The sequence below is a fragment of the Poromitra crassiceps genome (assembly GCF_964638095.1).
Source record: "Poromitra crassiceps genome assembly, contig: HAP1_SCAFFOLD_583, whole genome shotgun sequence".
Classification (NCBI taxonomy): Eukaryota; Metazoa; Chordata; class Actinopteri; order Beryciformes; family Melamphaidae; genus Poromitra; species Poromitra crassiceps.
Genome location: NW_028151825.1, coordinates 27,695 through 99,783, shown reverse-complemented (window position 1 = coordinate 99,783; position 72,089 = coordinate 27,695). Strand labels below are relative to the sequence as shown.

General features: G+C 43.1%; 1 protein-coding gene across 1 annotated transcript; it reads right to left on the bottom strand.

The window, feature by feature from the left end:
* Nucleotides 1-17,349: 17,349 nt before the first annotated feature.
* LOC310771386 (SUN domain-containing protein 2-like) lies at nucleotides 17,350-47,514 on the bottom strand (the record flags this gene model as incomplete). The annotated part of the gene is made up of 4 exons (XM_083664009.1): nucleotides 17,350-17,466; nucleotides 18,564-18,653; nucleotides 24,928-25,101; nucleotides 47,383-47,514. The coding sequence occupies 4 exons, from the start codon at nucleotides 47,512-47,514 to the stop codon at nucleotides 17,350-17,352; spliced, it is 513 nt and encodes a 170-aa protein (XP_083520135.1).
* Between the last annotated feature and the right edge of the window lie 24,575 nt (nucleotides 47,515-72,089).

The window sequence follows — 72,089 nt, the reverse complement described above, 5'->3', positions numbered from 1 at the left end:
CTGATGCTGCCAGATGGATGTAGGTTGGTTCACATTTGTTTCACAACCTACAATTGTGAATTTGTGAACAATACTGCCCCTATCTGGCAGAGTCAGGTTATTCACAACTGGGATCTGCCCAGAACAACCAGTGTGTAATATAGTTGACTGAGCAGCTCCACTGCAGCACTTGGAGATCTCTCTCTCTCTCTCTCTCTGACACACACACACACACACACACACACACACACACACACACACACACACACACACACACACACACACACACACACACACACACACACACACACACACACACACACACACACACACACACACACACACACACACACACACACACACACTCACACTCACACTCACAGGTATTTGAAACTCTCTCTACCTTAAATGTCTGTAAATCAAATTATTTTCTCTTGAAAGTCAACTGTCAATAATTGACTAAAAGCTGTGGACTCCTTGTGTCATCAATTGTAATGAGCCTACTGCAAATGAAAATGAAAATCCATTTCACCGTTTCGATGCTCTTTAACAAACTGCAAAAAGACCAACAACAAAACATCCCATCAGAACCTAGACACTCTTATTTACATGGTGGAAATGGATCATTGTTTTGTCTGTTCTCATTGTAACTGCAGGTTCCTGCAGATATAACTGTAGCTACCAGGCTGGGAACTGCTCTTGTGCCACTGGCTGTGAAGACAGAGGGAACTGTTGCCCAGACTATGAAGGTAAGCCCAAAGTGCAGCATGAGTAAAACACTTTAAAACAGGTTCTCTCCTTGGTTTGAATGTGTTGTTGATCCACTCAGTAAGACAATGATCTACAGTGAGAAGGATAGGAGAGAGCATCTAAAAAGTGAGTTAGGTTGAGATACTGACTTATTCTAATCTCTGTCATGCAGCTTACTGCAACCCCAACCAAACACTACCAGCAACTACGCTACCACCAACAGGTATTTTAACCTCCCTAAATGACTGCAAGCAAAGTTCCAACAGTTGCTGTCTGCTGCATCTGCACAACGACAATCTAAAAGCCTCATGTCTTTGATTGAAACCTGTAAGAGACTCATGCTATCTCTCACCTTCCTTGCTTCAGCGTGTGGAGGCTCCCTGCATGGCTCTGGATCCTTCTCCAGCCCCTCCTACCCCAGCTACTACCACGACAACACCTACTGTGTGTGGAGGCTCACAGCTTCCATTGGCCAAAGCATCTTCCTGTCAGTCACCGACCTGCAGTGAGTGAGGAACACAACTGCTTTATTGTTTTGTGTTTGGTGATCACCATTTTAAGTGAACACCACATTATGGTGTTCATTCAAAATGAAGAATTTGTATGTGGCAACAGAAATTACATGTCCTCAAAACTATCTCATATTTTAGATTTGATAAATGATAGATTCAATGTTTCATGTCCTCTTTGACTTGGTGAAGAGGGAAAGGCTTTGGAAATAAATTCATACATAGACATCAAGTTCACTACTGTATTCATATAAGAAACACATTTCAAACATTTAAGCATAAGCCTTTAGATCAAAATGGCTTTAAGATAATGAAAAGCACAAGACATTCAATCAAGTTTGTCCAAACCTTTGACTGGTAATGTACATTTGAACTGTTATTATATTTTGAGTTTTGCTTTAAGTGGTCACCTTTCCGATGATGACTTTATTATGTTTTGGACCCAGGTTGGAGAACTGCTGCAACTGTGACTATATTGCAGTGTACGATGGATCGTCTATCAATTCACCACCTCTGGGGAAAGTGTGCCATAACAACGACACTGACTCCTTCACTGACTCCTTCCACTCCTCCTCCAACTACATGACTGTTGTCTTCCGGAGTGACGGCTCTGGGGTTGGCCGAGGGTTCGATGCCGAGTTCACTAGCTCTCTTCCGTCAAGCTCAGGTAAGATGACTGTGATTTTAGTCATCTGTATAGGACATTGGGTTTTTCTCATGTCAGGGACATGGATTCATCAGACTCAGCTAAATCACCATACTGTCATTATAAAGTCATCCTAAAAATATATAATAAAATCACCCAGAACAAAGGATCAAACACCAAAGAAAATCCATCAAGTGAAACATTGTGGAGGTGAATCTCAAGCTGTTGTAAACATAATAGTGCTTCTTCAGGTCGTGTGGACTGTTCCTCAGACAACATGAACATTGTGATTGAGAAGTCCTACCTGAACTCCACGGGCTATGACGGCAACGCTCTGTACTTGAACGACCAGTACTGCAGGCCCCAGGTTTCCAGATACCAAGTGATCTTCAGCTTCCCCATCAACACCTGTGGCACCATTCGAGAGGTAGGCCACTCCATCACCTTCTGGACGAGAGGAACAATCTGCTGTAGTTTAGGATAATTTCTCCAAAAACGTACTGAGATGGCAGGAGGCATTTACAGTAGCTCAGCGGACGATTGAGTTGTGTGATTAGTGATTATTCTCACTGTGTTTCTACCCTGAACAGTTTAAGAATGGCAGAGTTGTGTACACCAACGCTGTCCGTGCGTACACCTCCAGCTACGGTGAGATCACACGCCAGTCTCACATGAAGCTGAACGTGAGCTGTCGAATGGACCCGGACACAATTGTCCAGAACATGTACAAAGCCCCTAACATGTACAAAGCCCGTGACTTTGTCAGCAGCAGCATCACAGGCACAGGTAGATTCAACGGCAGCATGGATTTCTACACTGACGACAGCTTTAACTATAAGGTATGAGAAAGTGTTTTCCCCCCCTGTTTCTAAAGATAAGGTGATTCATAGGTGCTCAACTTAAGCACTTGAATAAAATCTTACCAAGACACAATCCATTGTGAAAATGTATAAATAGCACACTCTTGTCTGCATTGTAGACCGTTTTAATGGGAGAACAAACTGTCTGACATTTCTCTTCTATCAGGTGACTGAAGTTCCATACATAGTGACCCTCAACCAGAACATGTATGTCCAAGTGAAGCTGAGGAGGGATGACAGCAGCCTGGTGCTCTTCCTCGACACGTGCGTGGCCTCCCCATCGCCCCATGATTTCCACAGCAGAGCGTACTACCTCGTCCGTAACGGGTAAGATGACCTGGTGATGAGGACCGCTCACAAAGTTTTACAATAAAGTAAAAGAAACTTCCAACGAGAGAGAGTGATTGCTCGCCCCGGTTGTAAAGGTGAAGTAACTGAAGCAAAGAACATGTCTGATTGTATGTTTACCAGACACATCTCTTTACTGCTTGTTGTTTTCAAAGGAAAGAATGCACTGTTTTACATCATGAATGGTGGAAGTTGAAAACATTACATTTCTTATTGAGGTGTACGGCTGGCGGGGCAAGTTATATTAAGCTACCGGTATGTAGAATAGGTGGGCTGTTATGTCCTGCTAAAATCTGCTACATCTAGATCAGCTCATTGTCTGTAGCCTACAGTTCATGTACAGAGACATGCATGTGATAAAGGGCTATATAAATAAACTGCCTCAGTGATCCTAACCAACGTGTGTGTTCTTATCCAGTCGCACTCCTTGTGCCATCCAGTAATGCTCCGTTTCATCTTCAGGTGTCAGCAGGACCAGACCTACCACGACTACTACGCCCGCGTTCCCCGCAGCTACGTCCGTTTCACATTCCAGGCCTTCCAGTTTCTGCGAAGCCACGAGTCGGTGTACCTGCAGTGTAAGGTCTTCATATGTCCAGCTTCTGACTCCGACTCCCGCTGCCGCCGTGGCTGCTCCACACGCAAAGCCAGAGACCTGGAGTCACGAGCACACGAGAGCCAAACTCTGCTCCTGGGTCCCATCCAACTCAAAAGGTGAGCGGCCATTTGTACCTGGTTTTTATACCAATGGCAGATTAGTGGGAGTATTGTATCAGGTTTGCAATAAGAATGTTGTCTTTTTAGGCCTAAACGGCAGCTCCATTATCACTCATATATTTCATTGTCTTCTTCTCATCCCCAGACCCTGAGGAGCAGGCTGATGGGGCTCCTGAGGAGGACAAGGCTTGACCCTGAGGAGCAGGATGATGGGGCTCCTGAGGAGGACAAGGCTTGACCCTGAGGAGCAGGATGATGGGGCTCCTGAGGAGGACAAGGCTTAATTTGATCCTTGAACGACCAGCTTCAATCATTAGTGGTCTTAATGAATGCTTATAAATCACTGGCCTTTGTTCTGTAGCATTCTGATTAAAAGCATCATCAAAAGAGACAATCTGTTTGTGTTGTGTTCCACTAAGTCACAGTCTTGATTTTAACATCACATAACACTCACTTTATTGGCCACTCAGAGACAAATAAAAACACCAGTGACAAAGTGTAGCTCAGTTAGAAAACACTTTACTTATAAAGTAGTTCAAATTAATCATTAATTATTATTAATCCATCTCACGAGAAAATCATTTGTCATCCCAGAGTGAGAAAAAAACACAAAGCTTCAACAGGGACACAAGCAGCACAGCAGTATGTTGTGTATGTTGTCTCTCCCCAGTCACTAAAACACAGCTTATCTACACTAGACTGGGTAAACCCAGCCTTCAACGTGACATCACAGGCTATGCCTGTATAGAGGTCACATGGAGGCTGGGTTTACCCAGGCTATATCTATACCCCTTGTATACCCGATTCCCACCTGTCAGGAAGCTTCCCTTGGTCATAGCGGTGGGTTGTGTGCACCAACCAGGGATGCGGGAAGTGCGGGTGCTTAGGGGGCTCCACCAACCTCTGCTGTTTTGTATTGGAATTGCAAAAAAAATTATTATTAACAAGTGTTTTATACTGCTTTATACTGCGATATTTATGGTTTAGTTGAAGACTGAGCAAAGCAAAGAGGGTGGAGATGTTATTTTTGATGTTTGGTTTATAATAAGATAATATTATAATAATAATAAGTTCAGTGTCACTGTACTGTCTGGACCAGGGGTGGGCAACTATTTTTCATGGGGGCCCACATGAGAAACCCAGATTGTTGCCCGGGGCCGAACAAATATTGTCATGCCGTAACCCATGGATGGGCAACTTTGATGATAGAGAGGGCCACAAAAAATGTCCTCGCTACCAGGTTTTGCTGAGGGCCGAACAGGTTTAGAGGAATAACTAATTTTAAATGAACAGTTGTGATGTCATTATTCAGTCTTAACCACCAATATTTTTTCTTTTCTCACTCACTCCTATGTCACCACCTGCTCTCAGGGCTTGAAATTAACTTTTTTGACCACCTGCCAATATACCAGCCAATTAGAATTTCCAATAGCCAAAATGTTTTTCTTGAAATAAATCTGAATATGAGTGGGTTAATTTAAGCATATTAAGTATCAGTAAGTGGCCCGGGATGATCAAAGCCTGTGTTGAGGGTCACACGAACAAAAATACACTCTTGAAGTTAAAAAAAATCCAAAACCAATGAGTTAATTATTTAAATTTCTACTTCAATGTAGCTTTTAGTTATAAAGATTATTGAAAGATATTCCATATTCCAGACTGAAATGCTATAACAGAAGTAGAGTATTGGCCAGAATGACATGAACATTTGGATACTTATTCAGCGGGTATCTTGCATGTTGCGTTCAGGTGCACTGTGTAATTTTTATTTTTTATTTTTTTTGCAATTCCATCGCGGGCCACACAGGTGAGCCCCTGAGCAAAACCATTGACATTTACATGGACATTATCCCATGGACATTATCTTAAGCCCCACCCCCCTCATTATATATCACTTTAAAGGACATTTACTTTGCACTTTACAAGTTATACTTGGATTTTTTTCCTGTTTGCTTCATCTTCTGCTTGATGTGATCACTGCACTGCATACTGCACAAAGTCAAATTTGTTTGTAATATGATTACTCACTATATAGCTATTAAAATCAATCGTGATTAAGAGTTATCTCCTGGGAAAGGAGGTGAACTTGCATGCAAGACTTTTATAAAAAGAAGGCAATGAAGTCTGTTCTCTCTGTTGACAATCTGAGTGTCTGCAGAAAGTGACAGTGATGGTGTGAGAGAAAGAAATAAGTACTTCAGCTTCTACTCTGGACTACCGAGTGTAGTTGTTTTCCTTTAGATTTATAATTTGATTCCGTCATTACGGGGGAAGAAAATCAGTTGTTTTTAACATGAATAAAGCTGAGGCACGGGCTAACAAATGGAGACTTGGGTTTCAGGTGTGGGGTGTCACCAGCCTGTGTATAAAACATCTTGAATAAATATACCTGTTGTGGTGTCACCAGCCTGTGTATAAAACATCTTGAATAAATATACCTGTTGTGGTGTCACCAGCCTGTGTATAAAACATCTTTAATAAATATACCTGTTGGGGTGTCACCAGCCTGTGTACAAAACATCTTGAATAAATATACCTGTTAGAGCCAGTTTAGTATGAGGACGGTGCGCCACCTATAGGTGAAGGGTTGGCAAGGCGGTATAGTAGGAAATGGCTACGCCCCCCCAGCCAGTTTTGATTGAACCTGAATCAGGTGTGCAAGCAGTGCGGAAAGACGCCGTCGAGACAGTTTTTCAACTGCAACGCAATAAACGACAAAGAATATATATGTAATGAAACCAGTAGGTTATTAGAAAACGAACCTTTTATTTGAACTTTGTTCTTTGATTTCATTTCACTGAAAGGCCAGTTTTATTTATGAATGCTTTTGAGTTTATTTGAGTTCGCATTCAATTCAACATAGAAGAACGAGGCCAAGACGACACAAGACCAACTTCAAACAGTGAGTAGCCTGCGCGTTGGAAACTCAAACACGGCGTATTTAGTGGCTAAATGATGTTGATGAAAAGAAGCCACGACAAAAGTTGAAAAACTACGCTCAATAAAGATATTGGAACCGCTGTGGAGATGACTGCTTGTTACGTGGATGGATGGAACGTTACGAACCGGAGGAAATAAAAAATGAAAAGCCATACTGTGTAATACAAATGTGAAGAGGACATGCATTGGATCGACGTTGAATTGTGATAAATGGAACCAGTGGAACGGGAATACCGTAAAATTGTGGATATCGCAATGTTCAATGTCTGATGCTTGAAGACGTGGCTTTTCTAGAATTGCTGTATGGAAGGACTGTAGCATCTAACGTGTAATGCGTGTAGTGGCGGACTCTTTAATGGAAAGTGAATGCCCTGCTATTTTTTGATTTCCCTCCGTGTATTGAATCTGAATGTGTTCCAATTGGCGGAGACCAAACTGAAATATTAAAGAACAGCCAGCGTGTAATAATGGCTGAAAAGGAGGACGATAAAGGCACAAAGCCAAAAACTCCCGCTGTGGTTCAGGAATCAACTGAAGAAGAACTCGGTAAGCCCGAGGAGGAACCTGTAAAGGAAAAGAGAATCGTTAAAATGACAGACAAAGCTTGTGAAGCCAAATTAACTAGTTTGATAAACAAAAGAAAATCGAAATTGTCTCAACTTACAGGTAAAAAGAATAATATAGATACATTAATGGTAGATTATGAAAACATTTCTGAAGTGCAACAATGTTTTGGTGTATTTAAGTTGCTCATCAAAGAATTTAATGGACTACATTATGCTGTGCAGGATATGATGACAGAGGAAGAACAAAATAAAGACCATATGGATTGGTATCTTCCTAAAATTGCATATTATAATGACTTTCAAGATGTGGTTAAAAAGTGGATTGTTCAAGCTGCATCAGAAGATCAAGATTCCTCTCAGCCACCTGCTTTTACTCCATTTAAGGCAGCAAGTAGCAAAACCAGCCAAAGAAGTTCTGGCAGATCTTCTACAGCCTCATCATCTCGTTTGAAGGCTGAAGCTGAAAGAGCAGCGCTCATGGCACGTGCAGCTGCATTAGAAAAGAAACATGAACTTGAAAGACAAGAAGTAGAACTAGATGCAAAAAGGCAGCTCTTAAAGCTGAACAGGAAACCCTTGCTCTTAACACAGATATTGAAGCTGCAACAGCAAGAATACACATTTTTGAAGATGTGGAGGAAGAACGACAAGAACCTGCTGTGCTTGAAGCAGATGATTATAATCAGGATGAAGATGATTATAATCAGTATGAGGATTATGAAGAGGATTTAGGTGAAGCCTCAGTGCAAACCAACTCAAAGGTCCCCACTGTCATCAAAACACGTCCAAGCAGTGGAGGCCCTAGTGCTCAAGGTCCGCAACTGCAGCCCAGACCTGCTGTGGCAACAAGTGGTTTGGCTCAACCACAACACATAACCCAAAGAAGGAGAAGCTCTCGTGGGCCTAGCCAAGGCATGCTAACAGGAAATGATGACGTAATTGACGTAATGCATCAGCAGAATAAAATAACTGAAATGTTGATTCAGGAGCAACGAATGGCGTTACTCCCATCAAGAGAAATCCCAGTTTTTAAAGGAGATCCATTGCAGTATCTTTCATTTATTAGAGTGTTTGAACACACAATAGAAGAGAAAACTGACAACTACAGAGATCGCTTGTTCTTTCTGGAACAGTATACGGAAGGCCAAGCACGAGAATTAGTAAGAAGTTGCCAGTACATGGACTCTAAAAAGGGATACCAAGAAGCAAAGAGATTACTTGAAGAGAATTATGGAAACCAACTTTTAATTGCTGCTGCTTGCTTGGAGAAAATGTATAATTGGAACGCCATCAAAAGTGAAGATAGAAAGGGTTTACATGCCTTTGCAATTTTTCTTAGGGGATGTTGTAATACAATGCAAGATGTTGATTTTTTGGATGAATTGAATAGCCCATCCAATATGAGACAAGTCATATTGAAACTTCCCTTCAAACTCAGGGAAAAATGGAGATCAACGGCTTTTGACTGCTATGAGCGGAAAAGGCAAAGAGCCAAATTCAAACAGTTAGTTGATTTCATTGAAAGGCAAGCACGTATTGCAGTTGATCCTTTGTTCGGGGACATTCAAGATGTTGTTCCCAGAAAAGACGCTAAACGACACAGTTTACCAACCAGCTTTAAATCTGGCCATGCTCAAAAAGGAAGTAGTTTCGTCACTATAACAAATCATGATGACGGTGATGAACAGGAATCATCTAAAAATGATAAACCTGATTATAAAACAGCTACTATAGCCAAGCTCTGTGTATTTTGTGCAGGAGAACATGCTGCTGAAGCCTGTAAGATCAACAAAAAATCTCATAAAGAAAAAATTGATTGTTTAAAATCACAAGGAATTTGTTTTGGTTGTTTAACAAAGGGACACCTCAGCGAAAACTGTCAACGGAGGCTCAAGTGTGAAGTGTGTACACTGAAACATCCAACCATTCTGCACATATACAGGAAGAGGAATGATGGTCAAAAGAAGGATGATTCTGACAAAGAGAGACAGGAAACTTATGTAGGAGTAGTTTCCATTGACGTTAATAGTGCAACTGGGGCCGGTGGTCACCAGACTTTACCCATTGTCCCAGTGCAAGTGAAATTAGCTAATTCAAATCAAATTGTCCAAACTTATGCTTTTTTAGACCAGGGAAGCACTGCATGTTTTTGTACCCAAGCGCTTAAGCAGCAGTTAAATGCTAAAGAAAAGAAACTAAGAATTCTATTGAAAACAATGGGTCAATTGAAACAAGTTGAAACTTCAGTTGTTAACAATCTTGAAGTCAGTAGTATTGATGGAAAGAAGTTTTACAAGTTACCCAAACTGTACACTCAAGAGGAACTTCCTGTCGGGAGAGAGCACGTCCCCACACAAGAAGCCATAGAACAGTGGGACTATTTGAAAGAGGTCAACCTGCCAAAAATTGACTGTGAAATTGGATTGCTCATTGGAGTAAATGCGCCACAACTGATGGAGCCGTGGCAGGTCATAAACAGTCGACGTGGAGGTCCCTACGCTGTTAAGACAGTCCTGGGATGGGTTGTCAATGGATTGAGCTATGATGCTGCTTCTCAAGTGGAGAATGTTACATGTGCTGTTGTAAATAGAATTTCAGTGATGGAGCTTAATGAGCTTATGATTCAGCAGTACAACCATGACTTTCCTGAGAAACAATATGATGAAAAGAAAGAAATGTCAGTGGAGGACAAACGGTTTTTAAAAATCATGTCGGACTCTTCTGAAATTGTAGATGGCCACTATCAATTGGAGCTGCCATTCAAACAGAAAGATGTCAAGATGCCTAATAATCGACAACTTGCGGAACAAAGAGCAGAATCCTTGAAAAGGAAATTCAAAAGAAACAAGGCGTTTCATGAAGAATACAGTACATTCTTGGAGGGTGTGATTCAAAAAGGCCAAGCTGAACTTGTGCCACAAGAGCAAATGAACACTGAAAATGGAAAGAAATGGTACATTCCACATCACGGGGTACACCACCCAAGAAAAGGCACTATCCGTGTAGTGTTTGATTGTTCTGCATCATATCAGGGTACATCTTTGAATGACAATCTCATCCAAGGTCCCAATCTTACGAACACCTTACTTGGTGTCTTAATTAGATTTAGACAAGAGCCAGTAGCTTTTATGGCAGATGTAGAAGGAATGTTCCACCAGGTGAAGGTTGCCCCATCACATAGAGATTATCTTAGATTTCTTTGGTGGCCAGGAGGTGATGTCACAAAACGCCTTGTAGAATATAGAATGACCGTACACCTATTTGGAGCCACTTCATCATCTAGCTGCTCTAGCTATGCCCTCGTTAAAGCTGCAGACGACAACAAAGACACATTTTCTGTTGAAGCTGTTGACACTGTCAAGAGAAGCTTTTATGTTGACGATTGTCTAAAATCTGTTAAAACAGAGGAAGATGCTGTGTCACTGTGCAAGGAACTAAAAAATGTATGTGCGAAGGGAGGATTCAACTTAACCAAATGGATAACTAACAGCAGAGCTGTGTTGGCTTCAATCCCTGAAAGCGAAAGAGCCAAAGAGGCAAAAAATCTGGATTTGGATTCAGAGAAAAGCCTTCCCATTGAGAGAGCATTGGGAATTCAATGGCATGTGGAAGATGATGTCTTCAAATTTCAAGTCTCTCTAAAATCTCAGTCAGTCACAAGACGAGGCATACTCTCTACAGTAAGTTCTGTATATGACCCATTTGGATTTATTTCCCCGTTTGTCTTTACTGCAAAGCTAGTTCTGCAGGAGTTGTGTAAACTCAATTACGGATGGGATGAAGAAATTCCAGATGCCCTCAAGAAGCTGTGGCATAAATGGCTCATTGGATTGAAAGAGATGGAGAGCTTTCGAATTGATCGCTGTATCAAACCAAAGACATTCCGATGCATTAGATCTGCACAATTGCATCATTTTAGTGACGCAAGCGAGAGTGGGTATGGTGTTGTCACGTACCTTAGAATAATAAACTCCAACGATGATGTTCACATAGCTTTCATGACAGGAAAGGCACGTGTTGTACCTCTAAAGAGAGTCACCATCCCAAGATTAGAGCTCACCGCAGCAGTGCTAGCAGTGCGTATGGAAAGGATGATTTCCACAGAGGTGCAACTCCCTCTCTGTAAATCTGTATTTTGGACAGACAGTACATCTGTTTTAAAATACATCAAGAATGAAACTCAGAGGTTTCACACTTTTGTTGCGAACAGGATCAGTTTCATCAGAGAAGCAACGGATGTATCACAGTGGAAATATGTTCACACCAAACAGAACCCAGCAGATCATGCTTCTCGTGGGTTATCAGCTGATTCTTTCTTGAAGTGTAAAACATGGCTCAACGGTCCAGAGTTTCTGAAACGACCAGAACATGAATGGCCAGATCTTCCTGACAAACGTAGCTTGATCAGCACAGATGATCATGACGATCCTGAAGTAAAGAAAGAAAAGATCAGTGTGAACACAACTGTCCATATGGAGCTTGAAGCAACAAGCAAACTTCTGCACTACTACTCAGACTGGAGAAACTTGAAAAGAGCAGTAGCTTGGTTTCTACGTTTGAAAGACCTGTTATTACAACTAAGCAGGAAAAGAAAGGAAATTCTCACATCCGTGCAAGCACAGGGAATGGACAAGGATAAACAGATACATTTGATTGAAAAGGAAATGAAAACCTTGAAGGACACTAAAAGACAGGTGTCTCTCTCTAAAGATGACCTAGAAAAGGCAGAAACGGCAATCTTGGGCTTTTGCCAAAAACAAGCTTTCTCAGAAGAGCTGGAACTGCTAAAAACGGGAAATCCTTTGAAAAGGAAGAGCTCATTATACAAGCTGGATCCAATGATTGAGAATGAACTTTTACGAGTTGGAGGACGCTTGAAGAACACTGCAATGCCAGAAGAAGTAAAGCATCCAACTATTGTTCCAAAGAATCACCATGTCTCCAAAATCATACTCAGAAATATCCATCAACAAGTTGGTCATAGCGGACGAAACCATATGCTATCCAGATTAAGACAAAAATATTGGATACCATCTGCAAATGCAATGGCAAGGAGGATAATATCTGAATGTACTGTGTGCCGACGCCTACAGGGTACCGCAGGGGAACAAAAAATGGCAGATTTACCTAAAGACAGAGTTACACCTGACCTTCCGCCATTTACATACGTTGGAGTTGATTACTTTGGTCCTATAGAAGTAAAAAGAGGACGCAGTCTCATCAAACGTTATGGAGTAATATTCACCTGTCTAACCAGCCGAGCAGTACACTTGGAAATAGCTCATTCACTGAATACAGATTCTTGCATAAATGCGTTTCGACGTTTTATAAGCAGAAGAGGCCAAGTAGCAGAAATCAGGTCAGATAATGGCACCAATTTCGTTGCTACTGAGAAAGAGCTAAAGGAAGCAATCAAAGAATGGAATACAACCAATATTGAACAATCACTTCTACAAAAGGATGTCAAGTGGACTTTCAACCCCCCACATGGAGCACACCACGGAGGAGTGTGGGAGCGATTGATCAGGTTAGTCAAGAAAACCTTGCTATCAATCACAAAACAACAAACTTTGGACGATGAAGGCCTGGCAACAGTTATGTGCGAGGTGGAGGCAATTCTCAATAGTCGACCGCTGACTACTACATCGCCAGATCCAAATGATTTGGAGCCTCTCACCCCAAACCATCTGCTACAGCTCAAAGTCCAACCTGTATTGCCACCAGGGTTGTTCAGTCAACAAGATGTATACTCTAGACGACGCTGGAGACAAGTTCAATACATTGCAAATCTGTTTTGGACTAGATGGACCAAAGAATATCTGCCTCTAATGCAAGTAAGACCACAATGGAATCGTGTAAAGAGAAATTTTATTCCTGGAGACATAGTTTTGATCATGGACTCGACTGCACCCCGAGGATCCTGGCTAATGGCAAAGATCCTGGAAACAAGACCTGGATCCAGAGGATTAGTTCGCAGTGTCATTCTCAAAACAAGAACCAACACATTGGAGAGGCCTATCAGCAAGATATGCCTGTTGGTACCTGCCACAGAATAAAACAAAGACTGAGGATAGACAAAACCGTCTGTCTATCACATTACTAGAGCATAGACTCTTAAAGGACATACTTTTTCTTTATATCTGGCTCTATTATTTCATTTTTTTGTATTGTTATATAAAGTGCCCATAACAATAGGGGCCGGTATGTTAGAGCCAGTTTAGTATGAGGACGGTGCGCCACCTATAGGTGAAGGGTTGGCAAGGCGGTATAGTAGGAAATGGCTACGCCCCCCAGCCAGTTTTGATTGAACCTGAATCAGGTGTGCAAGCAGTGCGGAAAGACGCCGTCGAGACAGTTTTTCAACCGCAACGCGATAAACGACAAAGAATATATATGTAATGAAACCAGTAGGTTATTAGAAAACGAACCTTTTATTTGAACTTTGTTCTTTGATTTCATTTCACTGAAAGGCCAGTTTTATTTATGAATGCTTTTGAGTTTATTTGAGTTCGCATTCAATTCAACATAGAAGAACGAGGCCAAGACGACACAAGACCAACTTCAAACAGTGAGTAGCCTGCGCGTTGGAAACTCAAACACGGCGTATTTAGTGGCTAAATGATGTTGATGAAAAGAAGCCACGACAATACCTGTTCGCGACTGGCCCATAGGGGTACTTCAAAAGAACCTGTGCCAGATAAGTTTAGGCAGGCATCCAGCAAGTTTGTTGTAAAAATTGACTGGAACGAGTTTTATTTAGTGAGCGGCCATTCAAAATCGGGGCTCCGGCACAGACATGGTCCAACTACAAGCACATACAATATTGGGCTATCTATGGTTGTAACAGAAATTGCAACAGCTAATATATTAAAATGCATTTTATTTAAGGAAATCAGACAGAAGATTTGTTTTGGCATTGATAATACCCTGATAAGCACTGCAGCAAGTTTGACACACACACACACACACACACACACACACACATACACACACACACTTTTGAATCCAAAACGCCATAGGATTCTCTTTGTACTCCGATAAAAGAGTGTTTCTCTCCGTGTTACACCCCCCCCCCCCACACACACACAAGCGCCTAAGAGGGGCTACATGAATAGAGTAGATATATATATACATGTATATATGTATATATATATATATATATATATATACATACATGTATATACACACACACACACACACACATATAAACTTATGGACATTGCATTTGTGTGCCTCCCCCCCCCAAAAAAACAAATTTTAATTTTAATTTACAACACAAGTTGAGAGATATCCGTTTGTGGATAGTGAAACATATTTGGGATCAGTCTCTTACTTATGGATACACACACATTTGACCAATAACTAGTCCAATCTCTCTCCATAGGACCACAAGGTTTTATGCATTGAAGAAATAGCACCAATATAAAACAAAACAAACTTTTATTTAAGGCAGAGGGGTTGCACATTACAATTACCAATGGAAAAACGTCACCTGTTACCTGTGAAGTGGTATAATTATAGATTTGACACCCTCTGCTGTCTCAAAAGCCAATCCAAGTGCTTTATATCAAATAAAATATGTCCCACCTTGTACCAACAGGGAGCGCTAGACATTCTGAACACTGCAAATCACTATTCACTGTTATGCATAATCAAGATGTTTTATAGATTAAATCAAAATGGACCACTGAGTTTCCAGCTACAATCATCAGATTAAATACAAAGAGGACACATAATGAGCTCACTTCGGGTCATGTAATAACATTATGGATCCAAAAATGCACCTAAAAGAGTTCAAAATTCCAAAATACACAATCTCCATTGTACAAATTGAAAAAGGTACTTTTGCTGCGAGCTTAAAACCTGATTTAACATCTGACAGAACTGTATGAAGGAACGCTGAGTAAAAACATGTGATAAAAGTGCATTAGAAAATGGTCCTCTTTATACACACTGAATGTACAAAATACTAGGGATCTTCCTGATACTGAGTTGCAGCTCGTGTTGTACAATCTGCATCTCAATTGTCTCCATTCCCCATTGAAAACAGCATATACTCTTAGAAAATGATTGACGGCAGAAAAAAACAACAATTAAAACTAACTAAATACCTTTTTTCCGAAGGATACCATTTAACTTTAGTCCTTGGTTGACAAAATTACACAAACAGAAAAGATATGGAATGATGAACTTCAGCTAATTAATTTTACATCGCATTTGGAAATGAACTAAAGAAAATTTAGGACAGGACTGTCCTAGAACACAGGTTTAACACATTAATTCCTAAATTGTATGGTATTCCCCTTCAAGTAAATACCAAATAAATAAGACTTTAGTTTCTTCATTCTGCAGTTTAAACAAAATCAAAGATATATTTACAAGGAAGAAGCCAAACGTCGAAATGACACGCTTCAAAGAGGTTAGCACATGTGTTTTCAAGTATTCCAGTAATAAAAACAAAATGGAAGTTACACAATTCACTCAAAGAGAAACAAAAATGTTACTATTTTAAATGTTACAAAGCTGCACATTACTCTTATTCTTGATCTTATTATTATGATTTTGGGTTATGTACTTTATCGCCATTGTTGGGCCTGGCAGTGTACCAAAGTGAGAAAAATATGTAATTTTAAGGTCAGTCATTTGTCCTTATTTGGGAATTATGTTGAGTGCTGTCACTTCCATAAAAAATAATTAAATAATGACATCAATCTGATTTAATTTATTCTTATATACGATATATAATGTCATATATCATAACCTATCCAGCATTGCATATTGCTATATATCCAACTAAAATTTGAATTATGTGGTAGAATTTGCATGTTTTTTGTTTCTTTTTTGTTTTGTCTTTTTTTTATTTTTATGAGTAACCTTTTTCCATCAGAGGCTGTTGGGGACATTAATTGCTTTAGACCCAAACTCTAACGTCAGATAGTAGACATATTTAAAATCAAAATTAACTGGTCCTTAACAGAAAATACTGAAGCATCCTCATTAATCGCTGCCCTATGTATCTCTACCCGGCGTTTACAGGGTGATAGATCCCGTCAAAACAGCGATAAGCAAAGAAAGGAAGAGTTGTTCCAAAATATTATAACCACCGTTTGGAAAAAAGTGAAACAAAAATGATCAAATTATGGTTATTTGTATTATAGGCAAGATGCCCTTAGTTGACAAAATAGTACCATAAACTAGATCCTCTATGTTTTAGAGAAACTGAAGGATGAACTTAAGATAATGATATTGCTTTCTGGTTCAAATATCTGGGTCGAGAAAGTGAATGAGAAGCGATTATCCCTCCATACGCAGTGACTTGTCAAGGTACCACTGAGCAAGATACTGGAAGAGCAAAACACACCAAATCACGTGAGGCAGAGCATCTAGCTGTTGCACTGCTCTCTGGGGCTGAAGCTTTCCAACATGTTGCACTACTGGCCACGCCCCAACGAGTGATGTCAGAGCAGGTGTCTGGCCACGCCCCAATCAGTGATGTCAGAGCAGGTGTCTGGCCACGCCCCACTCAGTGATGTCAGAGCAGGTGTTTGGCAACAGCTGTCAAAGGCAAAACACCTGATCTTTGGCCTTTTGTGATTGAGTGTAGCTTTGCTCTTTAACACTGAAGTGCTCCAGTAGAAGATTAATCATATCAAAGGTTTTGAAACATTCCTGTGGCACACTTATCTTTGAAAGCATCAAGTTACCAGAACCTTCAGCTCACAAATAATTAATTCTTCTCCAAAGTGGCATATCGCACTTTAGAAACACTCTCCGTCAATACTGTCATTCAAAACCAAGCATATGCTTTAATTTGTGCACAAAGCCCGTCCGCTCGGTGCACGCACGCACGCACGCACGCACGCACGCACGCACGCACGCACGCACGCACACACACACACACACACACACACACACACACACACACACACACACACACACACACACACCTTTGCAAATAATCTCCATAAAATCTACATTCTGACATGTAGATTTTGTAGCAAGGTGTGGCGTCGTCGGCAGTGTGAACCCGTGTCTCATGTGGAGGCCATCTTTCCGTGGACCCTGAAGCGGTAAACACAGGTGTACTCAACATGACCCCAGTTACTGAGGACCCGCAGCTCGGCCACACGGTACACCACATCACTGGGGTTCTGTGAGAGGGAGGGGGGGGGGGGGGGGGGGGAGTGGAGAGACAAGAGGAGAAGAGAAGAGGTGAGGAGACACAAGACAAGAGAAGAGAAAGAGAAGATGTGAGTCGAATAAAATGGAAGAGAAGAGACAAGAGAGTTTCATCAAAGAGTGAAAATAAGACGAGAACAGAATAGAACAGGAAGAGCGAAAATGAGAGAAGAGGAGAAAAAAGAAGACAGGAGAATAGAATACAATAGCAGTGGAGAGAATGAGAAGAAACAGAAAGAAGAAAAAAGGAGTGATGATGAGAAGATAACAGAAGAAAAGAATGTGTATGTGTATGAGAAAGCAGAAAGTGAAAAAAGGATGAAACTAGTCAGATTGTGTCTTTTTTGGGGGCTTCCAAGTCATTTCACGAGCTTTGCATAAATGTCACACTTTCTACGAACTCGCCCTTGATTAATAGCACAAGAGGCACTTAGGTCAAATCCTGTCTTTTGGTCAAAGTTACAGAGACTCAAACCTAAAGCCTGGAGGCAGTAGCCTGGTAAAGCAGCCGGTCACGTCAACTTACATTTCAATTCCTTCTACCAGACCGTGGCCTCAAGCTTTCACCCAGTGTTTACAGTGGGCGGGTGTACTTGTCTTGAAGGACAACTCCTTCAGCCAATCAGCGTTGGATCGAGTCAAATCCAAATCCACTCGGGAGAACGGCAAAAACATCTTTTCCGCCTAGAAACTTTGCTGTTGCCTACTCCTGTACTCGTTTAATTGTTGTTATTGAGTCTATTTCTGCAATAAGTCCACTTTATGGCTGTTTAAACTAGATGAACGTTGACGTTACTGCTCGAGGCGGACAGGCACGGAGGCAGCCATTACTGTTTTGCTAGCGGCGTTCCTGATTGGCCGGTTACGGTGTCAACTACGAGGCGGGTCGCTGATTGGCTCGTCCGCTTTGCAGTTTGTGCAGAAAGCCCTCCCAGAGTTGAGGCCAGACGGTCTGGTAGAAGGAAATGAAATGTGAGTTGATGTGACCGGCTGGTTTACCAGGCTATGGAGGCAGGACACTGGACTCAAAAAGGGGTCTATTTATAATATCTGTCCCAGCTGAACTCACCGGCAATTTGAACGTCTGTGTCGACTCGCCATCCTGATCGTAGGTGAATTTCCCCAGCAGCGTGCCATCCTCTGTGTCGTTTACCATCCCCTGAGAGACAGAGAGAGAGATAGAGAGAGAGGGAGAGAGAGACAGAGAGACAGAGAGAGGGAGAGAGAGAGGGAGAGACAGAGAGAGAGAGAGAGAGATAGGGAGAGAGAGAGACAGAGAGAGGGAGAGAGAGCCAGAGAGAGGGAGAGAGAAACAGAGAGAGGGAGAGAGAGAGGGAGAGAGAGAAAGAGAGATTACATTAGGGCTGGGCGATTAATCGAATTTTAATCATGATTACGATTTGGGCTTTCCACGATTTGAAAACAAGATAATCGACATAAAACGATTTTGCGGCTCTTGTCACTCTCGTTCTGTCTTGTGTTGTAAATCAAGCGCACCCCTTCCTTTGCAGCGGTGTGCTCGGCCCCTCCCCCAAAGCCCAAAGCACACCGTTTCGTTTCAGCTTGATTTGTCAATGACTGTCATGTGAAGAGCCACGGCACGTTTATCCCCCCCGGCTATTTCCTTCCTTAGGTAGCACAAGAATAAGATGAGAGAAGTCACAGAAAGAGAGCCGCTGGTCGAGAAGAGAGGTAAAACAACGTATGTGGTGTGGAAACACTATGGACCGGTTTCGCCGAGTCAGAGTTGGAACAAACACAGTGTGCAAGATATGCGCGGTCGTGGCTGCACCCCGCACTCTCCTCTTTGTTTAATCACTTGAAATCCACTCACAAAGTGGTCTATGACCAAGCAATAACGCTAAACGAACAAAAAGACAAAGCCCCATTTAGTTACTCCTGCCACCGCAACACAGTCATCGATTCAGGACACTCTTTACAATGCGACCGCATATTCAACAGCTAACGAGCTCACAGATAAACATTAACAATAGCCTATTATGAACCTAAACGTGTTATTGTAAGTCGCTTTGGATAAAAGCATCTGCCAAATGAGTACGGTAATTTAATGTAATGTAAACGAATGTTACTCAATAGGGTTCTCATTTGGTTAGTTTTGATGAAATATGAACACTAATTTGCTGTGGCAACATATGTCCCGACTGTTTTCATTCCACTTAATTAAACAACGGTAAATAAATACCGTTTTCACTGATTGATCACAGATACTGTGTACACGTCATTTTCTGCGACACTATTTTGGCTAGTGTGAGGTTTAAGGACTACTAGTTCAGATGTTTACCAACATATTGAATGTAGATTTAGGGTGTATTCACACCTGTAGGTCGTTTGCTTTGTTTCCGATTCAGGTACTTAATTGATACAATTGTTGCATTTGTGCCTTGGTTTGTGTTCACACAGCCACAAATGAAACGGTCCAAATAGTATTGTCAAACTTCCTGGATTGGCCAGCAGACACTCTGATAGGCTAATAGCCTCTCGGGATGGACAAAATAATTCCCAGAGATTTTCCTATCCACCTTATTTTTGAATGCCCCAGTGTAAAAAATAATTGTGCGTACAAGGTCCGGTTTAACGTGACTCATTGTTGCAGCTTGCCATTTCCTAATGTATTCTACTTGATTTGAAAAGATGGCCACCTACACTCAGTCTCTTGTACCCTGGCTGAAATTAACATAACTTGGTCAATAAGTATGTAACATACAAAATAAAACAACCCGTAATATCTTAATTTTATGTAGAATGCAGAGGACATGTAACTGTTTAGTTAAACTTGCATTCCAGGAATATTGTGCTCTTAAGATGACGTTAGTGGCTCGAGTCTGTTTCGTCCTGAAACCCACGTAGGCAGGGCCGTAGCTAGCTATGAGAACGGGGAGGTCCGGACCTCCCCTAATATTTCAGAGATTTTTTTTATATTTCAGAGATTTTTTATTTTTATTTTTATTTTTATTTTTTTAGCCTTTATTTAACCAGGTTTGTCCCATTGAGATCAAAGATCTCTTTTACAAGAGAGACCTGGCCAAGAAACAGCAGCAACACAAAGTTACAACAAACAAACACATAAACACATACAATTGAAAAACATTAAAATGATCAAATAAAACATTTGCATACAGACAGCCTGTTCTCAAGAGATTTTACCATAGCCTTAAAACCATTTAAGGTTACTAAGCTATTAAGTTTAAGATCAGACTGCAGACTGTTCCATGCGGTGGGTGCAGAGAACCTAAAAGCTTTCTTCCCCAATTCAGTTCGGACTTTGGGAACAGAAAATTGTAGAGTGTCCTGAGAACGAAGATTGTAAAAAAATAAAACAATCTGCATGGAAAACAGGAAAAGCATGAAAAACACGGGATCGCTTTTATTTTGAAACGAAATGCAGGTCAGGCAGGAAGTCATCTGACGCCGCGTCCGCGGTAACTTGATTCTGAGAGAGCAGCAGCATGGTGGTGAGTGATGACTGTCTGTCTGCCTGGCGAGATAATTGAAGGTGAGCGAGCTGCGAGACAGTGAGCGAGTGAACGACAGACAGTGAGTGACACACACTGACAGATTTTTTAGCAACAACCAAGAAAGTAAGTGTCTAGTCTGTTTAAGTAACTTTGTGTGTTGTGTACGGCTTGGGTTGTGTACCTGTGTTTGTAGGTGTCATTTTGATATGAATTTGGCTAAAACAGTTTGTGTTTGTTAGTTACAATTATGTTGACAGGAGAGCTGAGCAGGTGGTGACATGAAAGAGAATATACTGAATAATGACATCACAACAGTATAATCCTAATGTTGATTTAAAATGATATATTACTCTAAATATGGCTTAAAAAGGGGAAGAAAAAAAACTCAATTTGAGACTCAAATCAATCCGCCTCCCCTTGCTGGACCTCCCCTATTTCAGAACCCTGGCTACGGCCCTGCACGTAGGTTGCGCCAGGCATAACCTATGTGCGATTCGAAATAACGCATCCGAGATATAAAACATTATGAATATAGCCACGTTATAAACAACAAACTAACGCTGGTGATCCGTATGGAAACAGTGTTACTCGAAATGGTTAATATTAGCCACAGCAGGCGATTACCCATGAATGCACTGCGCTCTTAAAGCGATATTTATCGACGAGATTTTTGCCAAGCTGGACCTGATTAGTGATTTGCTCCGTTCGCCCAGACGGGTGTCAAGCTGTCAGCAACAAGGCTGGGAGGATCACACCGGAAGAAGCACCCATCATGCAGATCAGGCAAAAATGGCCGGCAAAAATAAGGTGGATATGATTATAAAAATGCGTTTTGTTAGACCTACTTTTTAGGCTATGTCGGGCGTCCGCCGTGCGAGGAGAGAGAGAGAGAGAGAAAGAAAGAAAGAAAGAAAGAGGGAGGGATCGGGAGAGAGAGAGAGAGGGAGAAAGTTCTTTATTTATTTTTTAATGTATGCTATGTAGCCTATGTAATGTATTTATTTAGCCTATTTAGGCTATCGGGAATTTGGAGATAGAAGATCAAAGACCCTCGCAAATTCTGCTATTAGGCTACTATCACGGAGACGAGGATTAGCCGAGACATAGGCTATATGAACACCTGTCCTGTCAGGAATAAAATATTAATAAATAATTTAATAATAACGGACATTTCGAGGAAGACATGCAATCAGTCTGATTGTCTGATTGAACCAGACAATCTTATCACAAAGAAGGCTGGCTCTGATTACCACGATTTGTTTTCATTTATTGAATGGAGACCAGAGAGAGCAAGAGAGAGGGAGAGAGAGGGAGGGAGAGAGGGAGCCAGCAGCACCCGCACACCGCACACAATTTACAGGCAAAATCCGTAGAGATTCAACACATTAACGTTGCTTCCCATGGTCCGAGGTAAGTTGATTGAGTTCAAACTGCTGATGTGATGATCCAAAAATCCCCCAAAGTTTATCGATGCAAGTCACAAGTCGCCAAAACAGGATCTGAAAGATGTTGTTTTTAAACGATAAAAATGTTCGTTCTTCAGGCCATTACGCACAGCGCAGCTGACTACGGCAGCTGGTTTATCCAAAAATGCGCACCGTTTACTGCTGTTGTGGCGGATCGAGGTCGGCTCACGTTCTCACCACAAACGAACTGCACCAGAGTTCGTTTAAAGCGGACCGAGACCACCCTTTCTTGGCGATCTCGGTCCGCTTGTTTTGTCCCGCATCCGAGTGCGATTGCTGTGTTCACACTCCCCCAAACGAACCACACCAAGGGGGAAAATGCTCTCTGTTTCGGAACAACTGCTCCAAACGAGATAGGTGTGAATACACCCTTATAGTTGCAGTTGGTTGTGGCAGTTCACTGCAACATAGTAGGCCTACATATACTGTATATTTATTTTAGTTTTTATTTTATTTCTAAATCTTCGCACTTTTATTATTTATTTTCACTTATTTATTTATTTTCAATTATATCTAAAATCCAAAGACATCCAATGTTAAAAAGAAAAGCCAGTGTCAATGTTCAATAAATTCATGATGTTCTCAATGTCAATGAGTAATCATGTTAAATAATCATGATCTCAATATCAATCAAAATAATCGTGATTATGACTTTTGCCATAATCGAGCAGCCCTATTAGTAAGTCTTGACTATTTAAAATGAGAATTATCATCAACTTTTTTGCCAAGTACAACAAATAGGAAGGAATTTGTTTAGATCAGGGGTGGACAATTATTTTTCCTGGGGGGCCACATAAGAAACCCAGATTGTTGCCGGGGGCCAATCTTTCCACCCATCATGCTGTAACCTCTCATTTTATCACTTGATTAAATGACAGAAAACTCTAGAAGCACACTCACAACACACAAGTGTTTCAAAATAAAAGCCTAGCACACTCACAACACACAAGTGTTTCAAAATAAAAGCCTATTTAGGTCATCTCATTAGATTATTCTAGCATCATAAGTAAAATGGTGTGTAGCTTGTCTTAGACCTCCCGGGGCCAGACAGAACCATCATGAAGGCTGCGTCTGGCCCCCGGGCCGCATAATGGCCGTCTGCTTTAGATGACGTCGGTGTAGAAAACATACATTGACAGCTTAGGAGGACCAGATCATGCTGCCTTGTCTTTTCTGTCAATTTGTTCTCCTGTCAAATTGGATCCTACAAACTTACAATAAACCTGGAGGATTTACGTTACTGTGATCTCAGGTGGACGCTTTTTTTTACTCAAAGGTGAACGGACACAGATATGACGGTTTATAGTCGGACTTTCCATGCCCGCCCCATTCACTTCAATAGAACTGTCCCCAATGCAAAAATCACACTGTGACGTGAGTGATGTCTTTTGCTTCTTTATAGGGTTCCTTGCACTGCAACAGGAAATAGACTTGGCGCAATTTAGAATGTTTATGTCGTCGAGTTGAAACGGTCTCCATAGCAACCATGTAAACAGAAATCAACTTACACACGTGGATCCAAAGAGGAAACGCATGCAAATTAAACAGAGGGCGAGTAGCTCGGACAGCAAAATGCTTGTCGAAAATGTATTTTCAGTATTTTATTAGGTGGGGAACAGGCAAGGTAAGCTAGCTGTGCACTGTCACTTTTCAACTACATACATAGTAAATGAGGACATGGCAGGTGCTGTAATGTGCACTTTGGTGAGGGAAAGAGAAATCAGATTTCTTTTCCCGTTGTGTTTTCTGGAGATGCATTTCATGTATGTAATCCAGCTAAATTAGGGGTGGCCAAACTTTTTTGGTTGTGGCCCGCATACAGAAAAATATAAGGAGTCGCGGGCCAAACAATAATTAAGCGCGGCAAAAAAATTGGACCAGAAAACCCTTGTGCCATCAACAATTGAATTTCTACCTAAATAAATATATGATAGTTTATTGATGCGCTCACCTATTACAATGGGTATTTCTGTATGTTATCAAATTTTCTTTTCCTGTGCCAACAGGTTAAGACAGAGATCATTTAATATAACATTAGTATTAAACATTAATTCTTTTTTTTTTTTTTTTTTTTTAATAAATAGACCATGTCAGGGTGCCCAAGTATAACCCATTTTCAATGGTTTTAAATTGAAAAAACGAAATGGGGGAATCCGTTTTTTGTTTTTCAGTTTCTTTTTCTTAATGTTTTTGTTTTTCCGTTTTTTCCCCCGTTTTCGTTTTCGTTTTTCGTTTTAAACTTTGAAACCGAAAAACGTTTTTAGCAACAAAAAAAAAATTAATTTTTTTTTTTCTAAATTCATGGCGGGCCACTTAAAAACGGGCAGCGGGCCGCAGTTGGCCCACGGACCGTAGTTTGGCCACCCCTGAGCTAAATCATATGTAGACACAAGATGCATGTTAATGTCAGGTGTAACAAGTGAACAACCAAAAGTCTTCAAATACAATAAATGGTGGTGACGTGCTGCAGTTGTGAATCTGGAGCACTCACATAAACCTGGAAGTCTTTGGGCGCCGAGTCGATGCGACCGGTGGGGGCGTTGCAGCGCGGCAAGTGGTCTACGGTGACGTGGGTGATCCTGACGGGGTGAGAGAGGGAGACGACCAGGGTGCCCTGGACACCGTGAAACGCCCAACACTTTCCCGGGAGCAGCACCGGGTAGCCCTGTGAGAGAGGGAGGAGAGAGGAGAGGAGAGGAGAGGAGAGGAGAGGAGGGGAGAGGAGAGGAGAGGAGAGGAGAGGAGAGGAGAGGGAGTGGCTGTTAGCTTCTGACCAAGTTGTAAAGTTATTAACCTAAACATAACCCTAACCCGGAGAGAAAGAGAACAAGGGATGGGAGAAAGAGAGAGGAAATAAAGGAGGAGAGAGGTAATTTGGAGCTAGGAAGGTGGAGATACCAAAAGAGAGGGAGGAGAGATATCTTCAGAGGGGAGAAGCTGTCCAGGCAGAGCTGAAGTGTCACAGCAGCTGTCGTCTAGCTGGTCGTCTTTCCTACGTCTGGTACAACAATGGACAGACAATGAAGGGAGAAACTTCTTCTTCTTATCCAGGCAGCTTTGGTCCTGAAGACAGCTATTCCTGTGCTGTAAAAGGATATGAGGCTTTCCCCTCTCCTTCAGTGTCAGTGTGTGAGTTTACTCCACAGTGTGTCACTGACATAACGCCACCTGGTGCAGCCAGATAAAATACATGATAAAACACATCTTAATCTTACAGTTAATTTATGTTAATTATAATTTCTTCCAGATGGTCCAAAGCTTCCCTCAGTGTTGGTGAGTCCCTCTGGTGAAACAGAGGAGGGCAGTTCAGTGACTCTGACCTGCAGCAGTGATGCCAACCCAGCAGCTACTTACAGCTGGTACAAGAATGGAGATCCAGAGCAGAAAGCTTTGAAATCAGGAGCACAGCTTGACTTGGTTTCCATCCAGTCCTCTGACTCTGGAGAGTATCACTGTGAAGCTGAGAATGAGCTGGGGACAAAGAGGTCTGCCTCCATCTCTGTCAATGTGACATGTGAGTGAAATACAACTAGTGTAAAAGCAACAAACACATTCAATCTGTCAACTTATTTGAACCTTACAAGAAGAATGACGCCTCTCCAAAAGCGTCAGGACAGACCTTCACCATCACTGATGTCACCCCTGAACACAGTGGCATTTACTCCTGTGAGGCCCAAAACAGCAGAGGGCGCCATAACTCCATCGTACAGCTGACTGTCGTGGCAGGTACAGTAAGGTCGTACACACACGCACATACGCACACACACGCGCGCACACACACACACGCACGCACGCACGCACGCACGCACGCACGCACAGCTTATCTTCCTTCTTCTGAGAGAGTTTAATGTCAGAAAAGTTCTTAAATTCTGAGTATAAAAGTCAGCATACTGATGATGTCACTGATGATATTGCACCGATGTACCGGAACAAAACATGTTGGAATCCCCTGACCTAGACCGTTTGACCACAAACTTTTTCTCCAGCTACTATTGTTAGTTTGATCATAGTTTCACTGTTATCGATCTATTACAGATAGTCATGGATTTATGGACAAAATCATGTCAAACAATACAATACAACACAAACAATACAAATACAACACAAACAATACAACACAAACAATACAACACAAACAATACAACACAAACAATACAACACAAACAATACAACACAAACAATACAACACAAACAATACAACACAAACAATACAACACAAACAATACAACACAAACAATACAAATACAACACAAACAATACAAATACAACACAAACAATACAACACAAACAATACAATACAACACAAACAATACAACACAAACAATAGACCATATTTACAGCACGACCATCTCTGTATGACGTCACCCACTGGTTGGGAACGCAACTCATCCAAACCCCTGTCTGAACATGGGAGCAGTAGACCAAAAGTTTGAGTTCTGTCACACCAATTTGGTTTGATCACATCGATAAATGGGCAGATGAATGTGTACAGGATTAAAAAAAGGGCTACAGCAACTGGATCGAGTCTTATATTCACGATATTCAAGGAAGCGCAGCCGATGGTCTAAATTGTAAACTGCAGTACACTCTTGCACCACTGAGCACCGAACCGATACATCTGGCGCTGTGGAGCAGTTGAACCCGAAATGATAGAGTCGAAGAAGGCTGTGTTTGAGGTTAAACTTAGGCACTGACATGTGAATACCTGTGAAACTACGCAATATTTGGGAATACCATGGCATCAAAATCTTGGATAACAATATTGTGTGGGAGGTGGGTACAGTTTCATTGTGATTGATAACGTGTATGTTACGTGGAGCCCGCACCACTGTCATGCCAATCTGGGAACCCATCGGTAAAAATAAAAAAATAAAAAAATCTCTAACCTCTGGGGGCAGCAGCCCCGTTTCAATGTGGTGCAACAGGAACTCAAGAGGCGCAGGCGGTAGCGGAAGAAAATCCCTTTCCGCTCCCTGCAAGCTCTGCCATTGGCTCCAACCGACCGGCTCTGACCATTAATGCATTTCTTTTCCGCTCCCTGCGTGTCGCTCTCAAATGCATCCGTCGCTATGAAACAACAATAACAACTCTAGCTCGTTGCTAGTAGCAAGTAGCAACTTGCTATATGCTGAAAATGGTAGGTTTTGACTACACACCGGTCACGTTCACTTCATTTTAATCGGGTAAAGCGCAGCATGCGTGCGAGTGCTGTTACATCCCTTTTGACGGAGCCTGCCGACATCATCAGCACTCGATGCTGATGATGTCACGATGACTCTGTGAGTGTGAAGGCTTAAAAACATGCACATTCGGCAATTAATCAGGCCTAATTACCTAATTAAAAAATCTGGCTCCGTTAGGTCACCAGCAGGGGGCCGCTCTTTACACTTCCTGAAAGATTCAGCCCGATCGCACGTCAAATGGCATAGCTGTGGCCGAACACAATTCTGCTCACAGACACCTCTCATGCTCACAGTCATTATAAGAAGATTCCCTTCATCTCCTGCTTCTCTCTTTCTGACTTGCTCTCATTCTACCTCCCTCTCTCTCCTCTTCCCAACTCTCCCTCTACCTCTCTCACCCAGGTGAGCCCATCAGATCTCTGGTGTGGGTCGTGTGTGTGAGTGTGGCTGTGGCCGTTTGTGCTGCTGGCTGTCAGTCTGCTGCTGCTCTACAAATGGAAGACAAAGAGGGAACGTGAGTTACCACACACACACACACACACACACAAACACACACACACACACACACACACACACACACACAGATGCACACACACACGCAAACAACCTTTGTGTTGTCTGTGTTCACAGGTTCGAGCACCAGGGGAAACTCTGTAACCATAAACTTGCAGGTGAGTTTTTTTTCCTTTGTATCTATTTTTACTTTTATTGTTGCTTAGGCAACCCATGCTGTCAAACTCTTGTTTTAAACTTTTTGTTTGTTTGTTCTTATCTATTTTTACTTTTTAATAACAAACAAATTCAACAAAATATATGGGCAGTAACTTTGGCTGGATTCTTTCTATGTAAAATTACAGTTCCAATTGAAAAAGTTGCACTATTAGTGTTAGCACTATCTATGCTTTTTTAAATCAGATAATTTTTATAATCTGTTGAATAACAAGAAAGAAAATAATAAATAGTAATTATAGCTGCTGCGCAGCAATGGGTCGTGGCCGGGCACATTGCAAGCCCAAGTCAAGTCTCAAATCTTTTAGCTATAGTCAAATCTGCTGCATGCAATCCAGTCTGCTTAGAACACTGCCATTAGTGACAGGGCTGGGGCAGAAGTAAGGCTGCAGCAGGTTACGTGGATGGCAGTTGAACAGAGAAGCGGAGAGAGAGAGTAGGGACAGTGGAGCTAGTGGGCAGAGAGAGAGAGATAGACTGAAACATGTGATGACATCACAATTGCTCGAGTGACATCACTGATGGCATCACAATTGCTCGAGTGACTGATGACATCACAAATACAACCTAATTGCCCGAGGTAATTAAGGCAATTAAGATGCTCTTTAGGCAGTGCATCAACATTTTGATGCCACAGTGGATCAACATTTTGATGCACTGTGGGCTCAATTTTTGACCAATCGAATATTTGTTTGATACTTTTGTGTAGGACAGTCTAACGATGCAGATGCTGAAGTTTGGTGTCGTTTGAAGAAAAAATATGGGAGGAGTAGGGTTTAATTAGTTTTACAGTTTTTGCAGTTTTGCGGTCTTTAGACTTCATAATTGGCCATAGCTTGCAGTGTACAAAAGTTTCTCCTCATTAGGGCCCTCATTTCGGTGAAAGTTGCAAAGCTGTAGCACGTATGCCTGATTTTTTATGAATTTTCAAAGTTAGAAACTTTAGACGGTTGCTGTAGTGCCACCATTAGGACTATTGGCGCCAAATTTGTGTCAAAGACGTTTGGCATGGGACTGGACCTTTGTGCAAAGTTTGGTTTATTTTCATGCATGGGAAGTCCAACTTCCCGGGAGAAGAAGAATAATACAGGAAAATACAATAAGTGGCCCTGCCGCTTCACTGGCCCGGCCACTAATAACTGTCATTTCAATTAAGTGTTATAATTTTGGAAAATCCTTTAAAATGGACATATAAAGTGTTTACAGTGTGTGCAGAACACATGTAGGAGGAGCCTGGTAAACCATACTGATCACATGACCTCACATTCTGTTTGGTTCTGCGCAGAGCAATTTAGAGAGAGAGTGGCGTCAGCGGAGGACCAAAATGCATGACTCATTAGCCAATGAACAGCCAGGAAGGGGTCTTGCACTACTTTTGAATGCTAAAATAAAGCTGATAATGTACAATTTGATTCTAGAAAAAAAACACTTTCAAAGTACAACACAAACTGTCCATTTTGCTGCAACTCGACAGTGCTGCTTAATCATGGACCTTACTTCCTGGAACTCTAAAAAAGTAAAAAAAGAAAATGGTCCATTGGAGTGAATGGAGATGTTGCGACTCTTCTATATATACGGCTCTGGTTCTGCAGATCAGCCTGACCTCCAGCAGCTCTATAAGTCACTCTGTTGGTCCTTTATTACCTGCAGGGGGCAGCATCTCTATAAGTCACTCTGTTGGTCCTTTATTACCTGTGGCCAGCAGCTCTATAAGTCACTATGTTGGTCATTTAATACCTGCAGGGGGCAGCAGCTCTATAAGTCACTCTGTTGGTCCTTTATTACCTGCAGGGGGCAGCAGCTCTATAAGTCACTCTGTTGGTCCTTTATTACCTGCAGGGGGCAGCAGCTCTATAAGTCACTCTGTTGGTCCTTTATTACCTGCAGGGGGCAGCATCTCTATAAGTCACTCTGTTGGTCCTTTATTACCTGCAGGGGGCAGCATCTCTATAAGTCACTCTGTTGGTCCTTTATTACCTGCAGGGGGCAGCAGCTCTATAAGTCACTCTGTTGGCCCTTTATTACCTGCAGGGGGCAGCAGCTCTATAAGTCACTCTGTTGGTCCTTTATTACCTGCAGGGGGCAGCATCTCTATAAGTCACTCTGTAGGCCCTTTATTACCTGCAGGGGGCAGCTCTATAAGTCACTCTGTTGGTCCAAAAAAATCTGAAATTTGCATATCTGGTCGCAGCTATAATTGCGAATTTGTTTTTTTATATGAAAGTTAAGTTTTCCTGTCTCATCTTGTCTGTCTTCTCTCCATCAGGCAGACTCTGATTCTGAGTATGATGACATCACTGCAGCTCAGACTGACTGATCCTGAGTATGATGACATCGCTGCAGCTCAGACAGGCTCTGATTCCGAGTATGATGACATCGCTGCAGCTCAGACAGGCTCTCATCCTGAGGATGATGACATCACTGCAGGCCTCAGTCCAGCCACCATGGACCAGGACCAAACATGCTCTACTCTCACAGACTAGATGCAGCGATACTCAACCTGAGGCTCTAGAGCCACGGCTCCTTATAGTGCCTCTTTTAAGTACTACTTAAAATAAATAAATAAATAAATAACAATAAAAAATAAATATTTTTTGGTAACACTTTATAATAACTATACACTATAAAGCATTAATAAAGCATTAGTAAATACTTAACTCCCCATGAACTCATCATTTATAAAGCATTATTCATACATTACTAAGCTAACAGATAGTAAGTAAGTCATAAACACAGTTATAAACGTTTGATTCCCGATTAATAACCTAATCTGTAATGTGTTTAATGATTGTATTCTTATCCTTTGTAAATGATAGATTCACAATTTATAGATGAGTATTATATCAATTACAAACCATTTATTTATGAGTTGTTAATGGTTCATAGGATCATTTAGAAAGTGTACAGTAAGTAAAGTAATAATTATCACTTTTCAAACTGAAACCCCCCAATTCTCCTGTTTCCCCAAATCCTAGAAACTTACAGTTGATCCCAAGTGAACCGCCCTATCCGCTAACCCTTAGAGGAGTAACCCTACCCATCTACTGTTTAGGGATAAATAAGTATTACACCTTTGACACTTAAAAACCTATAAAAATACACAAAAATGTCAATTTCACCCACTTCCCGGGGTCATAGAGACTCATGGACGGTTTCGTTGGAAAGCCCATGCTCCCTTTCTGGATAAGCAATGACATTTTCAGAAAGATCCGAGCATCAGTTCCAGAGTTATTCAAGAAATCCTCCTATTGGCTGTTTAGAAGGCTCTGGGAGGCTTAATTTGCATTTCTGTCCCATCATGCAATTCTGACCCTCTTAGAGACACAAAACCCTGAGTGAAACACATCTCTCAGAATCATTCCCTGGCCGTTTGGCCATTCAGACATCTGCCTCCATTGGTCAAGGTCAGCCGAGACCTTCTATCTCATTTATTAAATGCTTTATAAGGCATAGTCCTCACTTTAGATGGGCTCACACAAAATATTTAACTAATGACTAGTAACTACCTTAATTAATCATGAGTTTGAGTATCAATAAGTGTTTATAAACCATCTACTAACACTCAGTAACCATGTCTAAATCATATGTACAAATGTACACATAAATGTACATACATATGAATAGTTGTTTAATCATTTACTTACACTTTCTAACTGATATTATGACCCAGGCCATTAACAACTCCTAACTAAACGGTTTGTAATTGATACAATACATATTTATAAATGGTGAATCTATCATTTACAAAGTATGAGAATACAATCATTAAACACATTAGAGATTAAGTTATTAATCAGGAATAAAATGTTTATAACTGTGTTACTAATGCTTAGTGATGTATGAATAATACTTTATAAATGATGAATTCATGATGAATTAAGTATTTACTAATGCTTTATTAATGCTTTAGCCTATAGTGTATAGTTATAATAAAGTGTTACCAAGAAACGAATATTTTTTAAATGTGTATGTTATAGCCTATATGAACGAAACGACTAATTACAGTAAGCGCACGCTTTGGGACATGGGGATATTCACTGCGTAACTGCGCGACGGCCCTTTAGTGTGTTTCAAATAGATCGTTCCATCAGCATCAATTTTCGTTACGAATCCGAACTGGTTCATCCTCCAATTCTCTCCCTCTCTCTTCCCTCTCTCGTTCTCTCCTCTCTCTCTCTCTCTCTCTCTCTCTCTCTCTCTCTCTCTCTCTCTCTCTCACTCTGTCACTCTGCTTGCACTCAGCAAGAAAGAAGCTGCCGTCACAGACGTGATGGCAGTGACGCTGTGGCTTTTAAGGGGAGTGATCTCACACTTGTGAATACTGTTATGGGCATAAACACGCCTATATGAGGTTTGCGCCGAGATGACGCGAAGTGCAGCGGGCCGACACGCCCACAATTAGGGCTCTGCGCGCTATTCCAGCGCAAAATGGGCGCTAACGCAAAATTACCGCCTTTGCGATGATAGGGCCCGTAGTGTATAATGTTTGATGTTTCTGAATGACTTGATTATAAGTTGTTTGATTTTTACTGTTTGATAATTGTTTTACTCATTATTCACAATTCTGTAGGATTGTAATATCTCGAATGGCCACTTGAGGCAGGACTCAGAAGTCCCGTCGTTCCTGTTAAAATGCCCCACTTTGTAACAGTAATTAAACGTCTTTACAGCCTGGACCGAAACACGGTTTTGGTCTATATAGCTAATTTCACCTTTTCATAACAACTGTGGGGGGGTCATATCTTTTATAACTCACCCGTTTACATTTGATAAGGGTTTAAAGTTATGCATAATTAAGGGTGTGGCCCGGTTGAGTGACAGGCGGCCATAGTGCCAGTCCGGCAGCCTGTGCTGGATAGTGCTTTCTTTAGTTGTCTGACTTCATGTTTGTGGTGTTGCGTCTTTTTGTCAATTTAATCCAAATATTGGACAGTAAATATGCCTTTTTGCGATGTGTTGTAGTAACCGTACCTCAAAGAAAAGTGGTTTCCACTTTTTCCGGTGCTGTTGTCGGTGGTCAGCTATACGTCAGCTAACTGCTAACAGCCAGACGACCATCTGTGCTATGCTAAACTGAGTGTAACATTATTATCCTTTTCACACACACTGAATATACCGAAATGACTTGATCAATGTTGATGTTAATCAGAAAGTGCAACACTCTGTAACGTTAAGGTGTGTTTGACTTAATAGAAATATTAACGTTAATGTCACATTTCAGTTCCAGATGTAGCCTAACCTAGCTGTTAAGAGGTGATACGTTACGGTAACGTTACGTCAATGCCATGACCCATTATCATTAATATTATTATTATCTTTTTTATTATAGTATTACTATAACAGACATTCTGAGATTAACGTTAACATTATTGCAATTCAGAAACTGACTGATTGAAACTGAGAGCTGACATACCGTTAACAGTGTTAACTTAACACAACTTAACAGCTTGACATGGGCTAGTTAATTGTCGGCAGTATTGGTTTTTGAATTCTAACAGGCTCACAGCATATATGATGATTGTGTTTCTGACTTGGACTGTGGTTTGATTCATCAGAACTGTCAAAATCCTTACTGCTGTCGGCTACTGTCCAGTAATAGTGACATCAGGCGACAAGCTGAAATGTTCTTTTTTCTACCAAATCTAGATACATTTCAGACTTGAAAGTAGTGTCCTGTCTGTCTGAGGTGAATGCAAGTGAACTAGTATTTGTCAATCCTGTCCAGACTGTCTTTTAATAAAGTGTGTTGTGTTCTACTTGAATACAATGTCTCTGTTCCCTCATTTATGTTTACAATGACAAATAATCTGTATGGTTTATTGGTTTATTGGTTTATACTGTTGGTATTGCGGAGATACGTCCACTCTGCCTGCATGGGCTACAGGAGAGAGTACAGTTACTGACCAAACACTCTATTTCAGTAATTGCTGTCAGAATATAGAGCCATTTAACACTTATTTGAACACAAAAACATCACTGAATGCAACTTGAAGATGGCAAAAGTTAGCCTATTTGACTTTGGCAACATTGTGCATTTATTGAACTTGAATTTTTTTTATTTGAACTTTGAATATATTTGAACTGAACAGGAGAAATAAATGTAAAAAAAAAAAAAAAAGTAAATGGACTAACTAAAATAAATATATTTTTTATATCAGTTATCTTGTTTTCATAATTGTGGGAAGCCAAAAATTAGATTAATTGTAGTGAGGTCTCCAGACCATAGTTCAAGCAGAAGGCCACTCACGCGTAATCCGATCTCAACGTGGTCAAAAATCCTAGTATGACGTCTGCTATGACGTCAGTTAATCCTCATATATATAGCAAGGGTTCTACGTCACCTCTCTCTCTCTGGCCGATCATAGCAGCAGCAGCCCACGGCAGTCCATCTCCCTTGAAGCCGGCCTCCGAAGCGTTGTTTTGCACCAGATCCGCAGACCGAATCAGCACCCACAAGCCTTCTCTACCCGTGGATATTCCCATTCCTGGCATGTCGAGTTCAGTCATCGGTCCCCTGTCCCGGACCGGCCACGGAGCGTACTTGCCTTCCGAGGTGTCTGACGAAGACGTTGGCGAAGCGACCGGACCACAGGCTGCCAGCATAGCCCCCCGCGCGCCACTGCGACGGCCCCGGTAGGAGAGCAGAAGACGAAGCGCCGCGCCGCGGACGCCCAAGAACGCGTGCGAGCGTGCCGGAGGGAGAGGCCGATCGGCGCGGACGTGCGAGAGGCCGCGGGCGAAGACCAGTAGAGGCAGCCGCCCCGAGAGCCGGGAGCCGCTGGGGAAATGCAGGCCGCGGGGCCACCGCGAGACGCCACGTACTTCCTGGTCGCACTGACCTCCAGGCCGCCGGGCAGATTCACGGTGATTGACGGGAACCGGCTTGGAGAAGCGCTGAAGCCGGAGCGCCGTGGCATCTCGGGCACTCTGGGCAGACCGAAAGGTCCATGGGGCGAACGGTTCATTCCGGCGGCAACAGCTGAAATGTAGTGCAATTTGCTTTCCCTTCCAAATCCAGCGACGTAAAATAATCCATTCACGAAAATAATAAGCACTCCCAGGAATTCATGGACGATAAAAGTTTAACGTTACATGCAGTCAAGCAGAAAGTCGCACTCGGCAGTAAAACTCGCATCCACGTAACGTTAACCCATCGGGTGTCCTGTTCTTTCTGTCACAAAGACTATAATCCACCAGATCACATGACGTTTTTCATCGTCTTTAATCCACCGTCACACTTCAGGACATCCTCTTAATCCAAAACAGAGTGTGAAAAGTAGCTGTCTCTCTCCTTGTCGTGGTGTTTGTGAAACGGAGGTTCACGGTAACCAGAGACCTTTTATCGTAAAGATGCGACAGCACACAGCCAATCCGCCATTTTGGAGACTAAGCTTCTGCCCCAGCAAGGAGCCGTATTTCAGGCCAAAATGGCCACAGCGCTGTTTTCAAAAAGGCACTATATACTCTTGCCTTCTCATTCTCAATTATCTTTGCTGTTACACGCAGCTGAGTTTGTTTATTTTCTACCTCTGGGTCCCCAGTGACCCCATGTGACTGATGGTGACTGATAAATTAAATTAGGAAGCTTCTGTGATGATGACAATGATAATTTCTTAACTTTAGCCGATCTGAGGGGGTTTATTTGAACAACAATCTTAAAAAAACAACTCCACTATCACCCCCCTTCCTGGAGCCCGACGACACCTTCATAATACCAGACTCGCTCTGTTAGTCGTCTGGACATGGACGAGGGGACGTTAGGTCATAGTGGACGGACATGACCTAGGGGTGGCGTTCGGAGGACTTAAGGGCAGGAAGGTGTACCCCGCAGTGAGCGCCGTGTGGGGACACTGCGAAATACGAATCCGGTACATAAACGGACTCGATCCGGATCCCCTCCCTCTGATGGACCTGTGCAGGCGCTCCGTGCGGGCGGCTCTAGGAAGGGACCGCTTGAGCGGAATCCACGGACTGCCCCTGCCCGCCTCTCTCAAGAGCTACCTGCTCTACCAAGGACGGGGTTGACGACCACAGCACACCGAGCATACCCCGGAGGACCAGTCACCCGTGGACGCGAAAGGACCCATGAGGAAAGTATCAGTACTTCAGCATTTAAACGGGCAATCTACCAGTCCAGTCCCGCAAAGGGCAATTTAAGGCATGAATACTGCAAACAAGCTGTACTCTGTACACATCCAAAAAAACAATACAAAACAATAAATACAATAAATGACACTGATAAAGCAAGATCCCTGATTACAGTGTATCCAACACCACAAAGGAATATAGGTGTCAGATCAACCCTCGGGCTTTGACTAAATAAAGCGAAGCTGACTGACAAGTTATTTGGCCTGTGATCTGACTACTCTACCCAGCGGGCATCTCAGCCTGCCTATCTCCGACGCCTAAGCGGAAATCGCTTCTGGCAAATGGCCAGCGGGAGTCACAATAATAATAATAATTATAATAATAATAATTACAACAATAATAATAATAACCACGCAAGGGGCCATTCTAACACCCCTGGCCCACGGAGCTTGTCTGAGCATCAGCTAGAATGAGTGTTACTGCATAACTTCGGACCGAAGCCAGACGGCCCAGGGAATGCTGACGTCTTTCCGTGTTAAGCTACCCGGTCTTAATACACCACCTCCTGTTCTTAACGAATTTCAAAGTAAAATGCCTCTGGCATTTCTTCAGAAGCAGAATCAGAATGACTTAACTCATTCACCGCCAAAGACGTCTTTGACGTCTTATCAGAAATAGCCATCCACGCCAAAGACGTGTTTGACGTGTTTTTGTTTTTATGAGTGCAGCGCGTAGTTGAAACACTTACCCAGCCTCTGACATGTCATCTGGTCCCTATCCTCAAAGGGTAGCCGACAGCACGTTATCAAACACATACCGCAGCTGTTGTTTGAAACGAGGAAGAAGGAGGAAAAGAGGAAAAACAGAGAAACGCGCTTCCTTGTACAGAGGAAAAAACACCATTGAAACGCCTCTCGGCGCGCTGCACTGCTGCCTTGCTGCAGGGCGAACCTGGATTGCCTAGTCAAACCCATGACGAACATGATCGATCCGGTTCCAGCAGCGCCTGGTCCCAAAGCCAAGCCGCGGACCCGTTCCTGTGTCGTGTGACTCGTGTCGCAGCATTCGTCCCACTCCCAGCCCGAACGAGAGGAGGAAAACGAGCAGCAGAGGAGGCAAAACGCTGATGGGGAAGGAGGGGGAAGGAGGTGCGATCTAGCTGCAGGCAGCTGTGGACAGAACTCTCTCTCTCTCTCTGTGTGTGTGTGTGTGTGTGTGTGTGTGTGTGTGTGTGTGTGTGTGTGTGTGTGTGTGTGTGTGTGTGTGTGTGTGTGTGTGTGTGTGTGTCTGTGTCTGTGTGTCTGTCTGTCTGTCTGTGTGTCTGTCTGTACACTCACTCACACTGAGCAAACTGTATTGTTGAATGTAAAAAAAGCACTTCATATATATATATATATATATATATATATATATATATTTTTTTTTTTTTTTGTCATTTGTGTCATAATGAATAATATTTACATGTCTGATGTCAATACAGTTCAAAATAAAAGAATTGAGAGCGAGTTCTGCATGATATTGTGTGCTGTACATAAATGCCATTTTCTGCAATTTCTTTTCTCAGAGAGACATTTTGGGTGAAAACAGGGTGTATATAAATGGCTATAAGTAGAGTACAGAACATGCTAAAAGCTCACTTTTTTTTCCTGGTGAACCCAGAGACGTACATCTTCATTTTGAGGTATTGCAAATCACTCTGGTGCTAATAGATAATTTACTGTGGGTCTTGAAAGATGACCAACAATTATGAAAATCTTTGGCCTGTGCTAAATATTGGCAGTCCTAAACTGGCGGTGAATGAGTTAATGATCCCCGAGGGGAAATCGGGACAGGTTACAGTAGCTCGCTCACAGTACACACATAGCTTAAAATAAAATAAACAGTAGTAAATGCAACGCAAATGCAATATTAAGCAATAAGCAGAAAAAAAAAAAAAGAAAAAAAAAAAAAAACACAACATAGCATAGCATAGAATAACTAGTAAATGCGCTAGAAGCAAAAATAAGTGGAATGTCTAAGTAGCAAAATACAAAACACGTCAGGTAAGTATACATTCCGTGTCAATTATCATTATTGCACCCTGGACTATATTAAGTCGGCTTGCCCTATACGCCACACGTGGCTCAGCCAGGCACAGTTAACCTATCGGCTGGCTCAGTCTCAGGGAGACTGAGCGTCTCCGAGGTGCTCTGTAAGAGAGGCATTAAATAGACTAATGGCCACAGGCAGGAATGATTTCCTGTGCCTCTCCGTACTGCATCTAGGTGGAATCAGTCTCTCACTGAACGTACTCCTGCGTTCGACTAGCACGCCGTGGAGTGGGCGCGAGTCATCGTTCACGATGGAGCGTAGCCTGGACAACGTTCTCTTCTCTGACACCGCAGCCAGAGAGCCCCGCTGCCCCAGCACACAATAGCATACAGGAAGGCACTAGCCCCCTTCTGCCCTTTCTCGTTCATGGCTCACTACGTCAAGCTCAGGCCTCGGACCGGCCCCTCGGCTCCCCTGCTCCTCATCGCACCCTGTCACCACACGACAAGATCCCGGTTCACCCTGCACCTCAAGCAGACGCTCCAGCAATGCAACCCCCGACGAAGGACTACTCCAGCCACTCCTTCAGGATCGGAGCGACCACCTCGGCCGCCGAGCAAGGAGTGCCCTCCGCCTCCCTCCAGCAAACGGGCCGCTGGCCCTCATCGGCACATCGTCATCGCCCGGAACAATTCCCCCTTCTGCCCCTTCTCGTCCATGGCTCACTACGTCAGGCTCAGGCCTCGGACCGGCCCCTCGGCCCCCCTGTTCCTCATCGCACCTTGTCACCACATGACAAGATCCTGGTTCACCCTGCACCTCAAGCAAACGCTCCAGCAATGCAACCTCCCGACAAAGAACTACTCCAGCCACTCCTTCAGGATCGGAGCGGCCACCTCGGCCGCCGAGCAAGGAGTGTCCTCCGCCTCCCTCCAGCAAATGGGCCGCTGGTCGTCATCGGCATTCTCCAGCTACATCCGCCCGGAGCAGGCGGCCATACTGGCGGCCCAAAGAACCCTCCTCCCTTAAATCGGTGAGCATGGCAACAAACAATGTCCCGGACTTCCGTGCCGATGAAGAAAATGTCTCGTTGGTGGTGGCTCCCCGAAAGCACGGCGCCAGCAAGGCGCAGTAAACTCCCCGGCTCATTTTTGGGGGGGGAAAGAGAAAGAGAGAGCAGAAAGTCAGGGTAGTCGCGCCAAGGCAGCCAAGTAGGCCAAGCCGGGAAGCGCCAAGCTAAATTCTAATGTACCAAGATCGAAGGCCCGACCGAGTTGGGAGCGCCGGCCGCAAATAGCTGTAAGTCGCTAAAAAGGTCGAAGGCCGGAAAAGTACAATCGCGAAGCGCCAAGGCGGCCAGGTAGGCTAAGCTGGGAAGCGCTATCGCGAGGTGCCCGACCGAGTTGGGAGCGCCAGCCGCAAATAGCTGTAAGTCGCTAAAAAGGTCGAAGGCAGGAAAAGTACAATCGTGAAGCGCCAAGGCGGCCAGGTAGGCTAAGCTGGGAAGCGCTATCGCGAGGTGCCCGACCGAGTTGGGAGCGCCAGCCGCAAATAGCTGTAAGTCGCTAAAAAGGTCGAAGGCAGGAAAAGCAAGATCGAAGGCCCGACCAAGTTGGGAGCGCCAGCCGCAAATAGCTGTAAGTCGCTAAAAAGGTCGAAGGCCGGAAAGTACGATCGCGAAGCGCCAAGGCGGCCAGGTAGGCCAAGCTGGGAAGCGCTATCGCGAGGTGCCCGACCGAGTTGGGAGCGCCAGCCGCAAATAGCTGTAAGTCGCTAAAAAGGTCGAAGGCCGGAATAGTGCAATCAACTACTGGCGCCTGCAGATCTCAATTAACCTCCGGTAATCAGATCTTCCTTTTGGGGGATCTCCTAGCCCATGCAGGCGCCCTCCTCTGCCTCAAGAGCAGCGCCACTGGCCAATGGAGTCAAGCGCCAAAGCATTTGCCATGCACGCCGATTGCTAAATAAAGTTTGTCTAATCCTACCAACTGGCCTCTCCTGATTGAAGTGAGGTCTCCAGACCATAGTTCAAGCAGAAGGCCACTCACGCGTAATCCGATCTCAACGTGGTCAAAAATCCTAGTATGACGTCTGCTATGACGTCAAACATGACGTCAGTTAATCCTCATATATATAGCAAGGGTTCTACGTCACCTCTCTCTCTCTGGCCGATCACTCAAAACAGGGGTTATACCAAGTGACCTTAAAGTAGCTAAAGTTATACCGCTCTTCAAAACAGGTGATTCTAGCATATTAACAAATTATCGGCCCATATCTGTTTTACCCTGTTTTTCTAAAGTTCTTGAGAAACTAGTATATTCAAGGATTAAAAAACATATGGATGAGAGCAACATACTGTATAGCCATCAATACGGTTTTCGGAAAAAAATGTCAACAGAAATGGCTCTTTTGCAGCTTGTTCATAACATCTCTACAGCATTAGATAATAAAAGATTTTCCCTCTGTATATTTTTAGACTTGTCAAAGGCTTTTGACACTGTCGATCATAATATCCTTATTACAAAATTACAAAAATATGGCTTTCAAGATGTTGCTCTAAAATGGTTGCATGATTATATGGACAGACAACAGTATGTATCTATTAATAAGCATAATTCTAATAGAGCTAAGCTACTTTGTGGAGTACCTCAGGGCTCCATCCTTGGACCTCTCTTGTTTTTGATTTACATAAATGACCTTCCTAAGGTCTGTAAACATGTAATGCCTCTTTTATTTGCTGATGACACTTGTCTTGTTGGTTCAAATAAAAATTTCAGCACACTGATTCGAGAAGCAAATGAAGAGCTGTCATCTATTTCTAAATGGTTTCGAAAGAACAAACTCTCCCTCAACATAAATAAATCAAATTTTATTATATTTTGCAATAAAAATAAAAAGTACATAAAAGAACAAGCTAAAATATTCATAGACAACATTGAATTAACTCAGGTTCCATACATCAAGTTCTTAGGTGTCTTAGTAGATGAAAGATTATCATGGAAATACCATGTTGAACTTGTCTGTAAAAAGACTATGAAGTCAATTGGTATCTTGAGTAGAGTTCGTTCTTTCATCAACAATTCTTGTCTTTTAATTTTTTATTACAGCTTAATTTATCCTTATATTATGTATTGTAATACTGTGTGGGCAGCCACTTGTCCCACGTATCTCAATAGGATCTTCTTAATCCAAAATAAATTTTTAAGAGTGATTAGTTTTGCTAATAGATGTGACTCATCTGCTCCTCTTTTCAGTAAATACAAACTTTTGTCAATTTATAATGTTAACATATATCAGACTTGTGTATTCATGTATAAATATGTACACCTATCGCATGATTTACCTATTGTTTTTCAGAATTTTTTTAAAGTTTCTTCAGACATACATTCATATTCCACAAGACACTCTAAGGACTTTCATCTTCCATTTTGTCGGACTTCCCTTAACCAATACTCATTGAAATACAGAGGACCATCTCTTTGGAACAATTTACTTCCATCACTAAAAACAATACTTACATTATCATCATTCAAGAAACATCTGAAAAGGACCCTACTGTAATTTTATTTAATTTGTTGTGTTTTTTAACTTAACTAACTTGTTGTATAATTTCCTTGCTAATTCTAGATTTTGTTAATTTTATTGTTTAGTCTATAAACCATACTATTATGTAATATTTTTTCTGTTCTTTCTTTCGTTCTTTCTTTTTATTTGTTTTCCTTTTTTAAATATATCTGTTGAATTTGCTATGGGGGAGGTACCTTTATAAGCCATTTTTGGCTTCCAACCTCTCCTGCACAATAAGCAATTTTTTTAAAATGATTTCTGTATGTTATGTATTTGTGTGCAAATAAACATAAACATAAACAATCATAGCAGCAGCAGCCCACGGCAGTCCATCTCCCTTGAAGCCGGCCTCCGAAGCGTTGTTTTGCCCCACCCACCTCCCCAGTCCACCACCAACGAGTCTTGACTCCCGATCCCCCACGGGGGGGGGATCTCCTAGCCCATGCAGGCGCCCTCCTCTGCCTCAAGAGCAGCGCCACTGGCCAATGGAGTCAAGCGGGGATCTCCTAGCCCATGCAGGCGCCCTCCTCTGCCTCAAGAGCAGCGCCACTGGCCAATGGAGTCAAGCGCCAAAGCATTTGCCATGCACGCGATTGCTAAATAAAGTTTGTCTAATCCTACCAACTGGCCTCTCCTGATTGAACTGCTATTTGTCATTAAATTAGCATGTAATTTGTAATTTACAGTTGAAGTAGTAGGCCTATTGTTTTTGGGTATGTTTTGGGAGTTAGGTGGTCCCCGAGTTTTTGTCATTGGTTTAAGTCAGGGGTGGGCAACTATTTTTCATGGGGGGCCACATGAGAAACCCAGATTGTTGCCGGGGGCCGAACAAATATTGTCATGCCGTAACCCATGGATGGGCAACTTTGATGATAGAGAGGGCCACAAAAAAATTCCTCGCTACCAGATTTTGCTGAGGGCTGAAATTTGGGGCATTTGAAGCCAGGTTTAGAGGAATAACTCATTTTAAATTAACAATTGTGATGTCATTATTCAGTCTTAACCACCAATATTTGATCCTTTTCTCACTCACTCCTATGTCACCACCTGCTCTCCCTGCAGGGCTTGAAATTAACTTTTTTCACCACCTGCCAATATGGCTGCTAGATTTTAAAGTTACCAGCCAATTAGAATTTCCACTAGCCGAAATGTTTTTCTTGAAATAAACCAGAATATGAGTGGGTTAATTTATGCATAAGTATCAGTAAGTGGCCCGCGGTTTTCAAAGCCTGTGTTGAGGGTCACACAAGAACAAAAATGCACTCTTGAAGCTAAATAAATCCAAAACCAACAAGTTAATTATTTAAATTTCTCCTTCAATGTAAAACAGTAATTTCTTACACGTGAGATTACTTTTAGCCTTTTAGTCATAAATATTATTGAAAGATATTCCATATTCCAGACTGAAATGCTATAACAGAAGAGTATTGCCCAGAAAGAATGACATGAACATTTGGACACTTATTCAGCGGGTATTTTGCATGTTGCGTTCAGGTGCACTGTAAAAAAAAAAAAAAAAAAAAAAAAAATTGCAATTCCATCGCGGGCCACACAGGGGGGCGTATGTTGCCCATGTGTGTTGCCCATGTGTGGTTTAAGTGGTCCTTGGTGCATTTTGTACAAATTGGGCTAAATTTTCAATGGTAGTAAATCAAAGCCACATGTGAGATATCACAAGTAATTTTATTAAAACACCAATCAAAATAAAATGTAAAAAGAGGTTTCCTTCTCTAACTATTGGTGCTTTCACACAGAAATATTTACACAATTAGATTGTTTTGATAAATAATCATCAATAATGTGGATATAAAGACTTGTGTGGGTAAAGGCACAGTAGATGATGACATCTGCTGCTCTTCTTCGTTGGAGGACGTGGGAAAAGCAAGAAAGAAGACCATTCCAAGCCAGACAGTTCACCTGAAGCTGATCCCCAAGGCCTTCTCAGCAGCACGCCACACTGTCACTCAAGATCCACACTGTGGGAGTAAAATAAAATGTAATATGCTTCAGGAAATGAAATATAAAAAAGTTGCCTAATCCATGGCTACATTGATCAACGTTAATGTTGTTTCACGGTAGCTAGCTGGCTATAATTTCTGCAATTTCCCACTATTTATATGCTTAGTACGTTATAATAGCTATAATGTCAATAACAGATACATCTTTGGGTCAACTTTTATTATAGTTTTGTGTTCATTTAACCTAGCTCAATGTAACGTGAATGTGGGACGAGTCCTCTGCCTCACGGACCCAACCGGAGGAACAAGAGCAGAGGTGGATGGCCTGGATGTAGCCGTAGCCTTTTAGCTAGCTTCTTAGGAAGTTGTCTGACCTAGCTTCAGCTAGCTTGGGGAACTTCCACTTCGAGCTAAGGTGGGCGTGTTTGTCAGCAGGTAAACTCACCCCCATAGGCTATGCTAATCGGCGCTCATGCACGGTCCCACTAGCTCCACCCTCTCAACCCGCTCCGTCCCACTAAAACCAAGATGACGACACCCATCGCTTGAACCCTGCCAGGAAAACGAAATTTAATGGGATAGCTACGTCCATATTATTTACAGTCAATGGCCTACTTGCAGAAACTCCGCCCTGGCCAGCTGGTATGGGTCATTAACACGTGATTTCAAATCGCACATAGCTTACGCAAAAACCACGCCCTGTGCCCGCCTACGCAGCAGTCAAGCGCCGGGATTGGCCAGGAGCAAGTCTTTTGTCTTCTTTTGACAGCTGGAATCTCCCACACCACAAACTCTGCAGGGCACGCAGCCCAGCGATTTCATGAACCAACTGAATTGCTCTTGATAGGGGACATTGAAATTAATTATTAGTGTATTAATGCCAATGAAAACGTAACACAAGCTTTTAACACACAATCGATTTTTAAACATTTATTTCAAAACATCATTGTAAAATTCAGGCCTTTAGCCAAAGCTTCAATAACAGAGCTCAGCTGACAGTTTAACCTGCAAATGAAAACTATAAAAAATATCAAATTAAAAATACAATAGGCTACAGCACATAGGCCTAGCACCCCCCCCCCCCTTCCAGTCCAGCCGTTTGTTCCAGGCCAGTGAAGTCCCAACAATCAACAAAAACATGCAATAATATAAAATCATAGATAAAAAGTTGAATCATACACAATAAATAAAACCAAAAGTAAAGGGTTAGCCTTCCCAATGGCCAGCAGTATCTGTTATTCTGGCCTCATAATAAGCACTGAGGCGGGTGGTCAGAAAGTCAAATAACATTAAAATACAATGTATGCTTTGGTGCGATGTAGGATTTTGTCTTTCAATATCCTTGTTGCAGCCTCGCTGCTGCCTCGCTTGGTGTTGTTGCTTCTCACAGGAATGGTGTCCCTGTAACAGAGAGCCCAACATGAGCATGAGCGCCTGGCCAATCCCGGCGCTTGACTGCTGCGTAGGCGGGCACAGGGCGTGGTTTTTGCGTAACCTATGTGCGATTCGAAATCACGCGTCATTAACATGCGTTAAGGCTCTCAAGCTATTCTCCATGGATGCATGCATACAGACTACATAAAAGTAAAGAACCTATAGTTTGAACAGCAGCCATTCCTTTAACCCAGTGCTGACATTCCTCTCCAGCATGTACGATTTGTATTCCTAGTTGAAACAAGGGATGACCACGCCCCAAACTCATTTGATTGGTCGCTGAAACAAGGGATGACCACGCCCCAAACTCATTTGATTGGTCGCTGCCACTGCTTCTTCCTGGAAACGTGCAGCAAGAAAAAACAAGTGGTGAAGATTAGGGTTCAGGTCCAGTTGTGTTTTGGCTTGTAGCTTAATCATGGGTAAGGTGCTTGCTTTCCAATCTGATGACAGGGGTTTGATTCCTGGTCAAAATTCACACATTTTTAACAAGCATTTTTCTTATTTAAAACATTAGGGTTAGGGCAATTCCAACAATTTGGGTTAGGGTTTGGGTCTGGTCGTAGTTAACACATTGACTGCCAGACGTTTTTTTTTGCTGTAGGTAGCTTCTGCCAAGCCGTTTTTTGAGGATTATGGCTCATTTTATAAGAGCCGAGGATTCGTTTCAGCTTGGAGTTTGTGAACATACAATATCTCAAAAGTACTAATAGAATGTGTACTTTCTCTGTCTAAAAGAGTTAGTTTGTAGAGTTAGTAGTTATGTAAGCATTAGCAGTTGAATACAGCATGGTTTTAGCGTGAGAAAGAATATTCAGAGATAAACGGCTTTTTGTGAAATTGGATGGAACAGTCACTTTAACCATTCATTTTTGGCTCTCTCTCTCTCTCTCTCCCTCCCCCTCTCGCTCTCTCTCTCTCTCTCCCTCCCTCTCGCTCTCCCTCCCTCTCTCTCTCTCTCTCTCTCTCTCTCTCTCTCTCTCCCTCCCTCTCGAGTTGCTTCAACTCCTCCCTCCGTGGGCGGACAAGCTTGTCACCAGTCAGTGCTTTGCTGCTCTCCTGTGCCTGCATGTCTGCACGGCCGCTGTTTGAGGAAGTCGGGATGGACTCGCTCGTTTGGAGTTTTGGTTGAGAGAAGCTTTTGCGATTCTGGTCATATTTATGCTGCGTGTTTCAAAGTGTGTTCCTCCACCTGTAATCTATCACCCGATCATAGTAGATCGGCTGAATCTATTATGTAAATTTGCAATCCCGCATCGCCAGCAATCAGCGCGAAAAGGAGAATGGCTGGGCTGAGAATGGCGTGACAAGTTAAAAAAATGCTTTCCTTTCTCTAGCCAGGAGAGCACTGTTGCCACTTAGTGGGTCGGTGGAATGGGTTGTAAACGTTCGGTGGCTCCAATAATTATATAAGAGATGTAAAAGGCTTAGATGCACAACCCACCGTCAAAAAAAAAAAATCGATGCCAAAAACGTGTAAACACGTTGTTGGCAGGGAACAGCTGGATTCTGAAAACGTGTTCATACGTTGTTGGCAGTGAATGTGTTAAGAAAACCCTAACCATGCACCATCTTTTTTTTTTTTTTTTTTTTTTTTTTATACTTGCTGCACGTTTCCAGGAAGAAGCAGTTTGGGGCGTGGTCATCCCACGTTTCAGCTAGGGACAGAAGGAAACCCTGCTGCTCTCCTGTGTCATGTTATTGTAACCGAGCGTTTAGGCTTTGCACTCTAGAAAATAACCAGATGCCATCAGGTTTATTTCCTGTCTGTCTTGCCTGCCCTGTATGAGCGCTGCTGTGTTCAGATCAGACGACCTGAATACAGCGTCCTTTTCCAGACCAGCATTCAGCTTTTCAAATTAAGCCCCAAAGATGTCGTCCGTGTTGTACTTTACTTTACACTTTACACTTTACTTTACAAGTGTCGCGCCGACACCACAAGTTACCACAAGTTACCGGACAGTCTTGCAGTCTCCTGTGCAGAGTTTCGAAAAGTCTGCGCTGCCGGAAAAGACTCCCGCCCATGGGATCCCGCCTGCGTCTGATAAGATTGGGTGTGGGTCTGTTCAGGCATCTGCATGGAGCCATACCGCAGCTGGTGGACATAAGCCAGCCGGGGGGCTTCTTAGTGCAACAGAGAGAGAGAGAGATCAAGCCGTTAGAGCCATTCTCCCAGACCATCACAAGATGCAACAACTGTGGAGGTAGTCATGCTGCTAAGCGGGAAAAGTGTCCAGCTTTCGGACAACAGTGTCATCATTGCAACAAGCTAAACCACTACAAGAGCTGCTGCAAGTTTAAACCACGCAGCCAAAGCAGTACAAACAGAAAGCCTTACAGACAGTCTGTGCATGAAGTGACAGTGGAGCAGCCCACATATGAAGATGAAACGTTTTATGTGGACGGTGTCGAGGTCGATAACTGTGTTGACTGTGTCAATTCATATGCAAATGAGAAGGACGAAGGATTCGTCACAATACACATAAGTGGCAAGTCAACAGAAATGAAAGTCGACACATCAGGAGCAAAATGCAACGTTATGTCACAAGAGACGTTCAAACATGTGGCTGACGGCGAGCAGCTTGTAAAGCAGAGGAAAGCTACAAACCTTGTTGCTTTATGGTGGAACCAGAATTGAAACAAACGGCACGGTTGCACTGTCATGCTGCTTAAAGGAGCAACACCACTCATTGCCTTTCTTCATAGTGGACAGAGAGGTGCAACCACTGCTAGGGTTTCGTGCGTGCATGGACATGGGAATTGTCAAATTAAGCCCTGATGTTCATCAAGTCACCATGGAGAGCAACACAGACTTCAACACACAGATTCTTAGGCAATATCAAGATCTGTTCAACAATGAGCTCGGAGAACTTCCACTCACCTACTCCATGAAGGTGGACGCCGACATACAGCCTGTGGTCCGGCCAGCCCACCGCATCCCTGTCGCGATGCAGGAGAGAGTGAAAGCTGAACTGGATGCAGAACATAGGTGTTGTGATGGAAAAATTGCTGAAATGCCCTGCTGATCCATCAATAATGAGATATCCGTTTCAAGTGTATTCAGGAGGTTTTATTCTACATTAACATCTGTGCACAGAGGGTCTCTTCCCGACCACGTTGTCAGATAAGAGCCACGAGTCATTGTTACAACTCATCATATACTGAAACTATGGCACCCCCCCCCCCCCCCCCCCATCTGGAGGGCAGTACTTTTCCACTTCATACAACCTCTCTCCAACTCAGTACATTCCCATGACGTCAGTAGTCAATCTGATGTTCACAAGACATAACACTCCACGTCTACCCACCCAAAGCAAGATACATGTTCTCCCTGTACAGGAATATTCTGCAATTGGTGAAGAGCATAGTTCACAAAATACATCTTAGAAGGGCCATAGTTCATAAGCAATCAATCAATAAGCACTCAATCAATAATTTGCTATCACAGTGTCATAACACCAGTCAGCGAGCCCACTGACTGGGTCTCCTCCATGGTCGCGGCACACAAGAAAGACAAGCAAGAAATCCAGCTGTGTATCAACCCAAAAGACCTTAACACAGCACTGAAAAGGCCCCACTACCCCATGCGTAGTGTTGAACAGGTAGCAGCTCAAATGCCGGGGGCTACAGTGTTCTCAGTTCTGGACGCTAAGAACTCATTCTGGCAGATATGTCTCGACAAGAAACCTTCAATGATGACGACATTCAGCACCCAATGAACTCAGCAAGCGAAGTGTTTCAACGCACTATGGCACTATATTAAAGAGAGTGCTTGGACAGGTGAGAGAGGTCAACCTCAAGCTAAATCCAGACAAGTGTCAATTTCGCCTGGTACCAAGTAGTAGGGCTGAACGATTAATCAAATTTAAATCGAAACTGAGATTTGAAACAACGCAATTAGATTAATCGCAAAGGCTCACCGAGAGTGAGAAAATCAATTTCCTTGATCTCACCATCTATAATAACGAACATGGAGGCCTATTCAGTGCCATTTATCGCAAACCAGTTAATAGGAACACCCTCTTGAGAGCAGATAGCCATCACTTGCAACAATTAATCAAAAACATCCCGGTGGGTCAATTCCTCCGATTGAAACGAATTTGCAGCACGGAGGATGCATTTATTCTTAAGGCTGGGGACATGAAGCAGCGCTTCTTCTCAGACAGAGGGTATGCCGAGACTGACATCGCGGCAGCCTATGGAAGAGCTGTGCGCACCCCGAGAACCCGCCTCCTCAACAAAACTGTCGGTATTACACCCATACAGCCCCGTCTCTGCTTTGCCACCGAGTTCTCTCCCATCAGCGGAGCCATCAAACAGATAATGATGAAACACTGGCATATTCTTCAGTCGGATCCAATCATGAAGTCCCTCTGTCCTGATCCCCCCCGAATCGCCTTTAGGCGAGCCTGATCACGGAGAGACAGGTTAGTACACAGCACCATGACTCCACCCTCCTCTACTCTCACCTGGCTACCACCCCCTCCCTCGGGTTTCTACAGATGTGGCCACTGTACTCATTGCTCCAACTCCTCTCCTCTGACACAAAACATTTCCTTCACCCCCGGACTGGTAAAAAATATCCTATCAAGTCCTTCATAAACTGTAGTACCACACATGTGATCTACATGCTGAAATGTTTATGTGGGAGTGTCTATATAGGACAAACTAAACGTGCATTAAAGCTCTGCATTGCTGAACACAAAACGGCCATCCGCACCCAAAATCTGGACTATGCAATAGCAAGACATTACAAACAAGCCCACCATGGCTCAGTCGCCTCCCTTAAAGGAATGATCCGACGGCAATTCCCGTGGACATTGTGTAAAGGAATTTAATTCCCGAGTTCATAGCAGCAATTTGTTTTCAAATCGACCAAACATTGGCGGATAAAACTGCATTTTTGTTGTTCTGGTGTGTTCAGACAGCTCATCCATTACCCAGGGTTCATTGCGCTGATAACGCGCGCTCCCGAGTCCCCAGCCTGCCCTGAGTCAGACCGAGACACCGGAGACAAATATACATATACTTACTGTACATACGGAGAGAGATAGCGAATTTTATTTATAGAAGAGGAGAGGAAAGGAGAGGAGAGAGCAGAAGAGACAAGGACATAGCATAGTTTTTTTTTTGCAGTAGCTGAGCTAGCGTTAGCTGATGCTAGTTAGCTATCAGAGTGGGAGAGAGGGGGCTGTTTGGCTAAGCTAGCTTACCGTTGTTTAGTTAGTGTTCCTTTAGTTAGCGTTAGTTGAGAAGAGTCTCAGTGTCGTTAGATTACACAAAGAGAAAACGTCAAACATGCCTATGTGTATGGTGCCTCAATGCGGCAACTATTTGCGGGAGGTAAACCAGGTACATCGTGGCCGACAGGAAAGCTATCACAGGTAAACATGGAACGGGGCGCAAAAAATGGCTGCGGATGATAAACAACTTCCACTATGATGAGATCACAGCCAAACGTGCTCGACGGACTTCGGATATGCCCATTGCATTTTACAGAAGATGACTACAACAGCTAGCAGAGTTGTTTGGCTTTGGAGCAAGAGCGCTGAAAAGATCTGGGATTCCCCAGTCTGTTTCAACGTGACAAGACCAGGGAGAAGCTACAGGTAGGCCTAAGCTGTTTTAGCTAATGTTGGCTAAGTTAGCTGTACTGAAAACCAAGTTTTGTATCTGTAACTTGTTGTGTCTGCTCTAACGTTACTGCAATTGCTAATCACTCTGCCATGTAGTCTCACTGTGTCTCATTTGCGTCAGGATTCCCCCCTGCCTGCGTTAGGGTAGTTTGGGTCTCTGTGTCGCTGTTTTGCTTAGTTGTTTACAGTTTATGCTGCAGAAGTCAGGAGGCAATATGATGTTTCACAAGCTTGTGCAGTATAAGCTCACTCCCCTAAATGAGCTGATCATGACAGTGATCGATACCTGTCAATCATTCAGCCAGTCATTAATGTAATTTAAGATTGTAATTTTGAAATGACAATGTGTTTACTTGGAAAGAGTATATTTTCCCTTTTATTATTTTAGTATTCTCAAATATTGCGTGGTTTTTAAGCAGCCATAGGCTTTTGGTTCTATCAAAGCCTTTATTTTTGAGTGATACGCTTTACTAAAACACTCATTGTATCATATTATATCAGAAGTGTTCTTTGTTTTGTGTTCATACAATAGTGATGTCAGTTAGATTTGGTTAGGTCAGAGCTATGGAATATTAAATCATCCATCTTTGCTCACATCTGTCTTCCTTACGCCAGGTGTGCATAAACTACATGTTATTATTTTTAATACAAAAATGTGAAATTAATATTGGTTATCGGACAGGAGAAGCAGATATTTATCAGTTATCGTATTGGCTGAAAAAAACAGCCAAAGTCCATAAATCCTCCCTATCTGAAGAACATAAGGGGGGGATTTACATTGCTTGATGGATGACTGATTCCTCTAATCTTGTCTCCTCTCCAGATGACTACTCGACTACTAGAACTAGAACTACTACTACTAGAAGCCTCCACAAGTCAACAGCAACCATCTGCATCTCCCACGGTGCAACCATCTACATCTCCCACGCCCCGGCCCAACTCAGCTCAGCCCGACCCAGCCCAGCCATAACCCCCCTGCCCCAGTATCATTGCAGCCTCCATCGACCTGGTAGCAACTGCATGAGAGAGGGTGCTTGGTTACTCAAACGCACACGGGCACACACTTGCCACATGAGAAAAGTTAAAAACACGCACATCCAGGTGGAATCCGGCAGGTGCAGAGCTGGAGAGAGGCTGGAACAATGAAACATAAATAAAACAGCTCGCACACTGCAAGGGCTCCAGTGAATTATTTTATTGCAACGTAACGTTTCGAGCAGACTGCTCTTCCTCAGACGCAGTCTGCTCGAAACGTTACCACTGGTGCAATAAAACTATTCACTGTCTGGAGCCCTTGCAGTGTGCGAGCTGTTTTATTTATGTTTCATTGTTCCACACACTTGCCACATGACATTTCTTTCCCACTGGAGTGGAAATTGCATTCAAGCTCAAATAGCTTGTGTTCAAAATTAGTGTTATTGTACGTGTGTTCAAACCAAATTGATTCAATTGTTTGATTCAAGTTCAAACTAAACAGTACATACCGGTATATATATTTAGAAACAGGAGAGATCGCATAACATTTCACTGGGACCAAAACCACAAAACAGAATGAGGGAATCCCCGGTATATTTTCTATCTTGTAAGGGGTCCTTGGCTGAAAAACATTTGAGAACCTCTGGGCTAAGTATCCGGGTTGTTGCTGCTGTCTCTTGTTTGGCATATTTTTCTCAGTGCATGAAAGAGCGATTATTCTTATGCCAAATTAGGAAGATGGCTCTTTTGTCTGGTCTGGACAAAATGGAAGCTAATGACAGGTTTCCATACATTTTCCAGACTGATTTGTTTTGAAGATTTTGCTGAGTGGTCAATATGATTTATGCTAACTGCTAACTAGTTTATATCAGTGAAGATGAAGATTGTTCTTCACAGTGACTATCAGAATATGTGAGATGATTGGCAGGGTTCATATACACTTTACGTTTTAAAATTCCACATTTTTCGAGGCAGACCCTATGTCCTTGACTGGATGTGATTTAGGTACATGGTATTTGATATAATGCATGCCGACAGTGGCTTGTGTATAAAAATCCCTCTAGGCTATCTGAACATTATTCTTCACATCAACAACTGGAGACTCAAAACATCAAAGCTATGTGTATCAGACTTGAACCACATCTTCCATACTTTTCTACAAAAAATAATCTAATTCCCAAACTATTCAAGACCTGCAAATGATCATAGAGTGATGCTTATACAGTAGGCTACATTATGCTTTGAATTCCTTACCGTATCATGTTCTAATTTTTTTGTCCCTGAAAGTAACCAATAAAATCTACAAACTTTCAGGATCTGCTTGAGCATTCATTCTGGGAAAAATCTAATCTATTACCTACATGTCATTACCACCAAATATAAATGTACAGAATACACAAACTCATTTGACAAATTATTGGTTTCTACTGTGTGCTATGATGTTGAGGAGGGCGACATTGTTAGCAAGAGTATTGATGGTAAAGGTTTTGATGTCATCAGATATTGGCCTTCATGTGTTCTAGTCTTGCTTCTTTTCATTATGTTTTCATCATAAAATTATTACAGGTTATACATAGGTGTACCTTCAGCTAACTTTGATACTCAATCAGTGTGAAAAGAAAAGAAAAAACAATGTAAGTTTGTATGTATAAAATTTTATTAGAAAACTGAACGCATGATGTTCAGAGCTCGTCCAAAGCGTCATCCACTCCACATGCCATCTGTACTGTACTGTCCATCGGGGAAATGTACAACGTGTACGTGATGAATCACACACGCAGGCAGTACAATGCGGTTTCCTTTGCGAAGTCTCTCTCCTTGAAGAACCCACTCCACAAAGAACCGACACGCAGTCAGACGATATTGTCTGCAGAGAACAAAATACATGAAATGTGGTTATTCATCTGGAAGCTAATAGAGCAGCTAACGCTAACATTACTGTAAACAAAACAGTGGTGGCCATTGAACCAGGTGAGCTAAAACCAATAACGTCAGCCTGCTGGCCAAAACACAGCCTCAACGTGAGACAAAACAGCGTTAGGTGACAAAATATTAAGTTACTCACGACACTCTGGTTATGTCCTCTGGCTGCGGCAGCCTCGGCCTCTGTTGCATCTCTTCTGGCTCGTAAAGGAAGGAAGGGCTGTATATAGCCTATCCGACTCAGCCAAGAAACTCAAGACATTAGTTATCCATCGTGATGTATCGAGATGTGATTTTGTCTGGAAGCCCTGAGATGAACTGGAACGTGGACTGACGAAGCTAAGTAACGTTAGGTTAGCTTAGCAGCAACTCCTCTCCTCTCTGTCTGTCAGCTCACAGCGGGGCTGCGGTGCTACCGTGAGGCTCGTCCCCGCTCCCTGAAGCGCGCGCCGCACCCTGTATGTTCTCAACTCTCAAGAGACTGTAGTTTGTCCGTGGACCTCTGACGTCAGCGGTCCACTCATTTTGCCATATTGAGAATGCAGCATCTCAGCGGAGGCAAAATAGAGGCAAGCTAACCTGTGTCCATGTGTGAACAATATTGACATAGTACGCATACAAAACTGGTTGAATACCGTCGGAGTGTCCCTTTAAGTTCTGGGGGATAGAGAAAGTCTCTTCCCCACAGAGAGGTGGCGATATCGTCACAAAACTGTTGAGGCGTGAAGCCTTCTGGATTCATACATTGAATACGGTGGAGCCTAATGGACTTAATGATGAGCTCAGCCTCTCCTGCTTCCTCTAAATGTACTGATATTTATATTGTGTTCCTATGTTTCTAAAAATATGTGAAGATATGTAATTATATGCTTCTGTTATGCATTGATTCTTTTATGCATTGATCCTCTATTCTCTCTCCCCCCCCCCCCCCCCCTTTTTCCCTCTTTCCCCTCCCGTGTGCTCCAGATTCTTCCAAAGGCTAAACCTACTTTGGATTTAGAGCATCGCTTAGTGACGAAAATACTATGCAAGCGCGGTGCATAACCACTGACAACGCTTCAAACGTCATAAAAGCTATGGAAATCAACAGATGGACCAGACTCCAGTGCTTCACCACAGACTACACCTCGCCATCGGTATGTTAGCCTAGCAGCTAGGGCTAGCAAGTTACCTTTACTAACGCTAGCTCTCTCCCTAAGGAGATAGCTCATTTAGCTAGTAAAGTTAGCTTGCTAGCCCTAACTGGCTAGCTCACGTTACATGTCCTCTTCCCCTCTCACTTAACATTCTCAGTCTGACTCTGCCTGAATGCAGTACTTGTATTGTAACGTTAGCTTGGTAAGCCTACAGTAATGTCTAAATGCCCCTCTTCACCTCCCCCAATATATTATATAGCTAATATATTGTCAGTCTGGGAAATGGAATGATTCTGTAGTAGCTAATGTCCTCCCAGCGTTCTGCTCTCTCCCTCCCCATCTCTCCTCCCTACTTTCTCTCCCTCCTACATCATCATTATTAGTATAATTAGTTCCAATCTTAAAAATGCAATACAGCTATGTAGTACTTATAGAATAATTTGGTTAATTATTTTGTTTTTCAGAAAAGTTGCGAACAAGCTACATAAGTGCAGAGAATGTCCCACAAATCAAGGCCCGGGTGAAGAGAGAGATGGAAGGTGGCAGGTGACACTAAAGGTAACCTGCATTAATTCTCTCCTCTCCCACTCCTCTCCTCTCTCCTGATCCTCCCCCTCTCTCCCCTTCCTTTCCTTGCAAAATAGGGCTTCACTGAAACACTGCTTGTGTATATAGCCTGCCCTGTGCCCCATCTTTGATGTGTGAATGAATGTGTGTGCTGTGAATTGCATTAATGTGAAACTTAACAGTTGTGTCTGTGTTGTGTGTGTTTTGCAGGAGAAGAGGGCTGCCATCACCCCCAGATGCTGCTGCTGTGCCTCAAAGTGCAGCACAGGAAGGAGCCAGGCCATCGGCTGCAAAAAAGGCCAAGCGATCCTTGGGCAGTTACTTCAAGAGCTGCGGCGATGCTGGTGCTTTTTGTTTTGTTTTTATTGTTAAAGACTTAAGACTTGAGTTGTGTCTCAGACTGAGACACAGAGAGAATTGCAGCTGTTGTTTAAAAGCAAATAAATGTTGCTGGAAGGAATTCTTATCCAAGTTCTCATCCTTGCATTATAATATAGAGCAGTTTGTTGATTGTGATGTTTGAATGTGGTAGGCAAATGCTCCATTGTGTTTTACATTTATTATTGTGCTTGCTGACAAGCAAGGCACAATCTTGAAATCCCACATACTTATTATTATTCTATCTGCCAAAAAGTTCTACGACTAATAACTCCCCCAATTTTTGCGCCACATAGACATGCCAGACCTCAAAATGACCGGCTTATTGAGGACAGGTGTGCTATGACTTTGTTAAGGGTTTGTGAAAGCGGTTTGGCCGCAATTCGCCATTAAGCGCCATTTTTTTTCCCATTGACTTGCATGGGGTTTGGAAAAATCTTGCAAAATCTTGCAGTAAATTAGCTGTCATTCAGAAACCATAACAGCTAGAGCTACGAAACTTGGTAGGGAGGTGCACTGAGGGGTCTTTTACTATCCCCGAAAAAATTGCACCAATTGACCATATGGTGGCGCTATAACAGCCCTCCTTACCTTTTGCTCGATAACTTTTGAACCGTAGGGTTTATCATCAAAATTCTTTTTTCCCTGGATTCCTTGGGTCCTCCCGCATCTACTCAACTAGGCCACGCCCATTTCCGTCTGACTAGATTTTCGGCCATTTTGCATTTTGTCCAAAACAGTTTTTTTGCCATTTCTCCTTGAAATTTTGTCCAATCTTCACCAAACCAACGCACACATCATGTTGGGAGTGTCCTGCACAACACTGATTTGGAAGTTAAAAAACAAAAACACACCATTGCGATATAATCCACTTCCAATCTTCTGTGGGTGGGGCCTATTTCACAAAAATCGTCCGATGCTAACCAAACTTGGTACAGGTGTGGAGGGATGTACTCTGAGCCTATATCAGAAGTATTTTGTCATTTAGCCTTTAGGGGGCGCTATAGCAGCATTCAGTGCCTGTCCCTTCTAAATGGTTTTATTTTGAAGGGCGGCAGGAAGTGCAGATTCATTCTCATTATGGCCAGCCTTCCTTCTTGGATGACACTTGACACTTCTGAGTTGATTTCAGAAGAGATAGTGTCATTTGGCGTGTAGGGGGCGCTATTGTTTGCCTATGGGGGGCGCTACAGCAACGTATCTCCGCAACCGTAACTCGTAGAGACTCACGGATGGCGGCGTTGGAATCGGGGTGAAAAAGTACGCTAGTGGTGGGCGGAATCACGATTGCACCTTCCGTTTCCGAGATAAAAGCAATAATTATTGTGCTTGCTGACAAGCAAGGCACAATCTTGAAATCCCACATACTTATTATTATTCTATCTGCCAAAAAGTTCTACGACTAATAACTCCCCCAATTTTTGCGCCACATAGACATGCCAGACCTCAAAATGACCGGCTTATTGAGGACAGGTGTGCTATGACTTTGTTAAGGGTTTGTGAAAGCGGTTTGGCCGCAATTCGCCATTAAGCGCCATTTTTTTTCCCATTGACTTGCATGGGGTTTGGAAAAATCTTGCAAAATCTTGCAGTAAATTAGCTGTCATTCAGAAACCATAACAGCTAGAGCTACGAAACTTGGTAGGGAGGTGCACTGAGGGGTCTTTTACTATCCCCGAAAAAATTGCACCAATTGACCATATGGTGGCGCTATAACAGCCCTCCTTACCTTTTGCTCGATAACTTTTGAACCGTAGGGTTTATCATCAAAATTCTTTTTTCCCTGGATTCCTTGGGTCCTCCCGCATCTACTCAACTAGGCCACGCCCATTTCCGTCTGACTAGATTTTCGGCCATTTTGCATTTTGTCCAAAACAGTTTTTTTGCCATTTCTCCTTGAAATTTTGTCCAATCTTCACCAAACCAACGCACACATCATGTTGGGAGTGTCCTGCACAACACTGATTTGGAAGTTAAAAAACAAAAACACACCATTGCGATATAATCCACTTCCAATCTTCTGTGGGTGGGGCCTATTTCACAAAAATCGTCCGATGCTAACCAAACTTGGTACAGGTGTGGAGGGATGTACTCTGAGCCTATATCAGAAGTATTTTGTCATTTAGCCTTTAGGGGGCGCTATAGCAGCATTCAGTGCCTGTCCCTTCTAAATGGTTTTATTTTGAAGGGCGGCAGGAAGTGCAGATTCATTCTCATTATGGCCAGCCTTCCTTCTTGGATGACACTTGACACTTCTGAGTTGATTTCAGAAGAGATAGTGTCATTTGGCGTGTAGGGGGCGCTATTGTTTGCCTATGGGGGGCGCTACAGCAACGTATCTCCGCAACCGTAACTCGTAGAGACTCACGGATGGCGGCGTTGGAATCGGGGTGAAAAAGTACGCTAGTGGTGGGCGGAATCACGATTGCACCTTCCGTTTCCGAGATAAAAGCAATAATTATTGTGCTTGCTGACAAGCAAGGCACAATCTTGAAATCCCACATACTTATTATTATTCTATCTGCCAAAAAGTTCTACGACTAATAACTCCCCCAATTTTTGCGCCACATAGACATGCCAGACCTCAAAATGACCGGCTTATTGAGGACAGGTGTGCTATGACTTTGTTAAGGGTTTGTGAAAGCGGTTTGGCCGCAATTCGCCATTAAGCGCCATTTTTTTTCCCATTGACTTGCATGGGGTTTGGAAAAATCTTGCAAAATCTTGCAGTAAATTAGCTGTCATTCAGAAACCATAACAGCTAGAGCTACGAAACTTGGTAGGGAGGTGCACTGAGGGGTCTTTTACTATCCCCGAAAAAATTGCACCAATTGACCATATGGTGGCGCTATAACAGCCCTCCTTACCTTTTGCTCGATAACTTTTGAACCGTAGGGTTTATCATCAAAATTCTTTTTTCCCTGGATTCCTTGGGTCCTCCCGCATCTACTCAACTAGGCCACGCCCATTTCCGTCTGACTAGATTTTCGGCCATTTTGCATTTTGTCCAAAACAGTTTTTTTGCCATTTCTCCTTGAAATTTTGTCCAATCTTCACCAAACCAACGCACACATCATGTTGGGAGTGTCCTGCACAACACTGATTTGGAAGTTAAAAAACAAAAACACACCATTGCGATATAATCCACTTCCAATCTTCTGTGGGTGGGGCCTATTTCACAAAAATCGTCCGATGCTAACCAAACTTGGTACAGGTGTGGAGGGATGTACTCTGAGCCTATATCAGAAGTATTTTGTCATTTAGCCTTTAGGGGGCGCTATAGCAGCATTCAGTGCCTGTCCCTTCTAAATGGTTTTATTTTGAAGGGCGGCAGGAAGTGCAGATTCATTCTCATTATGGCCAGCCTTCCTTCTTGGATGACACTTGACACTTCTGAGTTGATTTCAGAAGAGATAGTGTCATTTGGCGTGTAGGGGGCGCTATTGTTTGCCTATGGGGGGCGCTACAGCAACGTATCTCCGCAACCGTAACTCGTAGAGACTCACGGATGGCGGCGTTGGAATCGGGGTGAAAAAGTACGCTAGTGGTGGGCGGAATCACGATTGCACCTTCCGTTTCCGAGATAAAAGCAATAATTATTGTGCTTGCTGACAAGCAAGGCACAATCTTGAAATCCCACATACTTATTATTATTCTATCTGCCAAAAAGTTCTACGACTAATAACTCCCCCAATTTTTGCGCCACATAGACATGCCAGACCTCAAAATGACCGGCTTATTGAGGACAGGTGTGCTATGACTTTGTTAAGGGTTTGTGAAAGCGGTTTGGCCGCAATTCGCCATTAAGCGCCATTTTTTTTCCCATTGACTTGCATGGGGTTTGGAAAAATCTTGCAAAATCTTGCAGTAAATTAGCTGTCATTCAGAAACCATAACAGCTAGAGCTACGAAACTTGGTAGGGAGGTGCACTGAGGGGTCTTTTACTATCCCCGAAAAAATTGCACCAATTGACCATATGGTGGCGCTATAACAGCCCTCCTTACCTTTTGCTCGATAACTTTTGAACCGTAGGGTTTATCATCAAAATTCTTTTTTCCCTGGATTCCTTGGGTCCTCCCGCATCTACTCAACTAGGCCACGCCCATTTCCGTCTGACTAGATTTTCGGCCATTTTGCATTTTGTCCAAAACAGTTTTTTTGCCATTTCTCCTTGAAATTTTGTCCAATCTTCACCAAACCAACGCACACATCATGTTGGGAGTGTCCTGCACAACACTGATTTGGAAGTTAAAAAACAAAAACACACCATTGCGATATAATCCACTTCCAATCTTCTGTGGGTGGGGCCTATTTCACAAAAATCGTCCGATGCTAACCAAACTTGGTACAGGTGTGGAGGGATGTACTCTGAGCCTATATCAGAAGTATTTTGTCATTTAGCCTTTAGGGGGCGCTATAGCAGCATTCAGTGCCTGTCCCTTCTAAATGGTTTTATTTTGAAGGGCGGCAGGAAGTGCAGATTCATTCTCATTATGGCCAGCCTTCCTTCTTGGATGACACTTGACACTTCTGAGTTGATTTCAGAAGAGATAGTGTCATTTGGCGTGTAGGGGGCGCTATTGTTTGCCTATGGGGGGCGCTACAGCAACGTATCTCCGCAACCGTAACTCGTAGAGACTCACGGATGGCGGCGTTGGAATCGGGGTGAAAAAGTACGCTAGTGGTGGGCGGAATCACGATTGCACCTTCCGTTTCCGAGATAAAAGCAATAATTATTGTGCTTGCTGACAAGCAAGGCACAATCTTGAAATCCCACATACTTATTATTATTCTATCTGCCAAAAAGTTCTACGACTAATAACTCCCCCAATTTTTGCGCCACATAGACATGCCAGACCTCAAAATGACCGGCTTATTGAGGACAGGTGTGCTATGACTTTGTTAAGGGTTTGTGAAAGCGGTTTGGCCGCAATTCGCCATTAAGCGCCATTTTTTTTCCCATTGACTTGCATGGGGTTTGGAAAAATCTTGCAAAATCTTGCAGTAAATTAGCTGTCATTCAGAAACCATAACAGCTAGAGCTACGAAACTTGGTAGGGAGGTGCACTGAGGGGTCTTTTACTATCCCCGAAAAAATTGCACCAATTGACCATATGGTGGCGCTATAACAGCCCTCCTTACCTTTTGCTCGATAACTTTTGAACCGTAGGGTTTATCATCAAAATTCTTTTTTCCCTGGATTCCTTGGGTCCTCCCGCATCTACTCAACTAGGCCACGCCCATTTCCGTCTGACTAGATTTTCGGCCATTTTGCATTTTGTCCAAAACAGTTTTTTTGCCATTTCTCCTTGAAATTTTGTCCAATCTTCACCAAACCAACGCACACATCATGTTGGGAGTGTCCTGCACAACACTGATTTGGAAGTTAAAAAACAAAAACACACCATTGCGATATAATCCACTTCCAATCTTCTGTGGGTGGGGCCTATTTCACAAAAATCGTCCGATGCTAACCAAACTTGGTACAGGTGTGGAGGGATGTACTCTGAGCCTATATCAGAAGTATTTTGTCATTTAGCCTTTAGGGGGCGCTATAGCAGCATTCAGTGCCTGTCCCTTCTAAATGGTTTTATTTTGAAGGGCGGCAGGAAGTGCAGATTCATTCTCATTATGGCCAGCCTTCCTTCTTGGATGACACTTGACACTTCTGAGTTGATTTCAGAAGAGATAGTGTCATTTGGCGTGTAGGGGGCGCTATTGTTTGCCTATGGGGGGCGCTACAGCAACGTATCTCCGCAACCGTAACTCGTAGAGACTCACGGATGGCGGCGTTGGAATCGGGGTGAAAAAGTACGCTAGTGGTGGGCGGAATCACGATTGCACCTTCCGTTTCCGAGATAAAAGCAATAATTATTGTGCTTGCTGACAAGCAAGGCACAATCTTGAAATCCCACATACTTATTATTATTCTATCTGCCAAAAAGTTCTACGACTAATAACTCCCCCAATTTTTGCGCCACATAGACATGCCAGACCTCAAAATGACCGGCTTATTGAGGACAGGTGTGCTATGACTTTGTTAAGGGTTTGTGAAAGCGGTTTGGCCGCAATTCGCCATTAAGCGCCATTTTTTTTCCCATTGACTTGCATGGGGTTTGGAAAAATCTTGCAAAATCTTGCAGTAAATTAGCTGTCATTCAGAAACCATAACAGCTAGAGCTACGAAACTTGGTAGGGAGGTGCACTGAGGGGTCTTTTACTATCCCCGAAAAAATTGCACCAATTGACCATATGGTGGCGCTATAACAGCCCTCCTTACCTTTTGCTCGATAACTTTTGAACCGTAGGGTTTATCATCAAAATTCTTTTTTCCCTGGATTCCTTGGGTCCTCCCGCATCTACTCAACTAGGCCACGCCCATTTCCGTCTGACTAGATTTTCGGCCATTTTGCATTTTGTCCAAAACAGTTTTTTTGCCATTTCTCCTTGAAATTTTGTCCAATCTTCACCAAACCAACGCACACATCATGTTGGGAGTGTCCTGCACAACACTGATTTGGAAGTTAAAAAACAAAAACACACCATTGCGATATAATCCACTTCCAATCTTCTGTGGGTGGGGCCTATTTCACAAAAATCGTCCGATGCTAACCAAACTTGGTACAGGTGTGGAGGGATGTACTCTGAGCCTATATCAGAAGTATTTTGTCATTTAGCCTTTAGGGGGCGCTATAGCAGCATTCAGTGCCTGTCCCTTCTAAATGGTTTTATTTTGAAGGGCGGCAGGAAGTGCAGATTCATTCTCATTATGGCCAGCCTTCCTTCTTGGATGACACTTGACACTTCTGAGTTGATTTCAGAAGAGATAGTGTCATTTGGCGTGTAGGGGGCGCTATTGTTTGCCTATGGGGGGCGCTACAGCAACGTATCTCCGCAACCGTAACTCGTAGAGACTCACGGATGGCGGCGTTGGAATCGGGGTGAAAAAGTACGCTAGTGGTGGGCGGAATCACGATTGCACCTTCCGTTTCCGAGATAAAAGCAATAATTATTGTGCTTGCTGACAAGCAAGGCACAATCTTGAAATCCCACATACTTATTATTATTCTATCTGCCAAAAAGTTCTACGACTAATAACTCCCCCAATTTTTGCGCCACATAGACATGCCAGACCTCAAAATGACCGGCTTATTGAGGACAGGTGTGCTATGACTTTGTTAAGGGTTTGTGAAAGCGGTTTGGCCGCAATTCGCCATTAAGCGCCATTTTTTTTCCCATTGACTTGCATGGGGTTTGGAAAAATCTTGCAAAATCTTGCAGTAAATTAGCTGTCATTCAGAAACCATAACAGCTAGAGCTACGAAACTTGGTAGGGAGGTGCACTGAGGGGTCTTTTACTATCCCCGAAAAAATTGCACCAATTGACCATATGGTGGCGCTATAACAGCCCTCCTTACCTTTTGCTCGATAACTTTTGAACCGTAGGGTTTATCATCAAAATTCTTTTTTCCCTGGATTCCTTGGGTCCTCCCGCATCTACTCAACTAGGCCACGCCCATTTCCGTCTGACTAGATTTTCGGCCATTTTGCATTTTGTCCAAAACAGTTTTTTTGCCATTTCTCCTTGAAATTTTGTCCAATCTTCACCAAACCAACGCACACATCATGTTGGGAGTGTCCTGCACAACACTGATTTGGAAGTTAAAAAACAAAAACACACCATTGCGATATAATCCACTTCCAATCTTCTGTGGGTGGGGCCTATTTCACAAAAATCGTCCGATGCTAACCAAACTTGGTACAGGTGTGGAGGGATGTACTCTGAGCCTATATCAGAAGTATTTTGTCATTTAGCCTTTAGGGGGCGCTATAGCAGCATTCAGTGCCTGTCCCTTCTAAATGGTTTTATTTTGAAGGGCGGCAGGAAGTGCAGATTCATTCTCATTATGGCCAGCCTTCCTTCTTGGATGACACTTGACACTTCTGAGTTGATTTCAGAAGAGATAGTGTCATTTGGCGTGTAGGGGGCGCTATTGTTTGCCTATGGGGGGCGCTACAGCAACGTATCTCCGCAACCGTAACTCGTAGAGACTCACGGATGGCGGCGTTGGAATCGGGGTGAAAAAGTACGCTAGTGGTGGGCGGAATCACGATTGCACCTTCCGTTTCCGAGATAAAAGCAATAATTATTGTGCTTGCTGACAAGCAAGGCACAATCTTGAAATCCCACATACTTATTATTATTCTATCTGCCAAAAAGTTCTACGACTAATAACTCCCCCAATTTTTGCGCCACATAGACATGCCAGACCTCAAAATGACCGGCTTATTGAGGACAGGTGTGCTATGACTTTGTTAAGGGTTTGTGAAAGCGGTTTGGCCGCAATTCGCCATTAAGCGCCATTTTTTTTCCCATTGACTTGCATGGGGTTTGGAAAAATCTTGCAAAATCTTGCAGTAAATTAGCTGTCATTCAGAAACCATAACAGCTAGAGCTACGAAACTTGGTAGGGAGGTGCACTGAGGGGTCTTTTACTATCCCCGAAAAAATTGCACCAATTGACCATATGGTGGCGCTATAACAGCCCTCCTTACCTTTTGCTCGATAACTTTTGAACCGTAGGGTTTATCATCAAAATTCTTTTTTCCCTGGATTCCTTGGGTCCTCCCGCATCTACTCAACTAGGCCACGCCCATTTCCGTCTGACTAGATTTTCGGCCATTTTGCATTTTGTCCAAAACAGTTTTTTTGCCATTTCTCCTTGAAATTTTGTCCAATCTTCACCAAACCAACGCACACATCATGTTGGGAGTGTCCTGCACAACACTGATTTGGAAGTTAAAAAACAAAAACACACCATTGCGATATAATCCACTTCCAATCTTCTGTGGGTGGGGCCTATTTCACAAAAATCGTCCGATGCTAACCAAACTTGGTACAGGTGTGGAGGGATGTACTCTGAGCCTATATCAGAAGTATTTTGTCATTTAGCCTTTAGGGGGCGCTATAGCAGCATTCAGTGCCTGTCCCTTCTAAATGGTTTTATTTTGAAGGGCGGCAGGAAGTGCAGATTCATTCTCATTATGGCCAGCCTTCCTTCTTGGATGACACTTGACACTTCTGAGTTGATTTCAGAAGAGATAGTGTCATTTGGCGTGTAGGGGGCGCTATTGTTTGCCTATGGGGGGCGCTACAGCAACGTATCTCCGCAACCGTAACTCGTAGAGACTCACGGATGGCGGCGTTGGAATCGGGGTGAAAAAGTACGCTAGTGGTGGGCGGAATCACGATTGCACCTTCCGTTTCCGAGATAAAAGCAATAATTATTGTGCTTGCTGACAAGCAAGGCACAATCTTGAAATCCCACATACTTATTATTATTCTATCTGCCAAAAAGTTCTACGACTAATAACTCCCCCAATTTTTGCGCCACATAGACATGCCAGACCTCAAAATGACCGGCTTATTGAGGACAGGTGTGCTATGACTTTGTTAAGGGTTTGTGAAAGCGGTTTGGCCGCAATTCGCCATTAAGCGCCATTTTTTTTCCCATTGACTTGCATGGGGTTTGGAAAAATCTTGCAAAATCTTGCAGTAAATTAGCTGTCATTCAGAAACCATAACAGCTAGAGCTACGAAACTTGGTAGGGAGGTGCACTGAGGGGTCTTTTACTATCCCCGAAAAAATTGCACCAATTGACCATATGGTGGCGCTATAACAGCCCTCCTTACCTTTTGCTCGATAACTTTTGAACCGTAGGGTTTATCATCAAAATTCTTTTTTCCCTGGATTCCTTGGGTCCTCCCGCATCTACTCAACTAGGCCACGCCCATTTCCGTCTGACTAGATTTTCGGCCATTTTGCATTTTGTCCAAAACAGTTTTTTTGCCATTTCTCCTTGAAATTTTGTCCAATCTTCACCAAACCAACGCACACATCATGTTGGGAGTGTCCTGCACAACACTGATTTGGAAGTTAAAAAACAAAAACACACCATTGCGATATAATCCACTTCCAATCTTCTGTGGGTGGGGCCTATTTCACAAAAATCGTCCGATGCTAACCAAACTTGGTACAGGTGTGGAGGGATGTACTCTGAGCCTATATCAGAAGTATTTTGTCATTTAGCCTTTAGGGGGCGCTATAGCAGCATTCAGTGCCTGTCCCTTCTAAATGGTTTTATTTTGAAGGGCGGCAGGAAGTGCAGATTCATTCTCATTATGGCCAGCCTTCCTTCTTGGATGACACTTGACACTTCTGAGTTGATTTCAGAAGAGATAGTGTCATTTGGCGTGTAGGGGGCGCTATTGTTTGCCTATGGGGGGCGCTACAGCAACGTATCTCCGCAACCGTAACTCGTAGAGACTCACGGATGGCGGCGTTGGAATCGGGGTGAAAAAGTACGCTAGTGGTGGGCGGAATCACGATTGCACCTTCCGTTTCCGAGATAAAAGCAATAATTATTGTGCTTGCTGACAAGCAAGGCACAATCTTGAAATCCCACATACTTATTATTATTCTATCTGCCAAAAAGTTCTACGACTAATAACTCCCCCAATTTTTGCGCCACATAGACATGCCAGACCTCAAAATGACCGGCTTATTGAGGACAGGTGTGCTATGACTTTGTTAAGGGTTTGTGAAAGCGGTTTGGCCGCAATTCGCCATTAAGCGCCATTTTTTTTCCCATTGACTTGCATGGGGTTTGGAAAAATCTTGCAAAATCTTGCAGTAAATTAGCTGTCATTCAGAAACCATAACAGCTAGAGCTACGAAACTTGGTAGGGAGGTGCACTGAGGGGTCTTTTACTATCCCCGAAAAAATTGCACCAATTGACCATATGGTGGCGCTATAACAGCCCTCCTTACCTTTTGCTCGATAACTTTTGAACCGTAGGGTTTATCATCAAAATTCTTTTTTCCCTGGATTCCTTGGGTCCTCCCGCATCTACTCAACTAGGCCACGCCCATTTCCGTCTGACTAGATTTTCGGCCATTTTGCATTTTGTCCAAAACAGTTTTTTTGCCATTTCTCCTTGAAATTTTGTCCAATCTTCACCAAACCAACGCACACATCATGTTGGGAGTGTCCTGCACAACACTGATTTGGAAGTTAAAAAACAAAAACACACCATTGCGATATAATCCACTTCCAATCTTCTGTGGGTGGGGCCTATTTCACAAAAATCGTCCGATGCTAACCAAACTTGGTACAGGTGTGGAGGGATGTACTCTGAGCCTATATCAGAAGTATTTTGTCATTTAGCCTTTAGGGGGCGCTATAGCAGCATTCAGTGCCTGTCCCTTCTAAATGGTTTTATTTTGAAGGGCGGCAGGAAGTGCAGATTCATTCTCATTATGGCCAGCCTTCCTTCTTGGATGACACTTGACACTTCTGAGTTGATTTCAGAAGAGATAGTGTCATTTGGCGTGTAGGGGGCGCTATTGTTTGCCTATGGGGGGCGCTACAGCAACGTATCTCCGCAACCGTAACTCGTAGAGACTCACGGATGGCGGCGTTGGAATCGGGGTGAAAAAGTACGCTAGTGGTGGGCGGAATCACGATTGCACCTTCCGTTTCCGAGATAAAAGCAATAATTATTGTGCTTGCTGACAAGCAAGGCACAATCTTGAAATCCCACATACTTATTATTATTCTATCTGCCAAAAAGTTCTACGACTAATAACTCCCCCAATTTTTGCGCCACATAGACATGCCAGACCTCAAAATGACCGGCTTATTGAGGACAGGTGTGCTATGACTTTGTTAAGGGTTTGTGAAAGCGGTTTGGCCGCAATTCGCCATTAAGCGCCATTTTTTTTCCCATTGACTTGCATGGGGTTTGGAAAAATCTTGCAAAATCTTGCAGTAAATTAGCTGTCATTCAGAAACCATAACAGCTAGAGCTACGAAACTTGGTAGGGAGGTGCACTGAGGGGTCTTTTACTATCCCCGAAAAAATTGCACCAATTGACCATATGGTGGCGCTATAACAGCCCTCCTTACCTTTTGCTCGATAACTTTTGAACCGTAGGGTTTATCATCAAAATTCTTTTTTCCCTGGATTCCTTGGGTCCTCCCGCATCTACTCAACTAGGCCACGCCCATTTCCGTCTGACTAGATTTTCGGCCATTTTGCATTTTGTCCAAAACAGTTTTTTTGCCATTTCTCCTTGAAATTTTGTCCAATCTTCACCAAACCAACGCACACATCATGTTGGGAGTGTCCTGCACAACACTGATTTGGAAGTTAAAAAACAAAAACACACCATTGCGATATAATCCACTTCCAATCTTCTGTGGGTGGGGCCTATTTCACAAAAATCGTCCGATGCTAACCAAACTTGGTACAGGTGTGGAGGGATGTACTCTGAGCCTATATCAGAAGTATTTTGTCATTTAGCCTTTAGGGGGCGCTATAGCAGCATTCAGTGCCTGTCCCTTCTAAATGGTTTTATTTTGAAGGGCGGCAGGAAGTGCAGATTCATTCTCATTATGGCCAGCCTTCCTTCTTGGATGACACTTGACACTTCTGAGTTGATTTCAGAAGAGATAGTGTCATTTGGCGTGTAGGGGGCGCTATTGTTTGCCTATGGGGGGCGCTACAGCAACGTATCTCCGCAACCGTAACTCGTAGAGACTCACGGATGGCGGCGTTGGAATCGGGGTGAAAAAGTACGCTAGTGGTGGGCGGAATCACGATTGCACCTTCCGTTTCCGAGATAAAAGCAATAATTATTGTGCTTGCTGACAAGCAAGGCACAATCTTGAAATCCCACATACTTATTATTATTCTATCTGCCAAAAAGTTCTACGACTAATAACTCCCCCAATTTTTGCGCCACATAGACATGCCAGACCTCAAAATGACCGGCTTATTGAGGACAGGTGTGCTATGACTTTGTTAAGGGTTTGTGAAAGCGGTTTGGCCGCAATTCGCCATTAAGCGCCATTTTTTTTCCCATTGACTTGCATGGGGTTTGGAAAAATCTTGCAAAATCTTGCAGTAAATTAGCTGTCATTCAGAAACCATAACAGCTAGAGCTACGAAACTTGGTAGGGAGGTGCACTGAGGGGTCTTTTACTATCCCCGAAAAAATTGCACCAATTGACCATATGGTGGCGCTATAACAGCCCTCCTTACCTTTTGCTCGATAACTTTTGAACCGTAGGGTTTATCATCAAAATTCTTTTTTCCCTGGATTCCTTGGGTCCTCCCGCATCTACTCAACTAGGCCACGCCCATTTCCGTCTGACTAGATTTTCGGCCATTTTGCATTTTGTCCAAAACAGTTTTTTTGCCATTTCTCCTTGAAATTTTGTCCAATCTTCACCAAACCAACGCACACATCATGTTGGGAGTGTCCTGCACAACACTGATTTGGAAGTTAAAAAACAAAAACACACCATTGCGATATAATCCACTTCCAATCTTCTGTGGGTGGGGCCTATTTCACAAAAATCGTCCGATGCTAACCAAACTTGGTACAGGTGTGGAGGGATGTACTCTGAGCCTATATCAGAAGTATTTTGTCATTTAGCCTTTAGGGGGCGCTATAGCAGCATTCAGTGCCTGTCCCTTCTAAATGGTTTTATTTTGAAGGGCGGCAGGAAGTGCAGATTCATTCTCATTATGGCCAGCCTTCCTTCTTGGATGACACTTGACACTTCTGAGTTGATTTCAGAAGAGATAGTGTCATTTGGCGTGTAGGGGGCGCTATTGTTTGCCTATGGGGGGCGCTACAGCAACGTATCTCCGCAACCGTAACTCGTAGAGACTCACGGATGGCGGCGTTGGAATCGGGGTGAAAAAGTACGCTAGTGGTGGGCGGAATCACGATTGCACCTTCCGTTTCCGAGATAAAAGCAATAATTATTGTGCTTGCTGACAAGCAAGGCACAATCTTGAAATCCCACATACTTATTATTATTCTATCTGCCAAAAAGTTCTACGACTAATAACTCCCCCAATTTTTGCGCCACATAGACATGCCAGACCTCAAAATGACCGGCTTATTGAGGACAGGTGTGCTATGACTTTGTTAAGGGTTTGTGAAAGCGGTTTGGCCGCAATTCGCCATTAAGCGCCATTTTTTTTCCCATTGACTTGCATGGGGTTTGGAAAAATCTTGCAAAATCTTGCAGTAAATTAGCTGTCATTCAGAAACCATAACAGCTAGAGCTACGAAACTTGGTAGGGAGGTGCACTGAGGGGTCTTTTACTATCCCCGAAAAAATTGCACCAATTGACCATATGGTGGCGCTATAACAGCCCTCCTTACCTTTTGCTCGATAACTTTTGAACCGTAGGGTTTATCATCAAAATTCTTTTTTCCCTGGATTCCTTGGGTCCTCCCGCATCTACTCAACTAGGCCACGCCCATTTCCGTCTGACTAGATTTTCGGCCATTTTGCATTTTGTCCAAAACAGTTTTTTTGCCATTTCTCCTTGAAATTTTGTCCAATCTTCACCAAACCAACGCACACATCATGTTGGGAGTGTCCTGCACAACACTGATTTGGAAGTTAAAAAACAAAAACACACCATTGCGATATAATCCACTTCCAATCTTCTGTGGGTGGGGCCTATTTCACAAAAATCGTCCGATGCTAACCAAACTTGGTACAGGTGTGGAGGGATGTACTCTGAGCCTATATCAGAAGTATTTTGTCATTTAGCCTTTAGGGGGCGCTATAGCAGCATTCAGTGCCTGTCCCTTCTAAATGGTTTTATTTTGAAGGGCGGCAGGAAGTGCAGATTCATTCTCATTATGGCCAGCCTTCCTTCTTGGATGACACTTGACACTTCTGAGTTGATTTCAGAAGAGATAGTGTCATTTGGCGTGTAGGGGGCGCTATTGTTTGCCTATGGGGGGCGCTACAGCAACGTATCTCCGCAACCGTAACTCGTAGAGACTCACGGATGGCGGCGTTGGAATCGGGGTGAAAAAGTACGCTAGTGGTGGGCGGAATCACGATTGCACCTTCCGTTTCCGAGATAAAAGCAATAATTATTGTGCTTGCTGACAAGCAAGGCACAATCTTGAAATCCCACATACTTATTATTATTCTATCTGCCAAAAAGTTCTACGACTAATAACTCCCCCAATTTTTGCGCCACATAGACATGCCAGACCTCAAAATGACCGGCTTATTGAGGACAGGTGTGCTATGACTTTGTTAAGGGTTTGTGAAAGCGGTTTGGCCGCAATTCGCCATTAAGCGCCATTTTTTTTCCCATTGACTTGCATGGGGTTTGGAAAAATCTTGCAAAATCTTGCAGTAAATTAGCTGTCATTCAGAAACCATAACAGCTAGAGCTACGAAACTTGGTAGGGAGGTGCACTGAGGGGTCTTTTACTATCCCCGAAAAAATTGCACCAATTGACCATATGGTGGCGCTATAACAGCCCTCCTTACCTTTTGCTCGATAACTTTTGAACCGTAGGGTTTATCATCAAAATTCTTTTTTCCCTGGATTCCTTGGGTCCTCCCGCATCTACTCAACTAGGCCACGCCCATTTCCGTCTGACTAGATTTTCGGCCATTTTGCATTTTGTCCAAAACAGTTTTTTTGCCATTTCTCCTTGAAATTTTGTCCAATCTTCACCAAACCAACGCACACATCATGTTGGGAGTGTCCTGCACAACACTGATTTGGAAGTTAAAAAACAAAAACACACCATTGCGATATAATCCACTTCCAATCTTCTGTGGGTGGGGCCTATTTCACAAAAATCGTCCGATGCTAACCAAACTTGGTACAGGTGTGGAGGGATGTACTCTGAGCCTATATCAGAAGTATTTTGTCATTTAGCCTTTAGGGGGCGCTATAGCAGCATTCAGTGCCTGTCCCTTCTAAATGGTTTTATTTTGAAGGGCGGCAGGAAGTGCAGATTCATTCTCATTATGGCCAGCCTTCCTTCTTGGATGACACTTGACACTTCTGAGTTGATTTCAGAAGAGATAGTGTCATTTGGCGTGTAGGGGGCGCTATTGTTTGCCTATGGGGGGCGCTACAGCAACGTATCTCCGCAACCGTAACTCGTAGAGACTCACGGATGGCGGCGTTGGAATCGGGGT